Here is a 72,089-nt window from a genome sequence, read left to right on the forward strand (position 1 = left end):
GAGCCGAGAACGGCAAAGGTGCCGAGAACGGCAAAGGTGCCGAGAACGGCAAATGAGCCAAGAATGGCAAAGGTGCTGAGAACGGCAATTGAGCCGAGAACGACAATTGATCCGAGAACGGCAATTGAGCCGCGAACGGCAGTGGGGCCGGGAGTAACACCTAGCACATGGAGTGTTTGTTTATTCTAATGGACTACTTGGATTATCTGATAGATTGATTATATAATATGCATATGATATGTGTTATTTGAGTTTTCTTGCTGGGCTTCAGCTCACGGGTGCTCTGTGTTGCAGGTAAGGGCAAAGATAAGTCAACCAGCCATGAGTACGGAGAGCATGAAGCAGCGTGTACATGTTTGGCCTGCCCGACTGCTTTGGTTGGGGGCATTTTCTAAATGGCTGTATTAACCTGTAATTTGATAGTCAATCATTTGTAAACTTATTTTAAGTTGTAAAACATTTTACAAACCTTATTTTGCGATCCCAAATAATCGATACTTGAAGTTTTCAATGAAGTAAAGCATTTTCAAAAGATTACAGTCTTAACTTTTGCTTGGTCACACTTTTGTTTTAAAAACCTCAGTTAGCGAGTTAATTGCACAAAGTTTTTTTTTAAACTCACTTGGTAACGGCTCTAAGGAATTAGGGCGTTACACTGCCGAGCAGATGAAGGGGCACCCTGGGCAGGTGTCCTCTATTCTCGTGTTAGAGGGAGGGCCAGTTGGTGAAAGAGGTGCCATAGAATGATCGATGCATTTTTCTATGCTTGTATATGCATGCTTAGCCTTATTTTATTTGTTAAAGCTTGGAAAATTGTAGATGTAATGTGGAAACTTATTAATACAACTTACAAAAATTCTTTTGTGTTAGTTGCCTGGTTGTTAATAAGTGTGTTTTTCTTGATACTATAATAATTAAAATATTGTAGCTGGAGAGAGTCAGTTGACGTATTCTGATAGGAGGCTTCATAGACCCTTTAGGCCGTTGCGTGTGAGATACAGTAAGAGCCTGTACAGATGGTGGGAGAGAATGCCCAGTTAAGTGTTGTGTGAGAGATTTGGCTTAATGTTGAGGTGATTGGTTGGTGCTGATGACATTTCTATTTCAGGTGAACATCGTGATTGGGTAAATGTGCCGTTTTTTAGGCAGATCTTTGATAAGCCACAGTGGTTGTACTCGACGTGGGCGTTGAATGAGTTAATGAGAAGTGGAATCCCTTATTACATATCTTGTGAGTGTTATGCATTAGGTCATTCGAAGCTAGAGAGTGCAATGGCAGAGTATACTTGTCGTATTGAATGGGATTAGATACTCCCAAGATGTGCATGTTGTAAATTAATTTATTTGCGTCTCAAAGGGGATATAGTAAATAAAGTCATAGTTTGTAAACAATTGGTAATTGTTACTAATATAACATATTTTGTAAATAACAGCTACTAATTACTTGGGTTGATTGACAATCTGTGTACATCTGACTTTCTAATTTACAAGACTGACACTGATTTCGTGCGTTTATTGCTAAGAGAGTTGAGTGCATAGGGAGTTTCTCTCTTATCATCTGCTGAAGATTACAATCATGGTAGTTTTGTGCTCTATGAAGTCTTTTCTTTTTGTGTTGCTTTGAACCTTTTTGTTTTGAGAGATAATGGTGTCACGTATTTATTAGAACTAAGTCATCCCCTTGAGTGCATGAAAAAGCAATGTAGATGCTTTACCATTTGCGAGAGGGAGTGACGTGGTTCTGCTCGGATGAAAAACGCAACATGCGAAGTTGGGCGTTGAGGCAGAGCTGAAAGAGGCAGAACCCAGGATCAGACATCTTTCCAGAACACCCATACCGAGGCATATGTGGCAAGGCTTGCTTGGGTAGGCTCCGAACTTGACAGAGGCAGCCGTTGTACGAGACTTGGGTGCAACAAAAAAGTTCCTCCTAACCTTGGATTACCAAACCAGTTATTGTGCGCCGGGGGCAGACCCGAAGCAGGGTGTCTGACGGTCCTGCTGCAGTAGTCAGGGCAGATTAAACTGCATGGTGGGGTTCCTTTATTTGCTGGACCCAACGGAGCTCCTCTGCAAGCGCAGCAAAGTAAGAGGATAGGGTAGATGGTGAAATGTACCCTGGATGGTCAGCCAAATTCGTGTAGTCAGGCCAGATTAGACTGCGAAATAGCTGGCCTTAGCTCCCCATTAGCTTAGTCAAGTCAAATTAGAATGCCTTTAGGTGAAACCCAAAATGTTGTTGGCAAGAGATCGAGTGTAGTGGCAGAGGCAACATGCCTCTGTATATCTTGCGTGTTTGAAGTGGTCAATTAGTTTTGAGATGGAATCACATGCTTCTTACCATGCACCATTTTCCACATGATAACAAACATTCACTTTGTACTAAGGGACTCTTAAGTTTAGGAAATGACTTTATGGGAATTATAAATTCTTGCTGCGTTTCAACTAAATGTTAAATGGATGAAAAACTTATAATCACAAGTGTCCTGATGGTTGCTATTTATAGGGGAAGTGGTAGGTAGAGCTAAGTGCACGTGAATAATGTTGTTTTTCATATGGGTAGGTAATGGTATATTAAAATATGCATTTACTGGTAGCTCTTAGCGTGGAGCAAGTAAATTGATAGTTGTCACATGCGTGTTTTATTTGTGGCACGTCAGGAAAGATTCCTCATGCAGAATTGTGTCAGCAAAAGTTTACTATGCAAAATATATTAGAGTAATGAAAAAAATGAAAGTTGTTTTATTACTTTCGAATTATAGAGTACAACTATCAACAATAATATTGTTTCAAAGACATTGAATTCCAAGTTGTTTTATTACTTTCGAATTATAGAGTACATTTTTGCCACTACGTACATTTTAAAAAGTTTAAGACCCTCGCCCTAGGACTTTTGTGACTTCAAAGGGTCCATCCTAGTTCGGCTCCAGCTTTTTTGGGTTGCCAGTGACTTTACACAGAACCCAGTCTCCCTTCTTAAATGTGTGTCATTGGACCCTCTTATTGTAATAGCGTTCTGCTGCCTTTTGGTATTGTTCATGTTTTATTTGCGCTATTGTGAGTAATTCATCCAGGAGATCGAGGTTCTGTGTTAACTGGATGTTGTTCGCGGTCAGATCAGAAGTTATTTTCGTCCGAAGCGTCGGTAGGCCCACTTCTGTTGGGATGATAACTTATATTCCATACACCATGGCGTAAGGAGACTCGCCTGTAGAGGACCTTTTTGTCGTTCTGTATGCCCATAACACCTTTGTTTTATTTGTGGCACGTCAGGAAAGATTCCTCATGCAGAATTGTCATACTTGTCGCGATGTTGAACATCATCTTGGGGAGGATCATTATAATTTCCAGTGGGAACATCATCTTCAGCGTAAACATCCTCCAGGATATCCGCTATCTCATCTCTATCCTGATCTCGTACCACATCTGGTGGCAGTGGCAGCGCCTTTCCATGGTAATTCCACACTTTGTAGGAATGTATGATGCCTTTGTTGAATATATGCATCGAAATTGCATTTATAGGCTGGAACTTAACATTCCCACATTTCTTGCACAGACAACGAACCAAACCCTGATCATTCACCTTATTTTTAGCGATCTCGAAGAACTCCTTAAAACCATTTCTATACTCCAGAGACCAACGATTCCTCGCACTCATCCAGCTTCTGTTGCTCGCCATCTTTAAGCGAAATAATTCAGAAATATTAATAATTGTCTTAAAATGAGGGAAATGATAGCCAAATATTTCATGACTGTTTGTCTCCCTAATTATCACTAAGTGATAATAATATCCTATCTCTGGCAAAAATAATTATTTATATTTACCAAAGAAAATGTAGCTAATTATTAATTATTACAATTTTTTAAATCATTTACTTATTTATTACTTTTATTTTAAAATTAATTTAATTATACATTAATTTCTCGATATTTACTTAATTATATTTTATTAAATCATTTATATTTTAAACTTTTTTCAATTACAAAAGATCTAATATTAAAAGGTTAAAATAAATTGTTAATTATTATGATTAGTAATTTTATTTTAATTAAATTATAGTTAAAAATTAATTTTTAGATGTAGTTTTTAATTATACTTAAGCTTTTATTTAATTAATTATTAAACTTTTATTAATTTTACTAAGTCTAACATAATTTGGACAGCATAACGACTATATTTCAAACTATCCTAAAAATTTAAAAACCTACAAATTGAACACATATATAACCAGAATATTCCCATATCATACAAAACATATATATACATTAACAAATACATCAATTTACATACATACAAATATTTAACCACAAAAAAACATATACCAAAACTTATTTTTTTATTAATACAAAAAAAATTATTAAATACATATTTACAAACATATCACATTTAATATAAAACAATTTAAAAATATAAACATACATTATTAATCTGATTTTTTTTTAAGTTCATACTTTAACTAAAATACATATATCACAAAATACAATATAATAAATATTAACAAGCAAAAATAAACAAATACATATAAAGCATTAAAATAAAAAAAATACATATTTAAATTTGTTTTTTTTAATTTTACAAAAAAAAAAATTAATAAATACTAAAAATATATATTATAAAAATAACTTAAGAATTGTAAATAAAAAATAAAAATATTACAGTGGGTGAAGTGGCTCCGCTCCAGTAGTGGCTCGGGGACTCCATAGAAACAAAAAAAAATTAAATTCAATACATAAATTACATAAAATAAAAATAAATAAAATACAAAACTATATTATAAAACTTACCTAAGGGGGTGGCTTGGAGGAGGAGGAGGGGGGGGGGGGGGGGGGGGGGGGGGGGGGCAGTGGTGGGCTTGCGGTGGCGTCGGGGTGGGGTAGGGGCGCGGGGTGGGCTCAAGGTGTCATCAGGGTGGGGTGGCCGTCGGGGTGAGGGCTCGGGCTGTCGTCGGAGTGGGGTAGGCTCGGGGTGCGGCTGGTGGGGGTGGTGGAGGGTTGGGGTGGTCGTGGAGGGTTGAAGAAGGGAAAACTAGAGAGAAGAGAAGAAGAAAGAGAGAAAAAAGAAAAGGAAGAAGAAAAAAATGGGGAAATAAGGCTCGGCGGCTGGTGTAAATCGTTATGACTTTTGCCGGCGCGTTTCGTTGGGTCGACAAAAGTCTATCAGAAAACCTTAATCCAAAACGGTAGTGTTTAAATAATTATATCTTTTACCGACGCATTTTTAGACTTTTGTTGGCGCAACTAAACGCGCTTGCAAAAGTCTGGCCACCTACCTTCTTGAAAACGTGGATTGAGTTTAATATACACGTTGAATTTTGCCGGCACGTTAGGTGAAATGCGCTGGAGAAAGTGTCTGATATTTACAAACATTTGCCGGCGCAAATGAACGCCGGCAAAAGTCATTGTTTTTGCCGATGCGTTTCACGAATTATGCCGGCAATTACAAAACACGCCGGTAAAGGCCTTATTTCTTGTAGTGTGATAACCACCACAAGGGGAGGCTCAAAACACTTCCTGTATACATATGCTAGGTCTTTACACCTACAGGTGAGTGGACACCTGATCTACCTATGATGGCACAGAGACTAGGTCGTGAAACAACAACATGCACAAATTATGATCACTATGGCTCTCATCAGTATAACCAAATGCAGGTACACATGAAAAGAAAGAAACATTTATTCCCTTTATATTATTTTAGAAAATTGGGCAGCATAACAGCTGCATTTGAATAAAACCCAAAAATAATCATAACCTGCATAAATAAGTGAACAAAAATATATTTGGCACTCAGCGTCCTCAGAACAGAACAAAAAATATGCAGATTAAGTTTTCAGTTTTTCAAACATTTTATAAATATCAAAATTGGAATATGTTTAATGCAATTCAATACGAGTAAAATAATTCCAACAGGCAAGTTGAGTCCCTACCTCCTTATAATTTTCAATCTGAGCTCAAAGCGACACTCCTAAGCTTAACGATAATCATAGAGTGATTTAGTCTGATTTTTAATATCACGTTTTTCCTACGTGCATCAAATGAGGAAATGATTATCATTGTTGCATTCCTTATTCAAAATCATGTCCAACAATATATAATATGACCATATTTAAAATTTCAAGTTCTAGAATCTCACCCAAGCGGTGCACAATAGCGGTTGGTGACATCAGTGAGTGGTGTACCGGAAACAATGACAAATATATGCATGGCATATATCAAAATGATCCCCTCAATGACTACATCACAATTATGCAACTCATTAGCCCAAAAAAACTTCCAGTGTCGCTGGAAAACGCTTCCAAAAAGCAGAGATACCCAAAATCTCGCCGGAGAAAAATGGCAAGTTGACCAGAATGGATTAGTGTGTTTTGTTCCTCTCTCCACGCTGGTTCCAAAGGTACCAACCTGTAATGCCCCGAATTCTCCGATGTAGTTTAATGGCGGGATTAGTAGGCCGGGAGGGCCATACTTGTTTAATTATGCCATTAGTTGATAATATGCATGTAAATGTGAATTATATTATAATATGATGTTATATGCATGCATGTGGGTCCATATTCTAATTATAGGGGTGTGATGGTAATTTGGTCCGTTGAGGGTATAATTGTATATTTCTATGCAAGTCGATGATAAATTGTTGAGACCACATTATAATGTGGGTTTGTTCGAGCCGTTCAGCATGAGACGATCTTGGATTATTGATTAGCGATCTAGTCATAACAGGTTTAAGTTCGGGGCTCGGGATGAGTCTCGGGGTGATTTTAATGATTAGAACATTGCCGGGAATTAAAGGGTAACGGGAAATGAATTATTGGTGTTTGAGATTATTGAGAATAGCGGGAATTGGAGAGCGTTAATGATGATTAACGAGATAGGTAGGGAATACCAATTTTTCCCTTGGGAGCCTTTGGAAAACCTTATTTGACCTAGGGGTATTTTGGTCTTTTCACCCCTAGGATAGATATAAACCATTTTTGAGCTGTGAAAGAGGTAGAAAAACATAGCTTCTTCAAGAGCCTTCCCGTACCATCATTTCCTTTGAGATTTTTGAACCATTCTTGAGGATTCAAGCTTGGGAAGTAAGCCTTGGGAGTTTGGGAGAGTGTGCCTCCATTGAAGAGCATCATAAGCTGAGCTTTGGGTAACCGCTAAGAAATCCAAGGTCGATCGTTCTCAGAAGTTGTTCTTATTATATTTCTCGCTCGAACCAGAGGTAAGAAAACTGCACCCCATATGTGACATGCATGGTTGTTCATGAGGCATGTTGATTATGTAAATGTGGACATTGATTGATTATTGAATGCTTAGCAAATCTTGCCTAATTGTGCATGGTACTGACTAATTAGTAAGATTTGGCAAAGGTGTCAGTATCAACTGTGAAGCTGGGACTTATTAGTCAAGTTCGGCAGTGGTACTGAGAACTGGTCACACAGTGCTGACTCATATGTCAGGACGACCTTAGCGTGTTCAACGCAAGCCAATAAAGATTAGATCTAATTGACTTCTGCATTAATTGACTCAGAAGATCGTTAATGCCGGATCGACCTCAAGTTCGATGAAAACTAAAAGCGCTTATGTGACTTACCCATCAGTCACTCATCTGTTAAGTTAAAGACTTACCCATCAGTCTCTCATTTGTTTAAGCTAGTGACTTACCTAGCAATCACTCATCTGTTTAAGCTAGTGACTTACCTAGCAGTCACTCATCTGTTCCAGCTAGTGACTTACCCAGCAGCCACTCATCTGTTTAAATTAGTGACTTGCTTGTCAGTCACTCATTATGGTTTATCAGAACCTCAAGTTATATTCACTCATCTGTTTAAGAGCTATAAGCTCTGTGTGATTATAATGATAATCATTTGATAATGTTTATATGCATTACTGTGTTTTCTTGCTGGGCCTTGGCTCATGGGTGCTATGTGGTGCAGGTAAAGGGAAAGAAAAGCTCACTCAGCCTTGAGTGGAGAGCTTAGGTGGTGATGTGTACATATGCGGTCGCTTGACCACCACGGCCAAGGAGTTCTCAGAGGAACTGGGGGGTTTAGTTGTAAATAACTTGTAAATGTTTTTATGGGCCCATGAATAGTTTTATGTACTTAATAAAATATATCATTTCCTTTTTGTTGGTTTTCCACCTTAGCCTGTTAATAACACTTAGATGCACGTTTTTAACCAAAGGACTCGAGTAGCGAGTCAAATTTCCGGTTCACCGTTCACCGTAACTGTTCTGGGGTAACCAGGGCGTTACAACTTGGTATCAGAACGTGCCAAGGTTAGGGTTCCTGTAAACTGGCTGGGCATGTACACACATCATTGAAGTGAAGCTCGACTCATGGTTTGGTAACTATTTATGTAGTTATATGTATAACTGCTTAAATATAGTATATATGCTTTACCTGTATGCATGAGACACCATGTTAAACCTGTGCCCTGAAATATTATATCTTCAGCAAATGTTTGCTAATTAGTACTGAGATTGCTGGAACATACTCATTAGTATTGTTGATTATGAATTATTATGTGATACATGTTGAGTGTTGAATGCTATAAACATGTATCTGCCTGTATAATTGTGTGACTGTGGAATGTGATAATTGTCTGCTTTTTCTTGGTCCGTAAGGCAGCAAGAGGTTTAGTTATTACCACTTGACTGGCCGTATTGATCATTATTTCAACAAGGTATGACAGATAAGAATGAATCCATGGCAGACAGATACTCCAGCTGGCTAGAGTGATCAAGGCCAGAATAATAATAACAGTCAGGGTCAGGAAAATGACCAGTCACAGATTCCACAGCCAGCTCCTGCAAACTGGCAGCAGATAATCAGTGATCTGCAGGCAACAGTGTTAAGACAGAGGGAAGAGCTTCATCTCCTGAGACAACATCAAGCACCTGCAGTGGCCAGTGTATCAGAGGCACCTCCTGTGTCGGTGCCAGCAGCAGAGCATCTTCCTGAGGTTGGAAATAAATGGGAACCCCTCTATAAAAGGTTCAGGAAGCAGCAACCTCCAGTATTTGAAGGTAGTGCAGATCCTGCCAAGGCAGAGCAATGGATGAGTATGATTATCACTATTCTTGATTTCATGAGGGTATCTGGTAATGAGAGGGTGGCCTGTGCCGCTTCTATGTTTCGGGAGGACGCCCAGATTTGGTGGGAAGTGATTACCCAGACCAAGAATGTTAATGCCTTGAGTTGGGAGGAGTTTCAGGCTTTGTTTAATGAGAAGTATTACAATGATGCCATCAGGGCAGCTAAAGCTAAGGAATTCATTAGGCTACTTCAGGGAAGTTTGTCAGTCACTAAGTATGCCTTGAAATTTGATCGTTTGGCAAAGTTTTCCATGGAGCTGGTGCCCACTGATGGGACTAGGAGAGAGAGATTCCTTCAGGGGCTTCAGCCTAGATTAGCCCGTGATGTACATATCACCACTGTGGCTGGGGTTACTACCTATTGACAGGTGGTTGAGAAGGCACTCACAGCTGAGAGTGCAGAGAATAAGATCTAGCGTGATAGTGCAGCCAGAAAGGATTTCAGGAGGACAGGTCCTCCATTTGTGGGTTCTGGTAGGGGTGTAGGCCTCAGTGAGCAGAATAGGAAGGTTCTTGACACTTTCCTAATTCCAGATCCTGATAGGCAGCCCCGTGGTATTTCAATGGGTCGCTCAGGTGGTAGTGAAGCCTAGAAGACTCGTCCTGAATGCCCTAGATGCAAGAGGCGCCATTTGGGAGACTGTAGGGCAAATGCCTACTATTTTTGTGGAGCAGTAGGTCATTTTAAGAAATATTGCCCTCAGGCAAGAAAGGAAGAACCCAGGAAAGCGAACAGCTCGGCCCCAGCTCGAGTGTTTGCATTGACTCAAGCAAAAGCTGAAGCTTTTCCTTTAGTTGTTACAGATCAGCTTCTTAGTGCTGGAACCCCTTATAATGTATTGATTGATTCTGGTGCTACACATTCTTTTGTTGCTAGTAGTATTATTGATAGACTGTGTAGACCCTGTGATTTTTATGCTGTGGGGTTTGGAACTTTGTTACCCACTGGTGAGTTAGTGGTATCCAGGAGATGGGTTAGATCTTTGCTAGTGACAGTGGAGGGTAGAGAGTTATCAGTGGATTTGATAGAGTTAGTCATGACTGACTTCGACATGATATTGGGTATGGATTGGTTGGCAAAGTATGGGGCAACCATTGATTGCGGAAGGAAGATGGTCACCTTTGAGCCTGAAGGTGAGGATCCTTTTATGTTTGTTGGTGATGTGCATGGACCTTGCATACCTATGATTTCTGCATTGAGAGCTAGGGGTCTATTGCAAGGAGGTTGTGTTGGATTCTTAGCCAGTGTAGTTGATACCACTCAGGTCGTGCCAGTGAGACCAAAAGAGACCAGACTTGTTTGTGAATTCCTAGATGTATTTCCAGAAGATTTGCCAGGGTTGCCACCGCACAGAGAAATTGAGTTCGTTATAGAACTGTCACCAGGGACGGAGCCAGTGTCTAGAGCACCTTACAGAATGGCCCAGGCTGAGTTAAAAGAATTAAAAGTACTGATGCAAGAACTGTTGGATTTGGGTTTTATCAGACCTAGTTTCTCACCTTGGGGTGCGCCAGTTCTGTTTGTGAAGAAGAAGGATGGTTCTCTGAGAATGTGTATTGATTACAGAGAACTGAATAAGCTGACAATTAAGAATAAGTATCCTTTGCCAAGGATAGATGATCTGTTTGATCAGTTGCAAGGTAAAAAGGTATTCTCAAAGATTGACCTTCGTTCTGGTTATCATCAGTTGAGGGTCAAGGAGGGAGATATACCGAAGACTGCTTTTCGTACCAGGTATGGGCATTATAAGTTCTTGGTTATGTCTTTTGGATTGACTAATGCCCCTGCTGCTTTTATGGATCTGATGAACCGAGTGTTCAAGGATTATCTGGACCAGTTTGTGATCGTCTTCATCGATGATATTCTGGTATATTCTCAGACTGATTCAGGGCATGAGCAGCATCTGAGGTTGGTTCTACAGAGACTGAGGGAACACAGATTGTTTGCCAAATTCAAGAAGTGTGAGTTCTGGTTATCTCATGTATCTTTTCTTGGGAATATTTTCAGTAAGGAAGGGATTAAGGTAGATCCAACGAAGATTGAAGCGGTCAGAGATTGGCCAAGGCCAAAGAATGCTTCTGAAGTTAGAAGTTTCCTTGGATTGGCAGGCTATGATAGGCGTTTCATGGATGGGTTCTCAAAAATTGCTTCTGCGTTGACTGAGCTGACATGCAAGAGCCAGAAATTTGTGTGGTCAGATAAATGTGAGAACAACTTCCAGGAACTGAAGCAGAGATTGATTACAACTCCAATCCTGAGTCTTCCAACAGATCAGGACAAGTTTGTGATTTATTGTGATGTTTCTCATCAGGGTTTGGGCTGTGTTTTGATGCAGTCGGAGAAGGTAATTGCTTATGCTTCTCGTTAGTTGCAGAAGTATGAAAGGAGATATCCCACTTATGATTTAGAGTTGGCGGCAGTGGTCTTTGCTCTAAAGATATGGAGGCATTATCTCTATGGAGAGAAGTGTGAGATTTATACAGACCACAAGAGCCTGAAATACTTCTTCACCCAGAAAGACTTGAATATGAGACAAACGCGTTGGCTGGAGTTAGTAAAAGATTATGATTTTAAGATTTTGTATCATTCAGGACAGGAAAAGCCAACGTGGTAGCTGATGCTTTAAGCCGGAAGGGTCCAAGACAGATTTATGGTATGAAGCTGTTAGCCAGAGAGTTAGCAGACGATATGACCAGAGCTGGTATAGATTTGCTGGTGGGCCAGTTGGCTAATATTACGCTACAGTCTACGCTATTAGAGAGAATCAAGGAGGGTCAGCTGAGTGATCCACAGCTGATCAAGATCAGAGAGGATGTTCTAGCTGGAGCATCCAGAGATTATACAGTGTCTGAGTTAGGCTTGTTGAGATACAAAGAACGGATATGTGTTCCGCTGGACACTGCTTTGAGGCGAGAGATTCTGGATGAATCTCATACCACACCTTACTCTTTGCATCCAGGCACCACGAAGATGTATGAGGATATGAGATCGTTGTATTGGTGGCCGGGGATGAAGAGAAATGTAGTAGAGTATGTGGCTAAGTGCTTGATTTGTCAACAGTTCAAGGCTGAGCATCAGAGGCCAGCAGGGTTATTGCAGCCTCTGGATATCCCAAAGTGGAAGTGGGAAGACATCACGATGGATATCGTGGTAAGCTTACCCAGGACTGTTGGTCAGCATGATTCTATTTGGGTGGTAGTGGATCGCTACACCAAGTCAGCTCACTTCTTGATAGTGAGGACTACTTATACAGTTGACCAGTATGCAGATCTCTCTGATAGAGAGATCGTGCACCTCCATGGAGCACCGAGGTCGATCGTGTCGGATCGGGACCCTACTTTTACTTCCAAGTTCTGGGGAAGTTTGCAGAAGTCCATGGGGACACAAATGAAGTTCAGTACTGCTTATCATCCTCAGACAGATGGGCAATCTGAGAGGAGGATCCAAATTTTGGAAGACATGCTGTGGGCATGCGTGCTAGACTTTGGTGGATCTTGGAGTAAGTATCTGCCTTTGATAGAGTTCTCCTATAACAACAGTTATCAGTCTACCATTGGATTTGCACCTTATGAGATACTGTATGGTAGGAAATGCAGATCTCCCATTCATTGGGATGAGACAAGTGAAAGGAGATACTTATGTCCTGAGGTAGTTCAGAGGACCAGTGAGGCCATTGAGAAGATTAGAGCTCGGATGCTTACTTCTCAGAGTAGACAGAAGAGCTATGCAGATCCCAAGCGCAGGAACGTGGAGTTCCAAGTGGGAGACTATGTTTTCCTTAGAGTCTCGCCATGGAAACGGGTGAGAAGGTTTGGGAAGAAAGGCAAGTTGAGTCCTAGGTTTGTAGGTCCATTTGAGATCCTGGAGAGGGTTGGTCAAGTGTCTTACAGATTGGCTTTGCCTCCGGCATTTTCGGCCGTGCATAATGTATTTCATGTTTCAGCTCTTCGGAGGTATGTATCTGATGTGAATCATATTTTGAGCTATGAGAATCTGGAGCTTGAGCCAGATCTCTCCTTTGAGGAGCAGCTAGTCCAGATTCTTGACAAAAATGACAAACTCCTCAGGAATAAGACGATACCTTTGGTTAAGGTATTGTGGAGGAACAGCAAGGTCGAGGAAGCGACCTGGGAGCTGGAGTCAGATATGCAGAGTCAGTATCCCGAGCTGTTCAGGTAAATTTCAATGACGAAATTTCTGTAAGGAGGGGATATTTGTAATGCCCCGAATTCTCCGATGTGGTTTAATGGTGGGATTAGTAGGCCAGGAGGGTCATACTTGTTTAATTATGCCATTAGTTGATAATATGCATGTAAATGTGAATTATATTATAATATGATGTTATATGCATGCATGTGGGTCCATATTCTAATTATAGGGGTGTGATGGTAATTTGGTCCGTTGAGGGTATAATTGTATATTTCTATGCAAGTCGATGATAAATTGTAGACCACATTATAATGTGGGTTTGTTCGATCCGTTCGGCATGAGACGATCTTGGATTATTGATTAGCGGTCTAGTCATAACAGGTTTAAGTTCGGGGCTCGGGATGAGTCTCGGGGTGATTTTAATGATTAGAACATTGTCGGGAATTAAAGGGTAACGGGAAATGAATTATTGGTGTTTGAGATTATTGAGAATAGCGAGAATTGGAGAGCATTAATTATGATTAACGAGATAGGCGGAGAATACCAATTTTTCCCTTGGGAGCCTTTGGAAAACCTTATTTGACCTAGGGGTATTTTGGTCTTTTCACCCCTAGGATAGATATAAACCATTTTTGAGCTGTGAAAGAGGTAGAAAAATAGAGCTTCTTCAAGAGCCTTCCCGTACCATCATTTCATTTGAGATTTTTGAACCATTCTTGAGGATTCAAGCTTGGGAAGTAAGCCTTAGGATTTTGGGAGAGTGTTCCTCCATTGAAGAGCATCATAAGCTGAGCTTTGGGTAACCGCTAAGGAATCAAAGGTCGATCGTTCTTAGGAGTTGTTCTTATTATATTTCTCGCTCGAAACAGAGGTAAGAAAACTACACCCCATATGTGACATGCATGATTGTTCATGAGGCATATTGATTATGTAAATATGGACATGGATTGATTATTGAATGCTTAGCACATCTTGCTCACTTGTGCATGGTACTGACTAATTAGTAAGATTTGGCAAAGGCACCAGTATCAACTGTGAAGCTGGGACTTATTAGTCAAGTTCGGCAATGGTATTGGGCACTGGTCACATAGTGCTGACTCATAAGTCAGGATGGCCTTAGCGTGTTCAACGCAAGCCAATAAAGATTAGATCTAATCGACTTCTGCATTAATTGACTCAGAAGAGCGTTAATGCTGGACCGACCTCAAGTTCGATGAAAACTAAAAACGCTTGTGTGACTTACCCATCAGTCACTCATCTGTTAAGTTAGAGACTTACCCATCAGTCTCTCATCTGTTTAAGCTAGTGACTTACCTAGCAGTCACTCATCTGTTTAAGCTAGTGACTTACCTAGCAGTCTCTCATCTGTTCAAGCTAGTGACTTACCCAGCAGCCATTCATCTGTTTAAATTAATGACTTGCTTGTCAGTCACTCATTATGGTCTATTAGAACCTCAAGTGATATTCACTCATCTGTTTAAGAGCTATAAGCTCTGTGTGATTATAATGATAATCATTTGATAATGTTTATATGCATTACTGTGTTTTCTTGTTGGGCCTTGGCTCATGAGTGCTATGTGGTGCAGGTAAAGGGAAAGAAAAGCTCACCCATCCTTGAGTGGAGAGCTTAGGTGGTGATGTGTACGTATGCGGCCACTTGACAACCACTGCCAAGGAGTTCTCAGAGGAACTAGGGGGTTTACCCTATTTTTGCCGCTTAGGTCGGCGGGTTTGTAAACTTGAAATAGTAATAACCGTTTTTAGTTGTAAATAACTTGTAAATGTTTTTATGGGCCCATGAATAGTTTTATGTACTTAATACAATATATCATTTCCTTTTTGTTGGTTTTCCACCTTAGCCTGTTAATAACACTTAGATGCACGTTTGTAACCAAAGGACTCGGGTAGCGAGTCAAATTTCCCGTTCACCGTAACTGTTCTGGGGTAACCAGGGCGTTACACAACTTTGACTGACAATTCCGAACAATTGACGGCAAGTTGGGCGACACCGCTTGGTGGTTGAGGTCGCCAGAGCAAGCCGAATCTAATGAGTCGTCGCCAGAGCAAGCCGAATCTAATGAGTCGTCTCGTGTCAAAAATGGTGGTTGCCAGAGAGTGGGTCTTAGTGGTGGTGGTGTGTTGCTGTGGAGAGAAGAAAGAATGAAGAGAATAGAAAGAGAAAGGGAAGAGAGAGACAACACTTGGGGAAAGAGAAAGAAAAAGAAAAAAAAAAAAAAAAAAAGAGTCATTTGACTCTTTTCACTTAAGTGGGTCCCACTCATTAAAAATTATTATTTAAATTTTTTTTTCTGAGTCTTTACATTCTTCCCTCCTTAAATAACTTTTGTCCCGAAATTTTCAAAGTACAACCTCAAGTTGAAAATTAAACAAATGAGGATACTTCTCATACACCTCCGACTCTAACTCCCAAGTAGCCTCGTCTTCTCTATGGTTCATGAACTTGATAATTAAATTCATCATGTTTAAAAACACATATTATTTGCAAAAACAACCCCAAATGTTTAAAATAATAACCATTTAGTCCTCCTTGAAAAATTAACATTACAACTAAGTCCCTGATTGAAAATGTTGTCTCCATCCACTACAAAAAATCTTAGTATTAGTCACAATAAATTTTGTGACTAAAAACAAAAAAATTGTGACTAAAGAAAAATCAACTTACCTATGTCATCACTAAAAAGTCTGTGGCTAAAAGTATTAGCCACAAAAATCAAAATTTGTTGTCACTAAATGTATTTTTAATTACAACAAATTTTATTACTAAAAATAATAGGTTGTGACTAAAACTACATTAGTGATAACTTGTGATTAAGTATAACTTTTTAGTCACAAGTAATTTTTTGTTGCTACTAAATGTTGCTTTTAATCACACAAAATATATGTTGTGACTAAAAAATTGTCTCTAAATATTACCTTTATTTGTAGTGATCCATCCCTAAATTAAACATGAGCAAGCTAAAACAGAAAGAAAGAAAAAAATAAAAAGATAACCCCTTTGAAAAGATCCTCCAAATCAACCATCCAATCACCATGCAAATATATTAGAAATTTATTATAATTACCATTAATTACATAATAACTTATATTAATATTGCCTTTCATATTAACCATGCATGGTTCGTACTTCGTAAAAATTTACTCACTATTATCACTATAAGGGCTAATAAATTATATTTAATGCTTTCATAACATTAAATATTATAATTTTTATTTATTTATAGTCTCGTACTGATTATTAATTGTCTCTTTCTCTTTTTTTGGCTGCCAACTTATTATAGCTATTAAATATATTGACAATATAAAATAAGTTTATATATAAGCATAAAAGAACAACTATTTAAAAGCATTAATAATATTATTGCTAGCATATATTAGTAGTATTACAACAGCTATAAACCAACTAGCTAGTACCTACAAAGAAAATTGATCATACATGAAAGACCAACTATATATTTCAAATAAACTCCTCAATAATTTAAAATAATTATTAGCTGGACCAATCACGAAGTGACATGTGTTGGTCGAGTCATCATGTAACAGAGCTCAACTAACGGGGACTAACGAAATTACAGTTTTACTGACTTTGGGTACTTTACCCACTAAACAAAAGATTAGATCTATACTGGGTATTTTCCCCAAATATTTGGTATTTATGTCGCTATTATCCCTTACTTAAATACAGTTGTATTTAAATAAATGGTGACTCCGTCATCCGTACGTCCTAATTCTGTTAGCATACAACAACCTGTCTTGAACGAACATGTATAAACTAACCATGGTACACGACCAAGTGTTTATGTTAGCGAATTATAACCTTCTTGAGCGAACATGAGTAGAAGAATGTGACTAAACGAGCAAACTCCTTCTGTAGCGCTTGGTAATTTGCTTCGTGAAAATAAGAATGCAATTAGTTTTGTTCATCCTCCCTTCAAATGATTTAGCTAGCAAGTCCAAAATAGGTATAGCAATTATATGATTTTTCTTTGTTTATTTATTTAAGGTTAGTTTGTGCTTGTATGCTAAGCCATTGGATTAACATTTGGCCAAAACCACTCTTTCCATATCTCTCTATGATCACATGTGACACTTAAGTCCATTGTTTTTGGTTCACAATATGATCATTATTTGTATTGAAGAAGACAATCCCCCAGATAAAATAAAACAACTATTGTTTATAAATCAAATACTATATGCCCATGATCATGAAAATAAATAATTACTTAAAACCGAAATGTGCCAATAATATATAAACCTTTTATTAGGCAGCCATAACCGTGCGCCAGTTCTCTTGGTTTATTATATATTTAACACATTTACTTATTATTGAATTAAGCAAAAGCAAAAGCACAACCACAACAAGGGACACACATATAAATTTCCATATATTCAACGACCTTTTTTGATTATGTTGTCAATAGCTTGAAGCGACTGAATGGCAGACTGAATGTAGTAGCTAAGAGCCCCAACGATAGGACCAAGTGGATCAGCAGCGAGTTCTTGCTTGACATCGTCATCCGCAGTTGGCAATGGCTTGGTGGGATCCTCATCAAATGCCTTGGCTTGCTCAAGGTATGTGTCCATACGTGGTGTAGCAAACAAACGCAGCTTCTCAACATCTCCTCTTGAGGCAAAACGTTGGCGATCATGAGATGTCTCGGAAGAGAGTGCGAAAGGGCGTCCTTGCTTTTCATACATCTGTTGTGATTTCATCAGTCTCAGCAGCTGTTGTAGCTCATTTCTCAACATCTCAATCAATGAACTATTAGGGCTTGTCTCATCAACTTCAACATCATCAAGCATGTTTTGGGCATCAACCAGCTTGTCTTGAGCCTCCTCCAGCTTCTTGTCATCAGCCATGGTTCTTGCTTCTTTTATCATATTCGCAGTTAGGAGACGCTTCTCTTCCACCACCACCTCTTCCTTCTCTGCCTCCGCCGTTGTTCCCGTGCGGGTTATGGTAGCCACTAGAGGATTCGCGAAAAATAGTTTCCCTGCAGTGCTGCTGCACAAATATACATATCCAAAAATTACATATAGCATTGTAATTTTTTTTTTTTTTAAATTGAAAAATACTAACAACAGTTTGTATCAATTTGCTTTTTACAATTTTCTATTTAATGTGTAAATGATATATTGGACAATTTTTGTATAGGGCTTCACTTAAAGCCTTATCGGTGGAGCTCACAGTGTTATCGACCTTTGACCAATTTTTGATGAGATTTTTTTTTATGACCGTGTATATTGTAGTTATTTAGAACATCGGTGCGATTTTATTAGAAAATTCTGAATAGTTTACAGTACCGAAAACTAGGTTTAAATATATTGTTGTACGTGTGACTAATTTTTTTATGCACATGGAAAACATGTTTGAGCTTAGTTTTCAGTACTATAAACTATGTGGAATTTTCTAAATTTACAAAATGCTCTAATAACTGCAATATACATGGTCATAAAAAAAATCACACACCGAAAACTGTTAACGGATCAAGAACGCTGAAATGTCTCACCAATAGGGCAAAGCCCTTTATAAGAAATTCCCTAAATATATATATATATGAAATATCTATGAGGATGTTAACATTTACGAACCTGTAAGTGTAATCGATTTGTAGAACATCTGCCCCTGCTCGTTTATCAACAGCAGGAAGAACAAGGTCCACTATGACCTTACGTACCTCCTTGTCATAAAGATCACCAAATGAAATAGTTACAGAGCCAGCATCAACGTCCTTGGATTGGGGGTAGTTTCCAGCAGACACTTTCTCAATAGTTGATTCAGATTCAACTTGTGTGACAGTTAGCTTTAAGTCTTGCACAACCACAGTCAAAAGCCCAGCCAAACACTGGGAAAACGCAATGCTCAAGTTGTCTTGGTTTTGAACATCTGAGAATGTTCCTCCTGTGCTGTTGTCTGCAACAGCCTTGAGCACCTATTTACATATAGAGATATAGACAGAAACCAAAAACAAGTCAACAGTTTACAACTTTTGCAATATCTACCAAATACTATATCTACGTACGTACAGTTGGATCATGGTCTGCGCCAAAACCAAATGTGTAAACAGGCACATTTCCGATCTTAACTTGGGCAGCATCACCACCAGCATTTTGTTGGCCATCGGACATGAGTATGATACCAGCCACACGACCACTAGAGAGAGTGCGGTCATTGATGATTTTCAAGCCAGTTTGAAGGCCAGCAGTGATGTTGGTGCCGCCGTTGGCCTTTAAACCAGTGACTATATTCTCAATATCAGATTGAGCACTCTCACTAATCTGGCGCAGTGGACACAACCTCTTCGAATTAGCCTCGAATGTCACAACTGACAGACGATCAATTGGGCTGAGTTTCTTGATGACGAATTGCATGGCAATCTTCATCTTTTCTAGCTTTTCACCAGTCATGCTCCCACTCACATCTAAAACAGTCACAAGATCAACTCCTGATCTATCATTTCCGAGACCTGACCCTGTCAGCTCCAACAACACCTTGAATTTGGTTTCTTCTAGTGGTGCCTCTGTCTTGTTGATGATGGACAACTTTGTCTTGCCTGCTACAAATGGTGTTGGTTTTTCTCCTGCCAAATTCAAATATATTTATTCAATTTGGTAGTTGTGAAATATATTATGTCAACTTAATTGATATGTGAAATTAATCATAATGTTTTTTTATTCCAAATTTGTCATTGAAAAAATTGAATGAAATAAATTAACACAAACCTGATACATCTGGGTTTGCAACAATCGGCTCATCATCATTGAAGCTCATTTTGCCAGGAAGACTAATATACACCAATCCAATTCATGCACAAAAAAATTACTAAAGCAAATTAAACTCCACTACATGAGTAATGAAACAAAATCTTAAGAATTTAAGTAATTCTGAAGATTTTTCCTTTATAGTTTATTAGAAAGTTAACTAATCCAATATTAAATTTTAGACATTGTAATTGAACCATTCAGTATTGATTCTAACAATGACTACATCTATTTTTTATCCGGAGATTTGTTCATTCCAGTGACCAATAATGAACATAATAATTTAATTTAAACTTTGTAGCGTAAATTAATATTATAATGCAAAATTCATTATCCTATAATTAATAAGGAAATATACAAATTTCCTCCCTTGTGCTTTAACTTGATTCCACTTTGTACCTTCTGTTTACAAAAATTATTATAAGACCCCATTAATTAAAATTGTAGAAAAAAAGGTCCCCAATCTACGAATTTTGCAAGGCCGGCTCAATTATAGGGAAGGCCTTGAGCCATTTTTTTTTCAAAAGCTAATAAAAGAATTATAAAAATAAAAAAATTACAGTAATTTAATTAGAATATTAATTGCTGAATAAAAATGTATTTTTTTTCAACACAATCACATGTTTATGAAATAGATATAATTAATATGTCATTAATATTTGACTAATCTTAGGAATATATATAAAAACCTTGATTGATTAATGGTTTAAGAATTTGCTTTTTCTATTCTATTAGTGTTTGTTTCTTTTAATATGTATATTAGTTTTGTTTAATTAATTTTTATTTTAGAGTTACATTGATTTTTTAAGTTTTTTTATGGGTTGTTATATATTATTTTCCAATTAGTGTATATGTTTTTTGTAGTATGATATATTATTTTTCTATGATATTTCGTTTCTATCTTATTATACATAATTGTAATATATAATTTTGTATCATGATATATATATACATTTTAATGGTAATTTTGTTAGCACAGTACATACATTTTTTAGTAATAATTTTGTAAGTTTTGTTGGTATATTATTTTTCAACTCAATATATATATATATATTTTGTGGTGTGTTATATCATTCAACAACCCATAAAAAATAAAAAAAATCAAGATAACTTTAAAATAAGAACTAATTAAACAAAATTAATATACATATACCATAATGTTAAAATATTTAGAATAAAATAGTAATTTACTAAATGACATATTTGGTAATATGTAATAAAAAAAAGTGGTTAGGCTATTTTACTACAAATTTAATAATATAGACATTTACTTACTTTCATACCCCATTAAAGTCATTTTGCACTATGCTTCTTTTTTAAAGACCAAAAATCCCTCAGGATTATACAACTTTAATCTCCTGTATTTGAGCTAAATTCCACTTTGGACTCTCTGTTCTTAAAAATTGTTATAAAGTCCCCTGTTTATTAAAATGGTAAAAAAAAGTCCCATGTTTTTGTAAAGACAAAAATGTCCTCATTTTAACCATTTTCTCACTTTAATTATTTGTTTCACTTTCTTTATTTTTAAAACAAATTAAAATAATTAAAACATAAATATAACATAACAATTATTTCTTAAATTTTTTTTTAAAAATTACTGTTCCAACCTTTTCCCATTTGTTAAAATCCTTTCGAGAATATATATATATATATATATATAAAGTACTTTTTGAATTAAAAAATGATTAAAAATATATTTAGGATATATTTTAATTAATATAACATAACAATTAAAACTTAAATTTGTACTTAACAATAATACCACCCTATAAATATATAAATAAACATAAATATATGCTCAACTAAAACAAAGAGATTTTTTCAAATTAAAATAAATCTTATATTACAAAAATATAGTCTTCTAAAAATATACCTCCCATATATACTCACCATTCAATTACACATATACTTATACGGTGAAAAGGTAATAAAAACGTTAAAAAAAAATTAACAGTAACTATAAAATAGTTAAAAAAAAATTTAACTTACTGTACTAGATGTAAAGTTTTCCAAAAATAATGTGTTCATGAAATGATGAAACCAAATAGTCAGCCACTATAGAAAAGAAGTATATGAGTTCATCATATATATCTATATATATATATATATGTATAACCAAACTGAACTTGTGTATATATATATATATAATGTAACAACCAAAGCCATAATAAAAATTTAAGATTCAAAGAAGTGTTGGGTATGAAAATAAGTCCTTACATTGGATGAAGCCTTCCCTATTCTCCTCCTCCTCCTGCTGCTTCTGACTAAAGAACTCCAAGCACTCCTCCTGCTGCTTCTGACTAAAGAACTCCAAGCAATTGTGTTGTGTTTGGTTTAACTGAGGAATAAGAGGTGACCCAGCCAAACAACAGACTCACCTATACTAGTACACAATAGCTAACTCATCACCAGTACTCTTAGTTAACATAAACCAAGGTTAATTAACCCCGACTCTAGTTAAATAGCTAACTCGAGTTAGATGACCACCTAAACTCCAGCCCACAAAAACTTGTAAAAAAATAATAAGTTCTTATTTTCCTTGATATGACTATGTGCATGAGTTTACTCGTGCTCACATTATGTGCATGAGTTAGTTAGATAGCTAAGTTGATTTATTTATATCGGTATATACTTATTTGGTATTTTATATTTTATTGAAATTTAGATTTGATATTTTATGTTTTCAATAATTTTGATATAGTATTTTGTAATTTGAAATCGTACATACTTGATATCCTTGACTCAAATTTGATTAGTAATATTTTTATCAATATGATTAAATTGCTCTTAATTATATGTAATTAAGTATTAAATTTGAATTTAAAATCTATATAATTAAAAATAATTTTATCATATTTATAAAATCTTATTTATGAAATTTGGTAAGTATATATAATTTTAAATTACACAATACCAAAAAAATAGTAACAGAGCAGAGCCAGATTTTGACTAGAAAGGAGACTTTCAATATATTTGTAATTTTAATAAGAATTTTTATATTATTTTCTATAATTATATTAAAATTTTTAATTAAAATTTTTAAGTAAAATAAATTGAGGTGGAGCTGGGGCACTCGTACTATCCTTAAAATAAATTTTAATAAGAATATTATTGAAAATATATAATATCATGATTGTATTTTATCGTCTTTATAAGGAAATATTGATCTTTGACCTTTTTTTCTTTTTTTGGCATTAAATAATAAAACAAAATGTGGGGCAAATATCAAGGCTTTCGTCACATGGCTACTTTTAAAAAAAAATAAAAAATAAACAACTAATAATTTTAGGATATCTTTATTTGGCACTTTATTTCTATCAACTTATTTTGTCCTTTAATATAATTGTAACTTTCCATTTCAGGCACGTTCTAATAACGAATGAATAATTGAATCTTATCCGGAAAATCCAATCTGACAGTGACGTATATTTTAGGCATTTAATTATTACCCCTATATTTATATTTATAATTATATAAGGAATTATATTAATTTACAACACATAAATATATAAATATGTCTTAAATTAAATTCAACTTAATCTATACTAGAACTATATTCTACATATTTACGATATCAGTTTTGAATTGTATACTTTTTTTATAAAATATTTATAAAAATTAAATTATGTACTTCATTATCATTTATTATAAACTGAAAATTAAACTTTTTAAAATTATAAATTTGAAATTTTCTTAATAAATAAAAATATAAAGATTTATATAAATACATTCTCATATATAAATTTATAAAAATTTAATTGATAAGTACAATAAACATATTTTTACACTGTATGACTTTTTTTTTTATTGTTGTATGGTTATATAATTTTTTAGATATTAGAAAGATCAAATTTAAATGAAAAAATAAAGTTTTAATTTTATTAGAAATGAGGTACATTAACAAAGTTTAAAGCTTTATAAATAGAATTAAAGATTTAAAATGGTATATTTATTAAGTCATATTACTTAAAAATAAATGTATAATAATATTTTCTTAAATAACTAAGAAGTGTATTTATATATTTATAATGTGTAAATATAATTCCCTATAATTATATGCCAGTTTTTTTTAATTGAAATTACCTATTATACCCCTTTGTTTTCTTTCCACTCGAGACATACCTCTCACTTAAGCATTGGTGGCCATAATAATGGTGGTCAAGATGGTTCATGAGGTTGTAAGAGAAGTGGTAGAGTGTGTGGAATATGAAGTGTAATAAGAAGATGAAAATTTGGTAATAAGTTTACTTCTAAAAGTTGGTAAAAATTAATTAAATAATTTTTGCAGTCATTTTTTAATTAATTATCAGTAAAAATGGGCATTTATATCAAGTTTTTCCTTTTTATTTGTTAAAAAGTTTATAGAGGAGCAACATTCTAATTTTAACTTTTTTTTACATTATATTTAGAGTAAAAATATAAATGAAAAAAAAAATGAGGGAAGGCTTGATTAACTCAAAAACCACAATGTGATTTCGTTGTTGCATAAGAACTATGATATAACAACATCTAGCATACCACCAAATCACACTCTGTCTCAGACTTGGTTACAGCAAAGCCTATCTCAGATCAGACTGTTTAAAAGCGTATCAAGGAAGACATAATTAGTTTGGGCAATAAGCTTAGTATTGTGTCAATAAAGCATTGTAATCACTCAAATATTAGTATAGCTTATTCTAGCTCAGCTAGCCCTCTCTATGGAGGCGCCCAAAGTTTGGTTGTCAAGTCTGCCTGTTTGTCTCTAACCTTAATTCTTGATCTTCTTTTGTATGTTTGATTGGCTATGTTTGCCTTAATGAAATCTATTTTTTCACTCAAAAAAAATATAGACTTTCCATTCCATTGTTATTAGGTCATCTCCAACCGAGCATCATAAATAAGTTTAAGAAGGGGACAGAGATCCTAACTAGGGCTATTCTTCGTGGACTAGGCTTTCGTTTTTCCATAATAAGACATCATAACGCCTAGAGATACAGGTACGACAATTCTCTCTCCAGTCGAGCACCGTGTAGTTGGCATATATGCAGTGCTAGATACAGTGCATTGTAGTTGCGACATCCCATTACTTTTTTTTAAGTATTATAATATTATATTTTATAATGTTTAAATATATATTTATATATTATTATTTAAGTTAATAAAGTTTAGAAATTGGTTTATTTTGTGTGGGTTTATTTTGAGTGGGTTAAATTGTGAATAAAAGTGTTATTAAATTTTTCTTAATTACAATTTAATTAAATTTTTGTATAATTTTTTATGCATAATGATAATAGAAGATAAACGTGATGTTAATGCATCAATTATTGAAGAGCGAGTCGAAGTGCCAAGTCCAGAAGTTGAGATGGTGGGCGATTATAATGCTCGATTTCAAGAATTCCTTGCTAGACATAGAAAAATTACGGATAAGCAAGCTCACATTGAACTTCGAAATGCATTAATTGAGCACCTGTGTGACGAATATACTAACTTGGAGAATTAGTATAATCTCATTAATATTTTCAAGTTGAGATGGTGGGCGATGATATTTGTATATATCTCATGCCCCTCGTTGTCACCGTCATTTCGTCTGTTTCAAAGAAGAAGAAAAAAGGCAGAAACAAAACCCATTTATGAAATTCTCCTCAAAATCAAATCTCTCCCCAAATAAATCTCTCATTTTCTAAATCTAACCCGAAATCTAAACCCTAAAATCAAATCCCTCCACTCCACCCCCCCCCCCCCCCAAAAAATCCAAACCTCTTTATCTTTCTTCATTTCTCGCCATCACGTACACCATCGCCACTGTCGGACCACCACCACCACCACTATCGAAGTCGTCGGAGCACCACCACCCACCGAGAGGTAGTTTTTTTTCCCGTTATATGTATTTAGTTTTTTTTTATTTATCTATAGTGATATACAGTGTGTGTATATATACCGTTTATATATATATATATATCTCTTCCATATAATAAGTGTGTAGATAATGGAAATTCTTGGTTTTGACGGTTTTTTATTTTTTTGATGTTAACTTTAACGGAATATTCTTATATTTAACAAAATATTATTTTATTTAACGGTAGTTTGTAAATACTTGAACTTAAATAAAATAAAATAAATAATTAAACAAATTAAAATATGATATTTTTGAGATATTTTACAATGATAATTATTTAAAACTGATAAATAATTAAACAAATTAAAATAGGATATTTTTGAGATATTATAAATAATTAAACAAATTAAAATAAGATATTTTACAATGACAATTATTTAAAAATAATAAAATTATATGTTTTATAACTTAAATAAAATTTAATTAAACTTAAACTCACTTATTAAATAATATCATATTAAACATATAATATAATCTACTATTAATTAGCAACAAATTACTTTTTTAAAACATATAATATAAAATCTCTTGTTATCACTCCCAAATTCAAAAACTAGAACAAATATAAACTTAAACAAAAATAAATAAATTATTTAATTAAAATAAGATATTTATTTGAAATTTATATGACATTAATATAAATTTAATAAAAATAATTTATAAATTCTATAAATAAAACTAAGCAAACGTGCATATAAACTTAAATTTAAGTTATAAAACATATAATTTTATTATTTTTAAATAATTGTCATTGTAAAATATCTTATTTTAATTTGTTTAATTATTTATAATATCTCAAAAACTATAACAAATATAAACTTAAACAAAAATAAATAAATTATTTAATTAAAATAAGATATTTATTTGAAATTTATATGACATTAATATAAATTTAATAAAAATAATTTATAAATTCTATAAATAAAACTAAGCAAACGTGCATATTGCACGTTATTTGTATCTAGTATATATATATATGTGTGTGTTTAGTTCTTTTATGTGCCTATATATATTTATATTTTTTTTCTTTAATAAATATATATATATATATTATTGTGTGTGTCGTGTGTATGTAATTTGTTTATGTTCATTTTTTGTTTATAAATATATGTTTATATAATGTGTGTGCCGAAATATAATGTGTATATATATTATGTATATATAATTTTTTATATAAATATATATTATGTGTGTGCCGAGTGTATATTTACATTTCTTGTTTTTTATTTATTTAATTATTTTTATAACAATGTATATTATGTTTGTGTGCCGAGTGTATATCTACATTTTTTGTTTTTTATTTATTTAATTATTTTTATAACAATGTATATTATGTTTGTGGAGAAATTGAAGGAGTATCTCTTGGAATTTTAGTGACTGTATTTCTAATTTTGTGGCATTAATATATTTATTTTTTTTATTATGTTGTTTTAATTAATTTAATTAATATGTGAATTTGTGTAGAAAGTAAAATGTGTTTAGTGATATTTATATATGTGTGTAGAATATAACATATTGTAAATATGTGTATAAAATTGTATGATGTGTTAGTGTTTGAATTTGATTAATAATATGTATACTGTGAATGCCCTGAGAATTTTTCTGAATGTGATTTGCAGGGTTTTAAATTTTTTGGATCTGTCAGAATATAGTCATTATATTTCCGAAATTTTATTATAAATTTTGAGTTTATCATTATTAATTAATTAAATTAAGAAATATATTAAGAATTAAATTAAGTTTTAAAAATTATAAAATAATGAATAAATGTAATATTTTATTAAAATTATATTAAATTTGGTGATATCAACAAAAATTAATTTTATACTCATATATTTAATAATTAAATTTAGAAATGAGATAAACCTTATAAAATTTGTCAATTTTTTTGTAATATCATAAGACTTTATTAGACATCATAGTTAGGATAAATTGTTATAAAATTAATTAATGATAAATAATTATTTAACTTTGAGTTTATCATTATTAATAATTAAATTAAGAAATATATTAAGAGTTATATTAAGCTTTAGATAATTTTATAAGATTTTATAAGATATCATAAAATAACTAGTGTTAAAAAAATATTTCATTTTTGTTGCTTTCCTTTGGTGATAAAATTTGATCACCAAAGATAGGATAATTTTTTATATATATTATCACCTAGTCATAATTTTTTCTTAATTATTTATAATAGCGAAAAGTCTTAGACCTGTTCGGAGAGGCTTAGTCGGTAAGGACTCTTAAATATGCTTCTCTGAATTATCCAGGACGATATGTGTCCGCATGGATAATTTGGATTTGTTGTGTACCTATAATTTGATTTATTACTCATTTTATTGTTTCGTTAGTAGAGATTTCATTATGTGTCTCCTTATTTGTTCTCGTAAGTGGGCATACTTAATTTTAGTATGCGCACTTATGAGAACCATAGGGAGGTGCTGCCAAAATTTTTACATGAATGAAATAATTTTAAGAGCGTATATTAAATTATATGTATACTACAAATTTGAATGGGATATGTTCTTTACCCTTTTAGAAGTGGATTGAAAATGTGGATTAGAGCACACACATAGTCAATAATATTTCATTATTGTTTATTCTTGTATCGTAGATGTCGATCGGTAAGAGTTGGACAACATTAAGACATCGTAACTGTGATGCTTATTGGAACAGTCTCCAAGCCTTCTTGAAAATGGCAAAAGAACACGTAGACTGAGATAGGAGAATTAAATGTCTGTGAGGTGCCTGAATGTTAAAGTTCAAACTATAAATATGGTGGAGGCTCATGTCTTTGACAAGGGTTTTCAGCAGTTGTATCAATAGTGGGTTTACCACAATGAGGTGGAAGCTAGTGTTCCCAATGAGGTAGTTGAGGAGAATGAAGATGTAGAAGAGATGGCTGACGTCGTTGACGATTTCATCTTACCGACAAATGCAGACGAAGCAGATGGCGTGTGTTGCAGTCGAATGGGATAATATTATGACGAGTTCTTCGAAGGGATTGAGGCTGAGTTGTATTCGAGTTATGATTGGATATCATCCTTAAACATTTTTACGAAGTTGATGCATTTGAAAGTAACATTTTGCTCACAAATGTATAAGTTGTTGGGGGTGAGCACGTTGCTTTTGTCTGCCTCGTGGGCACCCAAATTAAAACGAAGGTTCCCAGATATTTTGATTCATGGGAATCAGTGCCTCAACATTACAAGGACCAAGTCATTGGCATGATCAAGGTAATAAAATTTTTAAATTTGTCTTTAATAGTATATATATTATTAATATGTTTATTTTTCTTAGTGGTATTATCAAATAGATGGCTGTGAGGATTTCTCAAAGTGTATAGATATAGATCGAGAGATGAAAGATCGATATCATCATAGGAAACACAATAAGACACGAACACTTTGAGAAATACTACAAAGGACCAGAGGATTGAGACAATGTTCTAGACAACCCAACCAAGAATGTTAACAATGAGGAGTGAAAGCAGATCTGTCAGTTATTTACAAGTTCGAAATTTATTTCCCTAAAGAACAAGGAAAATCAGAAGAACTATAAGTATTCTACAACGCAGGGTACAAAATCGTTGGCGATCATCTGTCATGAAAGAATAAGTGAAAGTTAAAATGTTATCGAAATTATTTTCTTTTAAATTATATGTTCTCTAACATTTGGGTTATACTTTTTAGGCGAACCCGAACCTTATTAAGTCATGGAAGGAATACCACTGGAAGAAAACAACTAATGATTTTGTAAACGACGATGTTCGCCAAGATTATGTAAGTTTAAATTATGTTTTATAATATTCATAGAGTTATCCTTATTGTTAGTGTCTTTAATGTTTTCTGAAAACATGAAAAATTGAAGGGTGATTTTGAGTTACAAACTCAATAAGCACCCGATGTCGCTTCCAATGATGATAACTCGACAAAAGTTGATCAGGTGGAGGTGCTACAAAAAGTACTGGGCCAAAGGCGTAGACACGAGCGAGGAGTGAGCTGCAAATTGAATAGGTCAAGGTCATCATATACGTAATTAGTTTTTAACAATAGTTTTCTAAACAGATAAGAGCATCTCTAATGGAGTGCCATAAAAGTGATGTATAGCAATTTTTTAGCTCATCTTTATAAAATTGAACTCCAATAGTGGTTTAAAATATGTGCCAAATTTGACACAAAATAAAACATGAGCCAAATTTGGCCCGCATAGCCCACAATAAATATCACATTTTTTAATTACTTCTTTGTCACTCATTAATACAAATTATTAATTTTTTAATTCTTAATATATCTTTTAATAAAAAAAAATTAATTATTTTCGTATATTTTCAATAAACATTAATAGTTATATTGACTTTTTTTTTAGCTAGTTTGCACCTTATGCATTGGAGTACAAATGCAAAAAGTGAGCCAAATATATTATTGACACATATTTTGGGTCAAATTTGTTACAAATTATACACCATCCATTGGAGATGGTCTAATTGACCAAAATACACGTGGTTCAAATAATCAATCTATTCATATTTTTAACATTTTGACAAAACACGAGATCCACAAGTTAATTTTAAAAAATAGATGGTCCAAATGAGTAATTGGTTAAATACAAGATTCAAAATGGTGTGAACTAACGAGTGTCGTATGCCGTATCAAATTTAAATATTTATTTTATCAATCACTCATACCAACTAATTCAGTATAGCAGTAAATAAAGGTCGAACCCACGAAGACTGTGATCAAATTATTATTCAAAATAAGAACTAAACAGAAATTAGATAGGGGCTTTAGTTTTAAAAACAGAAAACATAAAATGAAATGATGATAAAAAATTAAATAGCTAAATATAAAACGATATTAAAGAAATAGTCAATAATTACTCTTTACTTTCGACAATCAATTTATAAATATTTATAAATATGAAGATTGCTAATGAAACTCTCTATTGCACTCTCTTTTACACTCTCATTCATCCATACATGACACGTGGATATTATTCAATTTTTTTATTTTTAAAATATTTTTTCAAATAATTAGTGGAATTCACATGTTATTCATTGATTTAAGAGAATACAAAAGAGAGTGTAGCATAAAACGTATTTAGCATTTCTCTAAATTTATCTAATTCATAATGTGAGCACTTTTTATTAACCGTTGTAATAGGGAATTCCCTTAATTAATTTCTATCGATGTCTAGTGGAGAGATGTGAAGTCAATGTTTTGAATAAAACGACTTTATAGTCACTGTTGTTCAAATTTAGGTATAATGCTATTTTAAATTTGGAAAGGGCTTTACACTCTTTTTTTTATAATTTAATTTCCAACCAAAACTTAATTGGCATTTATAATCTCAAATAAATTATTTACATTCATTTTTGGTTGGAACTTTATTAAGTCTTCTATCCAACCATCTACCGTTCCAACCTAAAATTTATTGGCATTTATAATCTTTGACAAATGTGTCATATAATCACTTTCACGACTAGCTATATTATACTATTAGTCCATAATTGCTCCTACCAAACTTTATTTATGATATAACTACATTTATCTTATTTAATAATTATTTAAATTAAATAAATAACTGCATTGTAAGTTTGTAATTGATATACTGGAGTTATATGATGATTGAGATGATACAGCCAGGGTCGCCCTCAATAAAGTTGGACTCTAAGAAATATTAAAGATTAGAGACTCTTTGTTTTAAGAAATTTTTAAATGTTTATAGTATTTTTTAAAAGAATTTTTTAAAAAAATGGACCTTAGGCGTGGGTCTAGCCCGCCTTAGCTCAGTCCTGGATACACCTTGCACACAAATGATGTGTGTAAAAAATACATGGACAAATCTAGTTGGCTGATAGCATACTCCATAACAATAAATTTAGATAGTATAGTAATAGATTTATATTTTTTTAACAAAAATTTAAATAATTATATATTTGTAAAAATTATTAAAAACAAAATACTATAAATATATAAACAATAAGTAAAATATAAGATTACATATAAAAGTTAATTAAAAAAATTCACCAAAAGCATAATGATGAAGATGTGGACGTATTTAAAAAAAATTGAAAAAACAAATTTACTAAAAATAATAGGGGCAGCTAACCGGCAGTGAGTAGAAATGTGCATGTTATGTATTTTGTTCTTAGTGAAATCCATTTAAACCCATAATTATGGAAAATGTATAATGATGATTGTAATTATTTTTTTCTTAAATCTAAAATTTAGAAAATACTTAAGGCTTGATTGGTTCACCCACATTAAAGTGTTGTTATATTTTAACTTATTTTTTTATATATTAAATATTTTAAATATATAAAAAAAAGAATGGTGTCTTTTGCAATGAGTTGATAATTGAATACAAATTAATCATATAATAAATCTTGTATACATAGTTATTTTGATTAAAAAAATAGCTATATAATAAATTTTGTAAAAGACCATATTATATTCTTTATCAACTAATGATTTGTAGATAATGTTAAATTTAGAAGCTAAAAGAATACTTATTTAATTTGCCATTTAAGTGACAAAAGAATATTATGTTATAAGTCAAGATGTAAGAAAATATTATTACTTTGCTATTTAGGGGACTATAGAATATTATAGGCTTTGGTTAGCTAGACTTTCAAAGTCATTTTTTTTTTACTTTTTAACAAAGAATCTATTTTAAAGGTTGGTCGGATTTCTTCTATAAAATAACTTTTTTACTTTGGAAAACTGTTTTCTAAGAGCACTCCCAGGCTCTACTTTATATCTTAAAATACATTATTAAAATTTTATTTTATTTTTATTTTACATCACACATTTATATTACATCATACATCAATTACTTTATATATTTTTTACATCGTTTGAATATTATATTTATAAATATTATTTATTAGTTAAAATCAAATAAAAAATTGAAAAAGAAAAAAATTAATAAAAAATAGCTAATGAAAGAGAGAAAGAAAAAAATATGAAAAAAATATTTACATTTACCTTGAATGCTTAGCTATATATAGTTTTACAATTATGGGTGTTTGTACAAATGTATTTTAATTAAGCATTTAGAGCATCCAATGAAGCATTATTTTAACTCATTTAGTTTTTTTTTTATTTTTTATATTGACATATATAAATCATTCATTGGACTGCTGTAAGAATCATTAAATAGAAGTTTCTTAAAAAAAATACTTTTAAAAAACAAGAAATTAGAAGCTAGGCCAACAAAGGCTAGAAGAGCAAAACCTTACAAATAACAAAAGCCGGGAATCAAATCCACTAATTCTTCGATCAATTTTTATGATTTTAAAAATAATAAAATTGTGGGACTCAAAAACATTTGTTCGGTTCACTGATTTTTCAAAACTCATTTCAAATTCAATCCAAATAAAAAAAAAATTTCCTTCAACAATCTATTTTTAAAAAATATATAAACAATCCTATTTTTAAATAATTTTTTGAATACATTTTTCCAAAATAAATTGTTTCCAGTTAGCACTACAAAAGAAGTAACTTTTAGTGACAATTTTTTAGTCACAACATATATTTTGTGTGACTAAATGTCACTTTTAATAACAACAAAAAATTACTTGTAATTAAAAAGTCATACTTAATCACAAGTTGTCACTAATATAATTTTAGTAACAACCTATTATTTTTAGTGATAAAGTTTGTTGTGATTAAAAATACATTTAGTAATAACAAATTGTAATTTTTATGACTATTATTTTTAACCACGTACTTTTTAATAATGACATAAATAAAATAATTTTTTTAGTCACAAATTTTTTATTTTTAATCACAAAATTTATTGAGACAAAAATTATAATTTTTTGTAGCGTAGATACTTCATAATCTGGCTAGTGTGATGTATGTAGGCTCTTAGAACAAAATATTATTATATTTTTATTGGGAGACGAATAAATGTCGTTAGAAATAAATAAAAAGTTATATTTTAGTATTAAGGTTATAATATACCTTTTAATTATTTTTTATTGTATTTAAACATTCGTGTACATTTTATATTTTATTAATATGCTAAGATATCCATACAATTTTTTTTAAAAACTCTTATAATAATAAATGTTTGAATATGGAAAACAATAATATAGTAAGATTAATTATAGATTTACAAGAAATATTTATTATTTTTATCAAATAATTATAATAAATTATTGGTAGACCGATGCACAAGCTGTATGTTGGTTGGATAAGAGACAGATGATGAGTTGCTTTCATACCAACTTAATTATTTCGTCCACTTCTTCATAATGATTTTCACGTTTTTCGAAGGGTCCTTAGAATTATTATCTTATTTATTATGAGCATGGTATGTTCAATGTGAAAGAAAAAAAAAAAATCAAGTTCTGGAGAGTTAACCCGAGTTAGCTATTTAACTGAAGTTAGGGTTTAGTTAACTAGGGTTAGTGTTAACTAAGGGTAGTGGTTAAGGATGAGGAGGGTTTGGATTGGTTGAAAACTAGTACAAGAGAGTAGTCTTCCTTCGTTTTATGTAAGCATATTCTTTCTCTTTCTCTCATCTTATACAGAAAGACATATATTATATATTGTAGCTATAACAAGTGTGAATGATAGAATTGTTTTTATAAAAGAAGACTCAAGACCTGAGAAGAAGTAAGGCACATCAAGGTAAGAGTGATATTAATTAATATTAATTTTTTTAATTTTTTTTTCTTCTAGTTTATGCTTAAATATTGAAATTTGTGGATAAATATTAGAGATATATGCATGCTTAAGAAGAACATTAGGATCCATTTCAAAAAATAAAAATAAAAAATAATTTTATATTATTATTCTGTTGATAATAATGACACTAGTTATTTATTATGGTTAATTGAGTTATACATTTGTTTATGTTTCTAACACGAGAAGACGTTAAAAATAAAATTATGAGTTTTATTTAGAATATCTATGGAACTTATTTTTTATATTGATATATAAGTTAAAAAAATTTATTATAATTATTATTATTATGTTAAAGTTAAACTTAATTGATTTTGAGTTGTAAGAGCACCGGGAATGGATGAGTTAAACTAATTATTTTTTCTAAAATATAGAGAATATTGGTAAAAATGTGCTTGTTGGATGAATTAAATTTGAGTTATTTTATAATTTTTTTTACCTTAATAAAAATATTTTATTTTATTTTTTTCTCTTTTTATATTAATTATATTTTATTTTATTTCTTTCTTTTTCTTATTTTAGTATTTTAATGAATAAAAAAACAATATTTAAATAATGTAGAGAAAATATAAAGAAGAAATAAAGAAATTGATGTATGATGTAATGTAAATATTTGATATAAAATAAAATAAATAAGATTTTAGTGATATATTTGAAAAAATAAAGTGGAGCAGAGCTCTAACATAACTTTAGGTTAATAATATATTTCTGATAACTTATTATTGCATATGCGCATATTGTCCAAACTAGAACAATATAGTTAAAATAAATGACTAACTTTTACTTAAAATTCTTTTGAAACTATTCCTAAGGACAAAAGTTGTTTGTTTTTTATTATTTTAGAAGTTTTAAAATCTATTTTAAAAATAAAGAGTTTATATATACTGCATTTACAATTATGCTATACATATATAGTACTATAAAACAATTTGACTTTCGGTGAGATCGATACGCAAATATAATTGCTTCGCTAATTTAAAGAAATATAATGGCAACTATAGAAAGAGTTAGATCAATGTATATCAATCAATTTTGAGTTGAGGTTATGTTTCTAGACATTAATTAATTATAACAAAACATATTTTAGATACATTTATGAAAATATTGGAAAATTTTCAAAAAGTTCTCACAATGAGATGAAACTGAGCCGATCAGGGATTAAGACAAATCTTTTGTTGATCAATAGATCTAAAACTTGAAAAGAAAAATCAATTATTTGAATTGTCTTGAAAAATTTGCACATACAATCCATTGAGTATTTATATATAGTGTTGGCTAACATAGTTTATTTCTAAATTTGAGAGGCTTAAATGGTTTTTTTTATTTGATTTTTTTTCATAAAAAGAACAAATAATTATAAAATTTAAAAGAGAATAAAAGTTTAGGGGACATCGCTTCCTAGACCTAAAGTGAAGTCTCTTTCAAAAAGAGATTAGTTATCTTTATCATACATAAATAAATATATATATCTTCTATATAATAAGTGTGTAGATAACGAAATTTTTTTGTTTTAATATTTTTTTATTTTTTAATGTTAACTTTAACATAATATTCTTATATTTAACAGAATATAATTATATTTAACAGTATTTTGTAAACACTTAAACTTAAATAAAATAAAATAAATAATTAAAAAAATTAAAATATGATATTTTTTAGATATTTTACAATGATAATTATTTAAAAATAATAAATAATTAAAAAAATTAAAATAAAATATTTTTGAGATAGTTTACAGTGATAATTATTTAAAAATAATAAATAATTAAACAAATTAAAATACTATATTTTTGAGATATTTTACAACGATAATTATCTAAAAATAATAAAATCATACTTTTATAACTTAAATAATTAATTAAACTTAAACTCACTCGCTAGAATAATATCATATTAAACATATAATATAATCTACTATGAATTAGCAACAAATTGTGTATTTTAAAAAACTAGCAAGAAACTTAAATTTAAAATCCATGTATAATATTTAATATTACATTAAATATATAATATATAATCTCTTATTGTCACTCCTAAAATAAAAAATTAGAACAAACATAAACTTAAATAAAAATAAATAAATTATTTAATTAAAATAGGACATTTATTTGAAATTTATATGATATTATTATAAATTTAATAAAAATAATTAATAAATTTTACAAATAAAACTAAACAAACATACATTGCATATTGTTTGTATCTAGTATATATAAATACATACAAAAAATTTAAGTGTAAAGAATAAATGAAATTTAGTAGTTGAAAACATAACTTTTAATGAAAAATTGAGAGTAATTCACAATCACTCTATATGAGGGCTGATATATAAAATAAGACTAATAATTTGAGCATTTTAATACACGAAATATTACAAAAATCATTCATTATGTCACTGTATTTAAGGTTACTCATATAATAATAATGCACAAGCAATTTTACCACTAATATATAAATGCGTGTGATATATATGGCAAGGAATATGTGTGCATTACTCTTTTCAATCTGATTTCTCTCAACTCAACTTTTGTTTTCCATAGATGGGAGATGAGAAGAGAGGTAGCATAGCCTTTTTCGCAACATATCGGCCACCACTACCACTGGACATATACTCGTCCCCGCTTCCGATAACATCAAGGAAAGACGAGCTTCACATGACTGACGGGCTTTCTTACAATTACAATGCCCAAGTCATTCCATCTGCTGCTCTCAAGAAAATTCTCACTCGCCCCAAATTGGCTTCCGAAGGCAACGAGGCAGATGTAGACTCAGGTCGGCTCTCGGGCTTGGTTTTCGTCTCTGAACGTGGCAACCTCGAAACACTTCACATAGCTCTTCGCTTCAATGAAAACCCACCTAAAGTTAAAGTCTTTAGTTTTGCTGATGTTTATGGAACATTTAGTGGTATTCGAATGGAGGACAGTGGTTGTATTGCAGGTGATTATCTCATTTACATCACCACCAAGGATGACCCTGGTGATCGTCGTCAGCCATGGACTGCTGTCTACAAAACTAATCTTAAAACTGCCAAAACTGAACGCCTTACCCCAGCAGGTTAGACTTTGAATGTAGTAATACACTGTCACTTCAACACCAATGTCACTGCAATATGTAGTAATATATATATAACTTCATATACATCTTGACGAACATCAAGAAATGAAGAAGCTGATCTTCTCTCTTATCAACAATTAGCCGGAACTAATATATAGATTGAACATATACAAATAGAGGATCGAATATTGTATTGCAATTTATAACATTGATCTAGAAAGGAATTAAAACGAGTACTTGGGCTTCCAAGCTCTCACTAAATCTTTTTAGATGGAGTTACTGATAGTCAGAATGAGCAGTGAGCTTGGTAACCGATACTCTATATTTATAGAGTGGAGCTATCATCAGAGTCTTTGTCACAGATTGAGATATTTTCTAAATCAGTTAGGATATGCAAAATCGGGTAACAAATAATATTGACCATTAATTAGAATATTTTGTTATAAATAAAATATTGTAACAAATTGATATATTCTAACATGTGCATCCATGTAGGGGACGCTGATCTAAGTCCATCGGTATCACCATCTGGAAAAATGATAGCAGTGGCATCGTTCCAGAGAAAAGGTGGCTGGGATGGTGAGATTGAAGATCTAAAGACAGATATTTTTGTGATGAATGTGGAGAAACCCTTCCGTCGCAAGTTGGTTATAAAGAACGGTGGGTGGCCGAGTTGGGGAAGTGACAATGTCATATTTTTCCATCGCAAGGTTGGAGAGTTTTGGGGTGTGTTCAGAGCTGACATTAGCAAAGGTTCGACATCAGAATTCCCTCGTGTCACTCCCGACAAAATGGATGCGATAACTCCAGCAGCCATTAGTGCTACTAGTGTGGCTGTTGCCACTATTCGCCAGAAATCTAAATTCAGTGACGTTCGGGTAGAAGCACAATATCGACACATTGAAGTTTTTGATTCAACTGGAGAACAGAAGCCCATACAAATCACTCTAAACACAAGACCAAAGGCTGACCACTTCAATCCATTTGTGATAGATGGTGGGAAACGCATTGGTTACCATCGTTGCAAGAGTGACATGTTAAAGGTACCCCACCTAATTATACTTTTAATACTTTTAAATTCGACAATATATATATATATATATGTATGTTTAAACTTAAGACCCACTTATTCAAGTGGTAATTGTTTGAGAAAATATTTCACATGGAAAGTGTGTATATTCAACAATTTATAAAAGTATAGATTACTCCACTCATTACCAATTGGTTTTGAGCTGGAACACCATGCTTCTTATCATGCACTCTATTATAATTTTAGACCACTTTTAACATTCTAACCTGATATCAAGAGCCAAAGAAAACTCTAAGAGTATGTATCCGATTCAAATCCAAAAGAGTCATTTGTGATTCGGGTATAGTGAGCCAAAAGAGCCAACAAGTAACTTACGATCGAGCCGTCTAAGATTGGTGAGCAAAAATAGCCACCATCTTGAGGGGGATTTATAAGAATATGAGTTACTCAACTCATTACCGATTGATTTGAGATAGAACCTCATACTTCTTAACATGCACTCTATTTTACTTCTAGACCACTTTCTCCATTTTAACACTAATTACATGTAACAGAGTGGAGATGATATCGAAAGACAGTTCCACAAGCTTGACTCCCCACATCCAGATGTAGGATTGTTTAGGGTTTCGGGAGTGTTTCCAACATTTTCCCAAGATGGTTCAAGGCTTGCATTCGTTGATAATGAGTTCAAGGCTGTGTGGGTAGCTGACAACCAAGGATTGCGCATTGTTTATGAGGTAGAACAAGAATAATATTGTATTGAAGAATAATAAGAGCTTAAGTAGTGTATTTATTTTTACTGATATCTGTATATAATAACAAGTTTTATTTTTGTAGACAAAAGGCCCTGACAACATCTTTGCACCAGTTTGGAACCAAGATCCAAAAAAAGATGTGTTGTATGTATGCATGGGACCATCTTTTAATATTAGCAAAAAACTTGACATTTGTGCCATCCCCGAGGTGTCAAGTGGTAAACGACATCGTAAACAACTCACACGAATTAGCAATAATGCCTTCCCTTCTACCAATGCAGATGGTAATCATTTCTTGACTATATATTTTATAAGTTTATTCATTATTAATTTATCCGTATGAATAAGAGAAGATCTATCATCATAAAACATATATTAAATTGAAGGTTAAAAATTATAACAGGAACAAAATTAGTATTTCGATCAGCAAGAGATGGAGGAGAAAAAAGACACAAGAATCTCTACATAATGGAGGATGCACAATCTGGTGAGTTTGGAGAAGGCACAATAACAAGGCTAACAAATGGGCCTTGGACTGACACACATTGCCAATGGTCTCCAAGGGGTGATTGGATCGTTTTCTCTTCAACACGAGACAAGCCAGCAAGTGCACCAGCGACTGATAATGATCTTGACCCAGGATTCTTTGCTGTGTTTATAGTGAAGGCAAATGATCCTTCGGTTGTGATAAGAGTGTTAGGAAGTGGAAATGATCTTGGAGGGCATGTAAACCATCCATTCTTCAGTCCTGATGAAAAAAGTATTGTTGTGACTGCAGATCTTGCTGCAGTGTCTGTTGATCCTATCTCTTTGCCTCTCTTTTTGCATTCTGTCAGGCCTTATGGGGATATATTCACTGTCGATATTGACCCGGATGACATTAACAAAAACAAGAATGTTAAGAAATTCAATCGTGTTACACATAGTAGGTATGAGAATTCCACTGCTAGTTGGACAATGTTTTCAACCAATGATCCAAATGCTTCTTGGAATCTACTTTTGAAGGAAGACTACACACCCACTTGCCCTTATGCATATCCTGATGGAGGTGAAAGTTGGCACATGACTGGCCACCTTTGCATTCCTAGAAGATGTTGTTGATTATTGTCTTTGTATTCCTCTGGCTACATGTGTCTTTGTTTGTCATTTTATTATTTCCTCCTAATAATAAAGCATCATGCCTATGTTTATCAATATTATTGAAAGTTCAATGTATGCACTGCTTCTTGTTTTCAAACTTAGTACCATGCACGAAAAATAAATCTTGAGTTTTGCTCTATGAATGAAGTTTTATTCTTCTATTTTTACATGTGCATTTGTGTATTCTACCTTTTGGGCTTACTTAAAATTCATTAGAATGGATCACTCTAAATTCATATCTACTTGAATATGCATGCCTTCACCAAAGTTATAAAATATGGCGCATCTCATTTGTATTTCTCAGCTCAATGAATTCTGAGCTGATGTCTTGTATTTATAAATATATTGTACAAAATACAGAATATTCTAGATATATACATCCTTTTTACATAATCATTACAAAAATAAAAGAAGGGCATAGAATAAAAAATATCCTAACAGAATTGTGCTAGGAAATGTAATTGGTGACAGGGACCACTAAGGCGTAGTGACACCTGTACGAATAACAGCAACCCCCTCAAACTGAGTGGGGTCTCAACCACACCAAGTTTGTCTACCATAAACTAAAAGCGTGAGTGTCTAAGGCCTTTGGTGAAGCAGTCATCGACTTGATCATGTGTGGGAATGTATCGAATGTCAAACCATTTCTTGAGCACTTTGTCACGAATAAAATGAACATCGAGTTCAATATGTTTTGTTCTGGCGTGATAGACGGGATTGGAAGCAAGAGCACTAGCACCTAAGTTATCACACCATGTGATTGGGGTACTGAACAAAGGAAACTCAAGTTCTTTGAGAAGCGATTGAATCTAAGAAATTTTGGCAACAACATGAGCAAATGAGCGATATTCAGGCTTAGTACTAGAATGAGAGACAACAACTTGTTTCTTTGACGACCCAGAAACTAATGTATGTCCAAGATAAACACAGTACCCAGCTACACTCTTTCGATCATCTGGGCAACAAGCCCAATCAGCATCCGAGAAACCAGTAAGAGTGAGGCCAGTTGAATGTTTGATATGAATGCAATGGTGTAGAGTACCCTTAAGATACCTTAGAACATGCTTAGTTGCACGCCAATGAGCAGTTGTAAGTGCTGAAAGAAATTGGCTGAGCTTGTTAACGACAAAACACAAATCAAGTATTGCGTGAGTAAGATATTTGTAAAAATCCTTATTGGCTAACTTTGTTTTAGATAAAATATTTTAAATTGAGAAAAATCAGCAGTATATCTTTAAATAATTATCACATAATTCAGCTGGTTTTTAGTGTGAATAAATTTTTTACCTTATTTATCACAATCAATATTTATTGGTAAAATATTGTATTTAAATTATCTTGTGCGAATATTTTCAGGGATTATGTTCATTCAGGGATAAGAAGGTTTTCGAAAATGAACATGGTCAAAAGAAATGACCATGTTCGTTCTGCCAAATAAGTCTGATGTCGTTGCTGACTCAACACTTACCTTTTCTGTCGACACGGAATTAATCTGGCTGGAAGATTTTCTAAATCAAAGAAATTTGCAAATATTCTTGTGTTGATTACAAGATCTTAGAAAAACCTGGCCTTGGACGATTTCTTTACGTATAAATACCTTGTTAAGGCCTTTGGAAATTTCACCTCTTCCATTTGGAAATTTGTAAACGTTATGTTATTTTGAAGAGTGTTTTATTTGTAGGGATTAAGTTTGTTCACCTTAATCTTTGTGAGAGTGTTGAGTGTACTTGTGGAAATCTATCTAGTCCCTTGTAAACAGGTAGTGTTTATTGTGAACGTGTTCATAAGGATCCTTGGGAGAGAATTCTGTCTAACTCTCACTTCGGGAGGAAGTGAGCACTCACTATTCTTTGAAGGGATTTCAAGAGAATCAGTGTTTCATCAAAACTAGATTCGTAGAGAAGAGTACAACAAGATTGCGGTAATAGTTTAAGAGGGAGTCTTACGTTGTTTAAGTCAATGCTTTTGTACACATTATTTCTTTACTAATTGGTTTATTCTCTGGGCGTGGCCCCGTGGATGTAGATTATCTGAAATGATTTCTGAACCACATAAAAATTCTCGTGTGTTAAATTTTTTACCTGTTTTTTTGTTTCTGCTTAAACAATTGCATAAGTTGTAATGCCCAAAATCCCTAACAAGGTTTATGACTTTGATTAGGAGGCCGAGAGGGCCATAATTAATTTATTATATTATTAAATAATTATGTGTATTAAATAATTATGTGCATGTTTATGTGAATTATATTATTATATGATAATAAATGCATGCATATGAGTTCATTTTTAATTATAATGACATTTTGGTAATTTGGCCCGTTGAGGGCGTAATTGTGTATTTTCATGCATGAGAGCGAATTATAAATAATACCACATTATATGTGGATTGGTTCGAGCCATTCGGCATGAGACGATCATGGAATGCAAGTTTTCGGTCTGGTCATAACGGGATTAATTTCGAAGCTCGGGGTGAGTCTCGGGGTGATTTGGTGATTAGAACATTGTCGGGAATTAAAGGGTAGTGGGGTATGATTTATTGGCATTTGAGAATATTGGAAGTATCGAGAATTGGAGGGCGTTAATTTTAATTAACGAAATAGGCGGGAAAGGACGGTTTTTCCCTTGGCGGCTGTTAAGGCTTTTATTTAGACTTGAAGGCATTTAGGTCTTTTGACCATAAATGATTTATATCAACCATAAAGCTATAGAAAGCTTAAGAAAACAGATTCTCCTTCATCTTCTCTCCCGTGCACCATTTCCTCTCCATTTCTCTTTGAATTTTGGAGCTCTTTTTGAGGAACCAAGACAAGGAACCTAGCTGTGAGGGTTTTGGGTTATTCTCTACCATTGAAGAGGATGCTGCTGAGATTGAGGTGAGTTTTTAGCCATAGAATCTCTTGTTCTTGCTCTGTTTTCATTGGAGTTTCAGTTTGGTTTTTGAGTTGGAAAGTTGAGAATTCGATGGATGTTTTGGCTAGGGTTACTTGGGTTGTGATGCCTAGGATATGTGTAGATGATATTTGGGTTCATTTGGGGGGTTTAAATGGTGTTTGGGAGCTTGATTTTCAGGTTGAAAATGGTTGAGTCGAAGGGAAAAGGTTCAAGGGCATTTTCTGTCTGGGGGTAGTGCTACAGCGCCCACTAGGGGGAGCTACAACGCTACTCAAGTGGAGTTTTGCTGACTTGAGCGCTGGGGGGCTACCCTGTTCCATCAAATTCCCATTTTGGGCATTTTTAAGGGTTTTTGGCTCGGGGTTTCAATCCTTAAGGCTCGGGATCGAATCTACTCACCGTTTGGGTACAATTCGGGGTTCCAGGAGTGAGGTTTAGGTCAAGACCCAATTATTGTTAATTTCATTAATTGGAGGTTGTATTTGGTTATGAATAGGTGACAGCTAAGGGATTAAAGAATCGGTCGTTCTCAAGGGTCGTTCAATTGTCATTTCTCGCTCAAACCAGAGGTAAGAAAACTGCACCCGGTATGTGATGCATATGATGCACGAGAAACATGCGGTTAGGGCATGCCATGAATGTTGAATATGAGATTGTTCAGAGCTTGAGTCTCTGTGTTTGTGCATGAACCTAATTATTCTAGCAATTGTTAAGTAAGCATGCTGAATGCCCTACTTTTGGATGTTTCACATATGATATATGCCTGGTAGCATTGCTTACTTGTGCCTGGCACTGACTCACTAGTCAGAATCGGCAATAGTGTCAAATCTGTCTGTGAAGCTGTGACTTACTAGTCAAGTCCATCAATGGTACTGAGCACTGGCCATGTGTTACTGACCCAAGAGTCAGGAGCGGCATAAGAATCAGGAATGCAGAGCTGATGAAAGATTAGATCTAATTGGCATCTACATTGAATGACTCACTATGAGCATTAATGCCGGACCGACTCTAAGTTCGATGAAAACTAAAAGTGCTTATCTAGTCTATGAGTAGTTACTCAGAGCCAAGGCCAGAAGGCCCAAGTGACCGTGTAGTCACATGGTTGAGGGTGCAGATCCCATGATAGTGACTTGTTTATCAGTCACTTATTATGTTATGTTTAAGCTAGTGATGTGATCACTTATTTGTAAAGGGAACGGAACCCACCTTAGTGACTTTTACAACTGTTACTCTTCTATTTAGGGCTATAAGCCCAGCATGGTTATCGGAACCACCAGTGTTAAATCACTTATCTGATTAGGTTTGACTTGATAGTCATCCACTCAAGAGGGCAGGATTTCTTATCCTGGATACCCCATCATCATCTGAACTTATTTGCATGCGTGATTAAGGCTGTTATTTCTAGGCATGCACTTTATGATTTGATGACATGATATTACTAATCATGAGCATATTGAGTTTTCTTGTTGGGCTTCGGCTCACGGGTGTTATGTGGTGCAGGTAAAGACAAAAGAAAGCTGGACCATCTTTGAGTTGGAGAGCTTAAGTGACGATGTGTATATATGTGGCTACTCGACCGCCACGACCGAAGGTTGAAAGAGGAACTAGGGTTAAACCCTATTTTTGCTGCTTATGTCGGCTAGTTGTAAATATTTTGTTGTAATAAACCTTTAAAATTATATTTTTGGGATCCCAATGTATACAGTAAACGTTCTAGTGAAACGTTGCACCTTAACCAAAATTTTCAACCCTAAGTCGCTAATCAAACTTAGTTACACGATTATGGCCAAATGACTCGATTAGCGAGTTTAGCACTGTTTAAAATGCACACCGTAACGGTCCCTAGAGTTTAGGGCGTTACATAAGTAGTGTTAACAAAATTGAAATCTGCCTAAACAACTTAATCAGTATTCCGCATTTAATTAAGTTGTTTATTTTAAATCACTTGGTAATATTAAAATATGAATTTTCAATTGGTATAAGAGCGGGTCACTAAACTCTTAGTGCAATCTTGTATTTTTTTTCATTTGTTTTGTACCTTGTGAAATGTCTTTCTTTGCAGAAGGCAGTTCAATAAAGCGTCCTCCCCTGTTGAATGACTATAACTATCCTTATTAGAAAGTTAGAATGCAAGCTTTCATCAAATGATTAGATGAAAAGGCATGGAGATCAATCTTAACAGGTTGGACACCACCCACTGAATTTGATGATCTCACAAAGGTAAAATCTGAAATCAGCTGGACTGATGCTGAAGATAAATTTTCTAGTTATAATAACAAAGTCTTGCATGCTATCTTTAATGGTGTTGGTGAAGGATATATAAAATTAATTTATTCATTTGAGTCTGCCAAAGAGGCTTGGCAAATTCTTCAAATTCAATTTGAAGGAATTGCTGATATGGATATTGTCACGGATGTCCTTGGACCCCGCTCGCATTATAAGAAAGGGTTTGGGGGGTTGCCTAGGTTGAAGGCAATTGGCGCAAAGAGGGAAGCATCTTCGTCAACTTCTCAAATGTCCCGGAAATTACCACCTGAAGTGGACACCATTTTGCAGCAAACTCAGGACATTATGCTAGAAAATCATAACCTAAAGAAGTATACGACTAAACTTGAGAGTCGTCAACGGCGTCAAGATGTCCTGCTCAGTGCTTTGTTGAAGCAGGTTGGTGAATTGGCTCCTGATTTTACTGTCGACTTACCAGAACAGGATCCGGACGAGGACGATGATGCTGACGGGGGCGGGGATGATGAGGTGGGCAGTACTCATTTCTAGAACTTTTATTTATTTATTTATAGTTTAATTTATTAGACATTTAATTTACTAAACTACTTTTATATTTTCATGTTTGGTGGAGACAATAAATATTAATAGTTGTAATTTTTTTATTTATTTATAAAATTTTATTTTAATTTTATTTCTAATTAAATAATATTACTAAAAAATTAAATAATTATTAATATATTAAAATCGAAATTTATTAATTAATATTAATATATTGAAAATAAAATTAGTAATATAATCAAAAAAATTATTTAAAAATTATTTTTACCGGCGCAAAATTACGTCGGCAAAAGTCTCAATCCTCACTGCATATATACACCTTTCCTGGCGCAAAAACACGCCACTAAAAGAGTCATCTTTTGCCGGCACATTTTTGCGCCGCTAAAAGTGTTTTCCACAACAACGTGACAAAAAAATTTCCCAACGCATCCTTATTTTTCCCCGCGTATTTTTTCGTCGCCAAAAGATACCATTGCCGGCGCATTACGTTTTGCGTCGGCAAATAGGTTTTGCCGGCGCAAAAGTAAGGTTTTTTATAGTGATGGGTCAAATGAGTTTATTTATTTTTCTCATTCTTCATCACGTTCAATGGTGTCTTATGTTGTTTAATTATTGAGTTTGGTTGGGTCATTGCTTTGTAATGGAGGCAAAACAAGCACTTCTTTTGTTAAGAAAGTTGAGAAAATAGTAGATATGCTTCTTGTGGATGTTTTCGTAGCTCCTACTAGCTAAAATGTTCCTCAATAGGTGTATAAAGCCTCACCGGTAGATGTATAAACATGAGTATTTTTTTTTTAATGTAAATCATTAAAATATTTTGTTGTTTTTTTTCCGTAAATTTTTTGTTTAAAATCACCTTAAATTTTCTGGTTTGAAATCTTGTAATGAGTGGTATGTCATCTCTCTTCTGCTAAAGCCAGATGCTTTTCTCTTTTGCTTGGGTAACGATTATAGGTAAGATCGTTATTATGATGGTGCAGAAGATGTTTTATGAGATTATTAGAATAATGGGTAGAAATTTTTTTTTGGTGTTTCATTGTAAGAAAAATTTACTTAAAAGTGTACAGATGTCGAATTTCTTTGACTCTTACTTTGAAATCGTATGAAGAAGTTGTCAATTTTGGATATTATTGATATAGATGTCATAACCGGGTAAACAATTCACATAATAAGAATAGCAACACACAATCCGTAAAATTATATTTTTCAACTTCAAATGCACTAAATTGCAAAATAACACCAAAGAACTACACAAAAAATTATATTAGCAATTCAAAGACTTGCTCTATAGATAAAAACAACCCACTTTCATAATCATTGAAGGATCACAATGTACGATCATCCGTGGAGATTGTGGATTCATAAAAAGATGAGAATTACATGAAGAGGTGCCTGACAAAAATTAAAAACCAAATGAAGTAGTCACTAAGCACACAGATCTTCCCACTTATATTAGATCAATTTTTCCTTCAAACCTAGCAGTTTTTCTCCAAACCAGGTTCTCAAAATCTCCCAGCCGACCAACTCGACATATTCCAGATTTTACATATGATAAAAATATTTACGAGAAACTAAAACTAAACATGTGATTTTATCTAGACTATAATCAGAAGTAAGTTACTTTGTGACTTGTCATATATATTTTTGTATAGTTTTGGTAGGTTCTGATTTTTTTTTTTATAAAATAAGAGTGGTTATGTTGCTCAAATTTTAAAAAATATAAAAGGTGTTAAAATGAGTCACTACAAGAAACAAGCTTTTTGCCGGCGCAACTGGCGAATTGCGTCGGTTTGCGCCGGCACAAGTGACTTTTGCCGGCGCAATTCGAGGTTGCGCCGGCAAAAGTGATCGCTTTAAAAAATGCAGTACCTTTGCCGGCGCAACCCCGAATTGCGCCGGCAAAAGTACCATAAGATTTTTAAATAAAACCCACAAACTTTTACCGGCGCATTTCACCTAACGCGCCGGTAAAAGTCAAACGTGTTTTTTTTAATTTTGCACGTTTTCAAGAAAGTAGGTGGGTATACTTTTGCTAGCGCGTTTCGTTGCGCCGGCAAAAGTAAAAAAATGCGCCGGTAAAAGAGGGGCATTAGTAAAACGACGTCGTTTTGTGGTAGGGTTTACTAAATACTTTTGCCGGCGCATTTTTTTACTTTTGCCGGCATAACGAAACGCGCTGGCAAAAGTCATAACGATATTACACAGCCGCAAGCCTTCTTCTTCCCCATTTCAGTTCCATTTTTCAGAAAAAACAAAAGTCTCTCTCTCTCCTCTGTGTTAATTTCTTCGACCCTCTTTCTCTCATTTTTTTTTCAGACACTATCTTCTTCAACGGCTCCATCTCTCTCAAGAGTAAGTTGTTTTATTTTTTTGTTTGTTTTGCCCCTAAATTTTCTACTCATTTCATTTTTTTTCTCTGTTTTAGGACGCCGACCGGACCACACCACGCCACCACCGCGCCGACGGACTACTCCGCCACACCTTGCCAACCGGACCACCGCGCCACCACCGGACCACCACGCCGACCGGACCACAGGTATACCGATATATATATTTATATATGTTATATATTATATATATAAACGGATATATATTATATATAATTTGATATATATATTATATAATCTGATATATATTATATATTTAAACTAATATATATTATATATAAACTAATATATATTTAAACCGAAAAATGTATATGGTTATATTTATATTTATGTTTTTTTTCTGTTTTGTATTTTTATTTATTTATTTCTGTTTATATATGATTTAATTTTGTTTTTTGTTTTTTTTTTATTTTTATTTTCTGTTTTAAATTTTAGAAAAAGAGGTACAAGAAAAAAATCAAATTTTATGTTGTGCATGATAGTATAGTAAAAATCATTACATTAGATGATCTAATATAATCTCATAATTAGAAATTAATTTAATTAGTATTCGATTAATCTTAAGATTATGATATTAGATTTGGTATTATAATAAGATTAAATTTTAGCAATTAAAAATCAAATTTTAAAATATTTTAGAAATTTTAAGTAAATATACGTTTATGTTGTGCATGCTCTGGGAATATTCTGTATATTGATCTAGTAATATTATGTATATTTTTGTGTGTAGTTTGCAGGTTTTATAAAATTTTGGGATAGTTTAAAATATAGCTGTTATGCTGCCCAAATTTTGTTAGTCTTAGGAAAATTAACACTAATTACAAAAAATATAACCATTAACATTAATTTTTATTTTAATGCTTTATATGTATTTGTTTATCTTAATAACAACTATATTTAAGTTACTTTTATAATATATGTTTTTTGTATTTATTAATTTTTTTTGTAAAATTTAAAAAACAGATTTGAATATGTATTTTTTTTTATTTTAATGTGTTACATGTATTTGTTTAATTTTGCTTGTTAATATTTATTATATTGTATTTTGCGATATATGTATTTTAGTTAAAGTATGAACTTAAAAAAACCAGATTAATAATGTATGTTTATATTTTTAAATTGTTTTATATTAAATGTGATATTTTTGTAAATATGTATTTAATAATTTTTTTTGTATTAATAAAAAAATTCGTTTTGGTATATGTTTTTTTGTAGTTAAATATTTGTATATATGTAAATTGATTTATTTGTTAATGTATATATATGTTTTGTATGATCTGGGAATATTTTGGGTTTTACAATTGACTTACCAGACCAGGATCTGGACGAGGACGATGATGCTGACGGGGGCGGGGATGATGAGGCGGGCAGTACTCGTTTGTAGAAGTTTTTATTTATTTATTTAAAGTTTAATTTATGAGACATTTATTTTACTAAACTACTTTTATATTTTCATGTTTGGTGGAGACAATAATTATTAATAGTTGTAATTTTTTTTTATTTATAAAATTTTAATTTTAATTTTATTTCTAATTAAATAATATTAGTAAAAAATTAAATAATTATTAATATATTAAAATCAAAAATTATTAATTAATATTAATATATTGAAAATAAAATTAGTAATTTAATCAAAAATATTATTTAAAAAATACTTTTACCAGCGTAAAATTACGTCGACAAAAGTTTCAATCCTCACTATATAAACACCTTTACCGGCGCAAAAATGCGCCACTAAAAGAGTCAACTTTTACCGGCGCATCCTTATTTTTCCCGGCGTATTTTTTTGTCGCCAAAAGATACTATTACCAGCGCATTACATTTACGTCGGCAAAAGTGAAATTAGCGACGGGGGTACGTCGCTGTCCTTTGCCGACGCAAAACCTTACTTTTGCCGGCGCAAATTTGCGCCGGCAAAAGTCTCGTTTCTTGTAGTGAGTGGAATTTCCATATCAGATCATATTGATGATTATGATGCTGAATCACATGACAGCTAAGGACAGAATTCATTGGCTCACCTTATTTGCAGGAATTTGCGAATTAAGATCCCTGTTAAATTAGTATGGTTTATATCGTTTCAAACCAATTTAATTGTTACACCTCATATTTACACTACAAAAAACGGGACTTTTGCCGGCGCAAATTTGCGCCGGCAAAACCCAGGAAGTTTTTGCCGACGCAATTTTGCGCCGGCAAAGAACGAAGACGTACCCCCGTCGCTAATTTCACATAAATGTAATGCGCCGGTAATGGTATCTTTTGGCGACGCAAAAATACGCCGGGAAAAATAAGAATGCGTCGGCAAAAATTTTTGTCACGTTGTTGTGGAAAACACATTTAGCAGCGCAAAAATGCGCCGTTAAAAGTTGACTCTTTTAGTGGCGCATTTTTGCGCCGTTAAAGGTGTATATATATAGTGAGGATTGAAACTTTTGCCGACGTAATTTTGCGCCGGTAAAAGTATATTTTAAATAATATTTTTGATTAAATTACTAATTTTATTTTCAATATATTAATATTAATTAATAATTTTTTATTTTAATATATTAATAATTATTTAATTTTTTAGTAATATTATTTAATTAGAAATAAAATTAAAATTAAAATTTTATAAATAAATAAAAATTACAACTATTAATATTTATTGTCTCCACCAAATATGAAAATATAAAAGTAGTTTAGTAAAATAAATGTCTCATAAATTAAACTTTAAATAAATAAATAAAAACTTCTATAAACGAGTACTGCCCGCCTCATCATCCCCGCCCCCGTCAGCATCATCGTCATCGTCCAGATCCTGGTCTGGTAAGTCAACTGTAAAATCAGGAGCCAATTCACCAACTTGCTTCAACAAAGCACTGAGCAGAAGATCTTGACGCCGTTGCTGACTCTCAAGTTTGGTATTATGTATTTTTAGGTTCTGATTTTCTAGCATAATGTCCTCAGTTCGCTGCAAAAGGCTGTCCATTTCAGGTGGCAATTGCCCGGACATTTGAGAAGTTAACAAAAAACATATATTATAAAAGTAACTTAAATATAGTTGTTATTAAGATAAAAAAATACATATAAAACATTAAAATAAAAATTAATGTTAACGGCTATATTTTTTGTAATTAATGTTAATTTTCCTAAGACTAACAAAATTTGGGCAGCATAACAGCTATATTTTAAACTATCCCAAAATTTTATAAAACATGCAAACTACACACAAAAATATACATAATATTACTAGATCAATATACAGAATATTCCCATAGCATGCACAACATAAACGTATATTTACTTAAAATTTCTAAAATATTTTAAAATTTGATTTTTAATTGCTAAAATTTAATCTTATTATAATACCAAATCTAATCTCATAATCTTAAGATTAATCGAATACTAATTAAATTGATTTCTAATTATGAGATTATATTAGATCATCTAATGTAATGATTTTTACTATACTATCATGCACAACATAAAATTTAATTTTTTCTTGTACCTCTTTTTCTAAAATTTAAGACAGAAAATAAAAAAAAACAAAAAAAAAAATAAATCATATATAAACAGAAATAAAAAATACAAAAATACAAAACAGGAAAAAAAAAACATAAATATAAATATAACCATATACATTTTTCGATTTAAATATATATATTAGTTTATATATAATATATATTAGTTTAAATATATAATATATATCAGTTTATATATAATATAATATATATATCAGTTTATATATAATATATATATGCGTTTATATATATAATATATAACATATATAAATATATATATATAGGTATACCTGTGGTCCGGTCGGCGTGGTGGTCCGGTGGTGGCGCGGTGGTCCGGTCGGCGTCCTAAAACAAAGAAATAAAATGAAATGAGTAGAAAATTTAGGGGCAAAACAAACAAAAAAATAAAACAACTTACCCTTGAGAGAGATAGAGCCGTTGAAGAAGATAGTGTCTGAAAAAAAAAATGAGAGAAAGAGGGTCGGAGAGACTTTCGTTTTTTGTGAAAAATGGAACTGAAATGGGGAAGAAGAACAACTTACCCTTGAGAGAGATAGAGCCGTTGAAGAAGATAGTGTCTGAAAAAAAAATGAGAGAAAGAGGGTAGGAGAGACTTTCGTTTTTTGTGAAAAATGGAACTGAAATGGGGAAGAAGAAGGCTTGCGGCTGTGTAATATCGTTATGACTTTTGCCGACGCGTTTCGTTGCGCCGGCAAAAGTATTTAGTAAACCCTACCACAAAACGGCATCGTTTTACTAATGCCCTCTTTTGCCGGCGCAACGAAACGCGCCGGCAAAAGTATACCCACCTACTTTCTTGAAAACGTGCAAAATTCAAAAAACATGTTTGACTTTTGCTGGCGCGTTCAGTGAAATGCGCCGGCAAAAGTTTGTGGGTTTTATTTAAAAATATGATGATATTTTGCCGGCGCAATTCGGGGTTGCGTCGGCAAAGGTACTGCCTTTTTTTAAAGCGATCACTTTTTGTCGGCGCAACCCCGAATTGCGCCGGCAAAAATCACCTGTGCCGGCGCAATTTTGCGCCGGTAAAAGTATTTGTTTTTGCCGGCGCAATTCGCCAGTTGCGCCGATAAAAGTTGCTTTTGCTGGCGCAATTCCGAATTGCGCCGGCAAAAAGCTTGTTTCTTGTAGTGTTAATATTTCATTTATAATAAAACGGATACTGTTCTTTCACAATAAGTTAGGTTTTAATACGAGGTGTCACAATTAAATTGGTTTGACACAGAATGAGACACACTAATTTGACATAAAATCTTGATTCAGAATTTGGTTACAATTGTCTTAGCTCTAAATAGTAAGTTCTTGTTGTATATATATACAGGTGCTTTGCACCTTTCCCTGAACCGTTGAGCATTACAGAAAAATAGAGAAGTTTTATTTACGTTATATTTTATATTTTATCTTGGTATCAGGGCCTTGACTCACGTCTATGGCTACTCCACCTAGCACCTCTGCAGCAGAGCCAATCTCAGATGAGCAATCTGTCACCACCTCCATGCCTATGTCAGTCCCTACTTCAACCAATATATTTCTTGTGATTGGTTTTGCTTGTTTGGCCACCAAATTTGTGGTAGCTAAAAGAATTTCTAATAAATAAAAATCATTCTAAAGGAAAAAGTACACATAAATTCAAATGACAAAAAAAGATAAACTTCATTCTTAGAACAATAATCAAAGTTTACTTTCCATGCATGGTACACATTTTTAAAACAAGAAGCAATAATGCTTACATTGAAATTTCAATATTGAATAAACGTATATAGGCATGATAATATTATTGGAAAATATAATGGTGAAATGACAAGAGAGAGACATGTAAAGATAGTAATGCAAAAACAATCAACAACATCTTCTAGGAATGCAAAGGTGGCCAGTCATGTGCCAACTTTCACCTCCATCGGGATGTGCATAAGGGCATGTGGGCGCGTAGTCTTCCTTCAAAAGTAGATTCCATGATGCATTTGGGTCCTTAGTTGAGAACATTGTCCAACTAGCAGTAGAATTCTCATACCTACTATGTGTAACACGATTGAATTTCTTAACATTCTTGTTTTTGTTAATGTCATCTGGGTCAATATCCACAGTGAATATATCTCCATAAGGCCTGACAGAGTGCAAGAAGAGAGGCAAAGAGATGGGATCAACAGACACTGCAGCAAGGTCAGCAGTCACAACAATGCTTTTTCCATCAGGACTGAAGAATGGATGGTTCACATGCCCTCCGAGATCATTTCCACTTCCTAACACTCTTATCACAACCGAAGGATCATTTGCCTTCACTATATACACAGCAAAGAATCCTGGGTCAAGATCATTATCAGTCGCTGGTGCACTTTCTGGCTTGTCTCGTGTTGAAGAGAAAACAATCCAATCACCCCTTGGAGACCATTGGCAATGTGTGTCAGTCCATGGCCCATTTGTTAGCCTTGTTATTGTGCCCTCTCCAAACTCACCAGATTGTGCATCTTCCATTATGTATAGATTCTTGTGTTTTTTTTCTCCCCCATCTCTTGCAGATCGAAATACTAATTTTGTTCCTGTTATAATTTTCAACCCATTAACAATATTAGCCAGAAATTATAATCTGTTATAATGTGTCTTTTCTCTTCAAAAAAGGATATATATGTTAATAATATATAAATATATTCCTCTGCAAATTATTACATATGTTAAATTTAAAAATTAATCTTAATTAAATAAATTGAGGATATTTTTACTGATCGAAAAGGTCCAATTTTTAATTGATATATTATTTACACAATAAGGTACTAAGTTGGTTTTAAGACAAACAACTTGTTATACAATAGTATATTACTATACACATATACTTGACAATTTTTTTCAAAATAAATTAAATGGACAATAAAGGTTATTACCTTCTGGATTAGAGGATGGAAAAGCATTATTGCTAATACTAGTAAGTTGTTTACGATGTCGTTTACCACTTGAAACTTCAGGGATGGCACAAATGTCTAGTTTTTTGCTGACGTTGAAAGATGGTCCCATGCAGACATACAATACGTCTTTTTCAGGATCTTGGTTCCAAACTGGTCCAAAAATGCTATCTGGGCCTTTTGTCTACATAAACACATAACTTGTTATATGTATATATATCATTCATGATAATATACTTATATGTTTTTATTGACACTACTATACTCTCACTCTTATTTTACCTCAAAAACAATTCGCAATCCTTGGCTGTCTGCTACCCACACAGCCTTGAATTCATTGTCCACGAATGCAAGCTTCGAGCCATCTTTTGAGAAGGTTGGAAACACTCCTGAGACTCTAAACAATCCTACATCTGGATGTGGAGAGTCAAGCTTGTGGAATTGTCTTTCAATATCATCACCACTCTGTCACATGTAAGTAAATAACGATGGTATAAGTAGGCTTTTAATAAATGATTAAAAAAAACACAAATTTCTTAAGTGATTAATAACGATTGTATAGGTAGGCTTTTAATAACGATTGCTGATTTTTGCCACCAAAAGATTACTGAGTGACTTAAGTTCAACTTTTTAAACTACCTACTGAATTTTACGGAAAAAAAAGCTTAGTGATTTAAGTACAACTTTTTGGACTACTTACTGATTAATTATAAGGTGAAACCTTTGCCTAAAATGAAATATATCATGCATGCCATATATATTTATACATATCTAAATTTGCCATCAATACATGTTGTATTTATATGGCTTGGAAATGGTGAATATTTCAAAATTATTGTAAGCTACTAGCTAGAGTACCTTTAGAATGTCACTCTTGCAACGATGGTAACCAATGCGCTTCCCACCATCTATCACAAAAGGGTTAAAGTGATCGGCCTTGGGTCTTGTGTTTCGAGTGATTTCCATAGGTTGCATTTCTCCAGTTGAATCAAAAACTTCGATGTGTCTATATTGTGCTTCAACCCGGACATCACTAAATTTTGATTTCTGGCGAATAGTTGCGACAGCCACGGTGGTAGCGTTGATGGCTGCTGGAGTTATCGCGTCGATGCCAACAGGGGTGACACGTGAGGCTTCTGATTTCGAACCCTTGCTAATGTCAGCTCTAAACACACCCCAAAGCTCTCCAACCTTGCGATGGAAAAATATGACATTGTCACTTCCCCAACTCGGCCAACCTCCATTGTTTATAACCAACTTTCGACCAAAAGGCTTATCTACATTCATTACAAAAATATCTGTCATTAGATCTTCAATCTCACCATCCCAACCACCTTTTTTCTGGAATGACGCCACTGCTATCATCTTTCCATTGGGCGATACTGATGGACTTAGGTCAGCTTCCCCTGTGGATGCACAAGAAGAAAGAGAAAATCAGCTTAATTACTCTATGTTCATCACAAGAAATAAATTATTATTGATATAATATATATATATTAATTATTATGATTGACACAAAATCTCATCATGACATGCCATCAAGAGTGTAAGTTAATTTACTCTTGTATAAATACATACATATCTGTATAGAGTTTTTATAATTTGGTCCTTATTAAGAATTGTTTTTAATAATCATGTATTAGAGTTTAAAAAAATACCCATTAAGTCAATTAAAAATATTCATTATGTAAGTTAATTTACTCTTGTACAAATATATATATGCATGAGAATTTTCTTATAAGAGTTTCATTTTAAGCTTTATTGGTGGTAGGGCTGTCAGTGTTCTCGACTCGTTAATAGCTTTTGACGCGTTTTTTTATAATCATGTATATTGTAGTTATTTAGAGTATCCTGCACATTTTCAGAAAATTTTGAATAGTTAGTACCGAAAACTAAGTTTAAACATATTGCTTCTACACACATAAAAAAAAATTAATCACGCGTGCAACAACATGTTTGAACCTAGTTTTACGTACTGTAAACTATTCGGAATTTTCTGAAATTTTGCAAGATACTCTAAACAGCGACAATATAGACGGTCATAAAAAAAATAGCTCTGAAAACTGTTCACGGGCCGAGAACACTGAGCCCCACTGTATATATATATATATATTTACCATTTATAGAACTTAAAAATTTTGATTGTTAATAAACAGCGAAAACAACTTATTCATAAATGTTTATGCTAAAACCTTTATATTTTTCTGTACACATAATAAAAATCGAGGGAAGGAAGGCAACCTTTTGGTGTGAGTCGTTCAGTTTTGGCAGTCTTAAGATTAGTTTTGTAAACAGCAGCCCATGATCGACGGCGTTCGGCAGGGTCATCCTTAGTGGTGACATAGACAAGATAATCTCCAGCAACGCAACCAGAGTCCTCCATTCGAATACCATCAAATGTACCAAAAACATCAGCAAAACTAAAGACTTTGACATTAGGTGTGTCTCCATTGAAGCGGAGAGCTATGTGAAGTGTTTCAAGGTTGTTGCGTTCGGAGACGAAAACCATGGCCGAGAGACGACCTGAATCTACGTCGGATGCATTGCCTTCGGAAGCCAATTTAGGGCGAGTGAGAATTTTCTTAAGAGCGGCTGATGGAATGACTTGGGCATTGTAATTGTAGGAAACCCCATCAGTCATGTGAAGCTCATTATGGTTCGGCGTCACTACTGGAGCTGAAGACGAGTATATGTCCAACGCCACTGGTGGTCGGTATGTTGCGAAGAACGCAATGCTACCTCTCTTCTCATCTCCCATCTCTATATATGGAAAAATAAAAGTTAAAAAAAATGATAAAAGAATATATATATATATATATAGGAACGAGGACAACACATTTTTTTTTCCACAGCAGGGCATCTTTTTCTGCTTTCGGCATCTGTACAGATATAATCTCAAATTTGTTTATATGACGGTGTATATTGTAGGTATTTAGAATATCCTGCAAAATTTCAAGAAATTTTGAATAGTTTACGAAGCCGAAAACAGAGTTCAAACTGTCAAATTTTACACTCGTACACAAAAATAAGGCACGCGTGCAAGAGACAGTTTAGACTCCGTTTCGGTACCATAATTTATTCAAAATTTCTTGAAAATTTATAAGATGTTCTAGATAACTATAATATACACCATAATATAAAAAAAATTAGGATTATAACTATTCAGGTGCCGAAATAGAAAAAAAATGTGCCAGTTTTACAAGAAAATGATGTCTTATATAATCGCTCCCTTTATATATACTTCTCTAAGGATTGATTTTTCGTAATGGGGCTATTGAACAAAATCTCAATCTCGATCTCGACCACAATCTCAATCTCAATCCTTAGTTCAAAACTCGGCTTCAACTAATTTCATATACGTTTAATATATTATTAGCTTCTTCCAATTTTCACAAACATAATATTATTCTAAAAAAAACATTTTCAATTTAATCAATACGCCAGCTTAATTTAAAAACCAAGCACTGATACGAGTAACGATCTTTCTGACTAAGTATTAAATAAGCTACTTATTACATACATGTATTTATGTACAATTGAAAAAAAAAATGTATATCTCTTTATATAAAAGGTTTAACCTAAAATACTTTAAAACTAATTAAAAATAAATATTTATTAATAATATTAATATAAATTCAAATATTATAAGATATTATTATAATAATATATAATTCAAGATTAGATATTTAATAATTATATTAATATATATTCAAATACTATAAAATATTATTATGATAATAATACACAATCATAATTTTTTACTAATTATATTAATTTGAATTCAAATATTATAAAATATTATTATTATAATATTTAATACAAAATATTTAATATTTATATTAATATAAATTTAAATATTAGAAAATATTATTATAACAGTAATATATAATACATAATCTAAATTTTAATTAAAAAAATTATCATTTATATTTAAAAAGTTTATCATATTATATATATATTTTTTTTAAAATCATAAACAAAGTTTAATTTTTCTTTTAATATGTTTATGTCATTATTTTATATATAATATTATTTATTTATTTAAAATTTATATGATAATAATACAAAATTTTTATAAATTATATAAATAAAACTAAATAAACTTACATTGCATTGCATTTTGTTTGTATTTAGTAAATATAATTATACTAGAAAATTAACCTAGAGCTCAATTCTTAATTGTCTAATTTGATCTAACGCTTTCTGGTTTCCAATACTTTAATTATTATTATTATTATTTTTAATTCTTTTGCTTTAAATTAGTGAAGCAAATATAATTGATTGTCTCACTGATTCTTCTTAATAAAAAAAAAATAGAAGATTATCTTTCAGATCACGTGATCCATTACTCGCCGAAATAACTAATCTTTATGTCTTTCTTTAAGAAGAAGAAAAAAAAACCTTCATTAATATTAGTGGTATAGCGGTATTGTAATGCAATATATTATTATATTATTATATATATACAAAAAATTTATTTTAAAGAGAATTTAAAACTTCACAAATTAATAATAATAATAATAATTAAAAAAAAAAGTCTTGTGATATTATGAATAATCTCTAAAGTAGAATCCGCAAGTAAAAAGCAAGTATTTTTGTTTTATTATTGTAATGTATGTCTAATAAGGATATTGTACTGGGAAATATGCAATAATAACTTACCAACCATATGATAAATCTAACTATATTCAAACTAAAAGCTAGTCATTCTATATTTTCTTCTTGCTATCATTTGAATTTCTCAATATAAGCCACATATTGTGTTAGATAAAGTTAATAAAAATATTATATAACATGAATATGAAACAATAATAAATAGACAAATATGAATATAACCAGTTATACTATAATATCAAACAGATTAATTATGAGTTCATCGATCGATGATGTTCTTAATAATAACATGCATATATATATATATATATATTTATACAAGCCAAAAAATATATATTAATGACAGTCTTACCTTAATTCAATGTGTGGGATCTGAAAATGTAGCCTTGGATTTTTTGGATCAAAATCTTATAAGACTACTCACCCTTGTTCTTATAATTGATGAACAAAGTTGAAAAAAGTTGTGTTTGTTTAAGTAATTAATGAGATGAGAGAAGACTTATTATAGCAAAACAGAGATGGGGTTGTCTACCACATAAAACAAGGTATTATGGGAAAGCTGATCTTATTAGCTAATTTTCAACCAATTAATCAAAACCATTCTTGATCTTAACCACTACTCTTAGTTAACATAAACCATAGGTTAGTCAACCCTAACCAGTTAGATATCAAGCTAACTAAGGTTAATTAATCAATACTAATATATTTTATATTAACTAATAATGTTACGTTTCATCATGTAGTGATATGTAAACATATATTAATGAAAACAAGGCAATAAAAAATATATATAATAGTCACGCATATATATAGAAGTATTTTCTTGCTGAAATGGATAATATATAGTAATGCATTAGATTTAGAAGTGATCCCCCACCAACCAATAGCCATGTGTAATGCACGTGACGAAACAGAGGGACAGATCGAAAAGGATTGAAAATCGTTTTTGTTTTATTCTAAAATAATTTCCTTTTTTCTAGGTTAAATCTGTTCGGTATTAGATATTTGATCCAAACAAAAAGTCTTTATTAGATATAATCTAATGTGAATACGTGTGAAAACGTGAAAGCCGATGTCGATCCATTTACCCACACACACAAAAAAATTATTATATTTGTTTTTTCTGTACAGGTTATATTTATATTATATATTTAAACTACCATAAAAAAAATGGTCGGTGCTGGATGAGGTGCCTTAATTTGTTTTAAAAATTGACATAATTAAGGTGCCATATAAAAATATTTAAGACTACTCAAAGATGACATGAGTATTCATTCATAATATGTCACCTTAAGTGATGTTAAGCGGTATGTAATGCATTGAAGCAATACTCTTATTGTAATGTCACGTTCCCCGTTAGCGGAGATGTTTCGCTTGTTGGCTCCCTGGTCGTTGTTCCTGTGGTGGTGACGAGGTGCTGGGGGACACCACCTCCAGGCCTCGCACGATCCGTATTGGCACGCCTAGGCATAATGCTCTGTGCTCCGCGGGTGTTGATGACCTGGTGGTGTCCTCAGGTCCCTATAGTTAGTCTCGGGGCCTGGTTATCTTCGGGGGTCTGATGAGCCTTCTTTGGCTTGGGAGCAAGGGTTGTTGTCGACCTTACCTTTGTCATGATCTTGTGGCACAAGTGGGGCTCTAACTCCAACTGGGTGCACAGGGGGCATGCCAGCTGGCGGATCTCATGCCACATCAGCCAAGTGCTCGGGAGGCACATCGACTGGGTCAACATGTGGCACTCTAGCTGGGCGCACAGGTGACACACCAGCTGGCTGCCTAGGTGGAACTTTGCCATGGAGTTCCACTCACAGCCATAGGCCGCCAAAGTATCCCTCATGGCGTTAACCCATCTCTTGTAGGGTAGCAATCTTACTGTCTTGGGTGTCGATTTTCTGCTGCTGAGTGGCCACCTGGTCATGGAGCGCCACCACTTCTGGCGTCTCATCCGCATCCATGGGCTAAGGATACTCCTCCTCATAATACTCGTTGTCGCCTACGTCATCTACACAGTCGTATTTGGTCTTTTCGCTGTAGTCTTCCACCATCTTGAGGGGGTCCTGCGGTAGTGGATGACTGGTTTCTCCTCCCTCAACTCCTATGGGAGAAGCTACATCGTCTGGTGTGTTTCTCCGAGTGCTCACCATGACTATGTTTTTCAAGCTTTCTTCAAGCTCTCAATGAAAACACCAAAATGTTGACTGCTTTTTTCACTATCAACTAAATCCAAGAGTTTAAAGAAAATAATGGAAAATAACACAAGGTTTTTAAGTGGTTCAGGCTATAAAAGAGCCCTAGTCCACTAGTCTCTGGTATTTACTGAGCTTAAAGATTGTTTGAGCAAGCTCCAATGGTGGTTCTCAGGCAGCATATATATTGCATTGAATTACAGAGTTTCATTCTCTAAAATCTGGACCCCCTACAAGGAGACACTACAAAAAACTCCACTTTCAGTGACCAAGTTTTCAACGACTAAATTGAGTTAGTCACTAAAAGTTAGTTTTTGCGACTAATATTTAGTCGTGGAAAGATTTAGTTGTAAGACAAGGGTTTAATTGTACCAAAACAACTAGCGACTAAATTTTTAGTCATTGTTTAATTTGTTTAGTGACTAAATTTTTTGTTAGTCAGTGAAACTTTGGCGCCAAATTGTTGTTTTGGCGGGAATCCTTTGTTTCGGTGACTAAAATTACTTAGTCGCTAAAGGATGTGTATTTACGACTAACAACTAGTCGCCAAAAGTTAAATTCTCTCATTGTTGAGGTAGAGGTTGAGGTTATTAATGTCAATCATGTATTATTAATACAAATTCTCTCATTGTTGGGCTATTAACGTTGGATTAATACAAAAAAGGTTTCACTAAATAGAGATTACGGCTGAGGCAAATTGCATGGGGCCCGTTGCAGAAAGTTGTTTACCAGCTTTATGGGGAACATGCCTCTAACAGTGTTAGGGTGTTGCTGCACGTTTCTCTATGCCAGGCGACGTAGTGGGAAATGTTGATTGTCAAGTGTACGACTCGACACCACTACTCGAGGCTCTCCAAAAGGTTGTCAAAGGATATTCTGGTGACAACATTTCCACAGTGACTGACACCTGGCAACTCTTCTAGATCACAAGGACAAAATCCTAGACTTGGAGGACAACTAACTGAAGAAGGCGCGAAGGCCTTTGAAATGGTCCTCGGGACGTGGGCTCACCTGGAGACATCCACACCTCAAGGATCGATCTCGAGGGGTGGCCTCCCTTGGAGACATCTGCATCTGGCTGGTTCGGGGTACCTGGAGGAGTTCACACTCCAAGAACATCGTATCTTTTCGTTAATTACTCCTAATTGCCACGTGTCTGGTGATAAAAATACGAACAACAATCACTATTTGGTGCTTAAGACATAATGTTGGAAATGACTTTCATACAGATAGTGGCGCCAGATTTTTAACGCAAAGACCACCGCTGCCAACTCCATATCGTGAGTTGGATAGCGTTGCTCATACTCCTTCAATTGTCTTGAGGCGTAGGCTATCACCTTGTCATTCTGCATCAGCACACAACCCAACCCTTCCTTCGACGCATCGCAATAGACTACAAACTTGTCATTGGGTGTCAGTACACAAAGTACTGGTGCTGAGCATAGCTTATCTTTAAGCAACTGGAAACTTTCTTCACACTTATCATTCTAGTTGAACCTTTGCTGCTTCCGAGTCAGGTTGGTGAGCGAAGTGGCTATCTTGGAAAAGCCTTCTACAAACCTCCGATAATAGCCTGCTAATCCCAGAAAGTTTCTTACTTCTGACGAATTCTTTGGTCTTGGCCAATCCTTCACAGCCTCTACTTTAGATGGATCTACAGCAATCCCGTCCTTGGATACTATGTGGCCAAGAAATGCTACTTGTGAAAGCCAAAATTCGCACTTCTTGAACTTGGCGTAAATCTGATGCTCCTTTAGTCGTAACAAGATTAACCTTAAATGTTTCTCGTGCTCAACTTCGTTCTTTGAGTACACCAAGATATCGTCAATGAATACCACAACGAATTTATCCAAGTAGTCCTTAAAGACCCTATTCATTAAATCCATGAATGCAGCTGGAGCGCTGGTAAGACTGAAAGACATGACTAAAAACTCGTAATGCCCATAACGAGTTCTAAAGGCTGTCTTAGAAATGTCTTCTTCCCGTACCTTGAGCTGATGATACCCGAACCGTAGATCATTCTTTGAAAACACGGTCGCTCCTCAGAGTTAATCAAACAATTTGTTAAGTCGGGGTAGCGAGTACTTATTGTTAATTGTCACCTTAGTCAGCTCGCAATAATCTATACACATATCTGCATGCTTCCATCCTTCTTCTTCACAAATAGTACTGGTGCTCCCCATAGTGAATGGCTCGTTCTAATGAAACCCAAGTCTAAGAGTTCTTCTAACTACATCTTTAACTCCTTGAGTTCGGTAGGAGCCATCCGGTAGGGTACCTTGGAGGTAGGCTCGGTGCCCGGTACTAATTCGATTGTGAAGTCAATTTCCCGCGTCGGCGGCAATCCTGGTAAGTCGTCAGGAAATACCTCTGGAAATTCCCTTACAATATGTACATCTCCGACCTTTAGTGATGTTCCCTTTACCACATGCATAACACTAGATAAGAATGCTGTAGGATCTTAAAATTTAAATCTAGATGCATGCTTCCTATTATTTTTCCAAACACATAATAGAAACATAGAATAACATGACATACATATGAACATTATATTCGTAAATTAACATAAACACAATGATGTAGAAACTTACGAATACGCAGCGGAACTGGAACAACTCCTTCCTTCAATCTCTCTAACTCTTGATTCCTTTCTGTAGCAGAGTATTATCAAGAGATTGAACTAGATTAGCAACACAGTCTTCCTCACCAAGCCTTTGATCAATCTAGAACTAGTGTGGGCTGGTTCTCAACACATGAGAGAGAGATCTATAAAAGAAGAAGAGAAAGTGGCTAAGAAAGGATTAGAGTGTCTAGGTTTTCACTTACCCAATGAATCAACTGATACTGACCTATGAAAACCCTAGATATCATATTCCTTATATAGACAACTTAATGGGCTTTATTTAAATTTAAATTTAAATTTAAATTTTGAATTAATTAAACTAATAAACAAAAAGATAAAAGCCTTGGGCTCCCACAAATGGACTTGGGCCCAATACTTTTATTTTGAATTTAAATCTCAATTGGGCCTAAATTCAAAACCTTTTATTTATTTATTTATTTTAATTAATTAACTAAATCCTTATTCAAATTAACTAATTATAATTTGAAACTTGATTTAATTTTTATTTATTTATATTGACACCAATTTATCAATATTAATAAATTTACCCAAATATTTTCTTTTATTCTCTAAATCTTATATCTCTATAAATTTTCCAAAATTGACCTAGTCAACTTTAAAAAAAAATCCTAATTGATAATTAAATCAATTAATTGAGACATTCTAGATGATTTACTCAAAGGTGATGCGGGGACCATGGATCCATGAAATCAAGCTCCAATAAGTTACCGTGAATTTATTTACGAATAATTTCACTACCTTATTAATTCCGCGTGACTCCACTATAGACTTGGAATTGAACTCTTGAATTCATAGAACGTATTTTCCAAACCATAAATACGTTATCCATTGTTATAACCATTACAGTTAGTCAATCCTCTATCAATGACTTACTAACAAGCTGGGTGAAAATTACCGTTTTACCCCTCATCAGTATTTTATCCTTAACTCCCACTAAGTTCCTTATAAATGATATTTCCGTGAACTTAATCACAGAAATGAGATCTCAATCATTTAACCTTTTGAACAAAGCAATTAAGGAAATCATCTTTTCACTTCTCATACAGAAGTTATAGATTTCATATCTATGAATAATACTCCCACTCAATTTCATTACTAAATCTCCAAGATGTAAGTATGGGCTAGACCGTAGGGTAAGCTGGTAACGAACAAGTCAAAAGATTTAAATAATATAATTAGCAGAATATTATCACTCAGAATTAAGATCGACTTAACCTATGGTCAACATTGTGATATTGATTAGATTCGATACCAACGATACTTATTTATCAATTAATAATCAATATCGGTCCTAGTCCGATGTAACCAAATACATCCGATCATATCTACTTGGTCAATGCCTTGGACAAGACATCACACTCCTAATGTGTAAGTAGATCATATCGTAGATTTCCTAATCAGTGAAAATCCAATGCACTGATCTAATCTAGGACTTGTTCTTTTGAACATATAATTACAACTATAATCCACCGTGACCTAATCACCATAATTGTAACTATCCATATGTTCAGGATTTTATGAATGTTTGTATTAATTGAATAAACATGTAATAAAACAAGCGAACAATGCAATTGAATAAACAAAATGATTTCTACTTCTTTTATTGATAATAATAACGTGTTACATAAGAAAAATGGTTTTATTAAGGGCATAAAACCCAACAAATGCGTGACATCCTTTTTCTATCATCCCTTGAGCTTTGAGAGATGAAATAAGCGGCGTATGTAGTCCTAAAAATTTTCCCATATAGCATCGTTTCTGACCGTTAGGAGTCTCGAACATCACTTGTTTACGTCTGCTATCGATGGTTGCACCATGCCTTGCTAGCCAGTCCATTCCTAATATAATGTCGAAATCTTTAATCTCCAGTTCTATTAGGTCTCCTTCTAGTTCTACGTCCTCAATTTTGATCGGTACGCCTCGTACTATCCGTGATGATAGGACTACTTCACTGGAAGGCAACTATGTCACAAACCTAGTTCTACAAAGTTTGTCTAATTTCTCTATCATTCCTAATGAGATATACGAGTATATTGCTCCCAAATCAAGCGATACTAGAACATATACTATTGAGGATAGGAATCTGACCTGTAACTACTTGTTACTAGCATGGGCTCCTCCCTGGGTCAAGGCAAAGACTTTGGTCTGGAACCATCGTTTAATCCCTCTTCTCCTTACTAACATTCGTTTGAATCCTTTCTACTTCTATTGCCGTTTCTAGAACATTGGCATAGGTAGTATTTCCCGGGTTTGTTAACTTAACCCCTAATTCAATCTTTGGTCTAAGTCCTCTAACAAACTTGGTCACCCTCATAAAGTCAGTTGGAACCAACTCTGGTGCAAATTTGGCTAATCTGTTGAACTGTCGAGCATATTCTACTACCGTTAAGTTGACCTGCTTCAAACTAGCGAACTCCTTGACCCTTGTAGCGATGACTGTCGAGTTGTAATACTTCTTGTGGAACAGCTCCACAAATCTTGTCCATATCATGGTGGCGACATTGTTAGTCTGCTGAACTAAGTCCCACCATATTCTAGCATCCTTCTTAAGCATAGACGAAACGTAGGATATGCGGTCCGCGTTGTCAAGATTCATATGCGCTAGGATTGGCTCTACATTTCTGAGTCATTCTTCTGCCTCGAAAGGGTCTGCTGTCCCTTCAAAGTTTGGAGCGTGTTGCTTACGAAACCGCTCATAGATTGGCTCCATGTTCTGAGCTGGGTATGGCGCATAGTTCGCCATTGGCCATCCCCCATAAAGACTTACTTGATGGGGTACTTGAGCCATTTGCTGAGGCTGTGGTTGCGGCTGAGGTGGAGGCTGAGTCTGTTGTCGCTGTTGCTGTAGTAATTCCTCCACTTGTTGTCGTAGTCTTGCAATTTCTGCGGTGTTGTCAACCGGCAGCGGCTGCGGTGCGCTTCAGTTGGCAGTAGAACGCACTACCCTTCTGCGAACTGGAGGGGCTTCATTGCTCTCAGGAGCGGCGTTGGAGGCATTAGCGTTTGTTGCGAGCAGATCTTCTGAGCAACATCTTCACCAAAAGTTCTAACAGTCGAGATCATGTTAGAACTTACCCTAATAGGCTCTAAGGCAAAACTTAATCTAAGCAAACATAACTCAGACTTATTAATTTATGACTTCTTATAAAAAAAAATATGTGAGCCTTCTTTATAATTAAGGTGTGTTTCTAACCTTTGAAAAAAATAAGTCATCTTTATTATTTTCAAAGTGTGTTTCTAATTATCCTATATGACTTAATTCTCAGGCTCGAAACTCATCGTTGTTCCAAAGTTAACCATATTGAGGGAGGCTGGGATCAGTAAAATCGTTCCCACTACTATGGCCCCCTAAACTCTCAATATAGAACCCGGTCCATTGATTTGTATCCACCCTCACCGAACTTGGTCATTATTTATTATGATTGTAGAAAAAAAAATCAAACTCATACATGTCATTAAAAAAATAACACTGATATTTATTTGGAAAAAAATTTCACTATGTACAATCATAAATGCAAAGATAATAAATAAAATAAATAACGAAAAAATAAACTAATTTACAAATATTCTTAACTGAAAACATAAGGGCTAAAACTAAACACATAATCAAAACAACTAAAATATAATCACTTACATTGACGGTTAGATTCGGAGCTTTGAGTGTGTGTATCGAGGAGAACTTCATGCGAATGAATCGTTGCTCTGATACCAACTGTAATGACCCAACTATTTCTAAGACCTTGAACCATTAGATCTACTATACATAGCTACTATTTTGGAAAAGATACATAAGAAATAATATAACTTTATTAAATCTCAAAATATTGTATCAACTACATAATAATAGAAAATATGGCATGGGTACCCATTGTTTAAAACATAAAACATAATTTTAAACTAAAGAAAATTGTTTACAAAACTAAATGCGAAAAAAAACATGATTTAAAAGACTAAAAATAAATAACTTCATCCTCGATCGACACGCAGTCCACACATTCCATCCATCCTCAACACACAAGCCAAGCTACCAAGAATCCTTCCGCCTTCCATATTCATTTTCCTGCATCACACTAAAAATAAAGGAATGAGTCTAATGCCCAGCAAGGAAAACCTACTAAAAACATACATCATATATCATAAGCATAAAACTACATCATAAACATAAACTATAAAAACATATACCATATATCATAAGCATACACTATAAAACATATGGCTATAAAAACATATACCATATAGGACTACAAAACATATCATACATATACTTATTATAGCATAAACATATCATAACATAAACATAGCATAACATATCATACAAACATACAAGATCTATCTTATATTCCTTACCAAAATACCGAGATGATGAGAACAAGGTCGGGATTTTGGAACACTCCTAAAAACCATTAATATAGAGGTGAGTATTCTAAAAGAAAGGGATGAATGAACTAAAAACCACCGAGAATATACTTACCGACAAGAAACCTCAAGTTCGAAGAACTTAGATGCCTAACCAAGAATAGAGAAGACTGAGTTAGGACTATAAAACTAATGAAACAATACTGAAAGGAACTAAGAATAGGAAAACCTTTGAATGCTTTTATGACCAAACTATACCTCGAAACTGAAATACACTATAACTTACTTCCCAAGTGTTTATTAAGCTTATAACCCCAACCCAAGTGTTTATCTCTCTATAGTCTCACTAGCACCCGGAAGGCTCTGATTAATGCTTGAAGAATGAATGAAAAAGCTTGATACTAGGTCCTATTTATAGAGTTCTAGGAAAAAAATCTTCTTTTTGACTTTGAATAAAAATAATGAATTTAATTGATAATATTTGAATATCGTTTAACCAAAGGCTTAGGACTTTGTCAAATTTTTCAGAGAGATTTAAGAAGTCAAAGCTTGATTTTTAAAACAAAAATAATAAAAACAAATATAATCCTAACTTCTAACTCCCTAAATCTCTAAACTTATCTGCAGTAAAATCTACATATCTAGAGTTTTAGAACTCCGATTTAAACTCTCTTTATAGCGTTAGAAAGCTAATTCAATTATCTACAACTTTCTAGAAATACTATTTTTCAAAATTCATAACATAACTAGGTCAAAAATAGGTCGGAAGTTACAGTACCCTAAAATGACGAAAAATCTATTTAATTATCTAAATAACAACCTAATCCACAAATAAATAAAATTGTGATAAATGTCATGCTCCTAACAGATTTTGGCGAAGACTAAGTCTTATATTTCCCTTATTTTATCATTAAAATAATAATTCCTTAATAATCATGCATATGACAAGTGTCATATTCCTATAGGCTCTATCTAAACCTTAGGAATAATCATGCTCATGACAAATGTCATATTCTTATTAGCTCTATCTAAACCTTAGGTTATAATAATTATCATATTAATAACCAGCAATATTAATCAAACCTTATGTTATAATTAATATTCTTAAACTATAGGTTATACTTATAAAATCCATAACTATTGCTAGGAGTTTCCAACTAAGTCCCGGCTTGAACCAAAATTCACAGTAATGAACATACTGTTGACCGCGTTTTTGGCCAACGACGTGAGAACGTCAAAAACGATGAAACCTTCAAGAGAAATAAAACGACACAGACGATTTTGAAAATAAAGTAAATAACACACGCAATTTTTATAGTGGTTCAGCCCCAATATGTTGGTAATAGCCTAATCCACTTAGAGTTGTGATTATAGATCTGTACTCAAGATCAAATAAACCTGAGTCAACTGAGTTTCTTCAGTACAGATTAAAAGAATACAATAACTCTCTCAACTACAAGCACTTTCTCTCTCTAGAAAATAAGAGTTCGAATCAAAAGCCCCCAAATTCCCAAAGTCTCAAAAAAGAAGAATCCCCTTTATGATCTCATAAGCCTTGTATTTATAGGTTTAGGATCGCACAGTTGATATCCCCCATAATCGGGATATCTTATTATTCTTATTATATTTAAATTACAACAATATTCAAAATGTAACAATATACTATAATCGTGGGATAAATGAGAGATTCACGTGTATGCCAAGACCGATTCTTGTTGAAGTCGTTTCTGGGAATCTTGACATAGTCCTCCTCTATCTGGTCGAACACACCTTCACTGGGCAGTCACGCACTTGGCTGGGCAGACATGCACTTGGCTGAGAAGACAGGTCATGACTGGTCGGACATGGTCATGACTGGGCAGACAAGTTCATGACTGGGCAGACAAGGTCATGCCTGGGCAGACAAGGTCACTCCTGGGCAAACAAGGTCACTCCTGGGCAAACAAGGTCACTCCTAGGCAGACAAACACGTGACTGGTCGGACAAGGTCATGCCTGGTCGGTCATGACACTTCTCAAGCTAGTCAAAATTCTTCATCACAACTCTGAGGAGCCAATATATTTAATGACTATTAATGTGTCGTTTCCGGACCATGTACTGCCACTTGTCACCTCTATTGCCACGTCATCGATCTCCAATTTTTGGGGATAACACATACTATAACTAATATTAGCTATTACTACTACTATCTAACTAGCTAAGTAAATTCTGGGACTCTATACTTTCATACATTTATAATTATATTTAAAAACCCTTTATCCTCTTTCACACTTGCATATAAATTATTACAAGAGAATTATACTTGAATTAACTCTGTTTGGATAGTGATAATCACTATATAGTCATGGGAAAAAATTATTATTATTTGTAAGTCATTCCATCCTAATCAAATAATCTACATATATTATAGAATCCTTTGGGAAAATGACGTATTTTTAAAATTTATTTTGCACTCTATCCTAATTTTAATAATTTTTTGTAAAATAGTCTCTCGTAATTTAGACAGTTAGTCGAGAATTTAAATAGGTGATTGAAAAATTTAAACAATTGATCAAACATTTTAGACAATTGGTTGAAAAATTTAGACAACTGGTCGAATTTTAAACAAATACTATTTTTAAAAAATTATCAATAGTAAGTCAGAGTGCAAAATTACTTAAAAAATTATGTTAGTTTCACAAATTTCTCAATATTATATTACATGTTAGGTTGAACACAATTTAATCCCATAAATGAATAGTTTTCATCATATGGTTAATTATATGCAGGGGTGATTTGTTTTATGGGTCGTGATGATTAATGTCTAAATTAAATAAATAAAGAATTGTTCGATTAAAAAATAAAGTAATATGTACCAATTCATATTTAGTTTAAGAGCAAGTATTAATTGTAAGACTTTCATATTCTATTTTTCATTGTATGACTCATTATTAATTTTTTATTTTTTTTAAAAAAATATTTTGAAGAACATCATATATATAATCTGTAATCTATACCACATCTATTTTTTTATCTGCTCACTCATTCTCTAATCACATCCCCCATAAAATTAAAAAAAATTAACAAATTTAAAAAATTGTTTTTGCACCCTTCTTTAATTTTTGATAAGTGTAAAAATTACCCATCATAAGGTTAATATGAATTTTTCTCTATTCCTCTGAGATTTTTTTAAATAATTATATATACTTAATATGAATTTACATAAGGTTATATTTATAAATAAATAATAATAATTAAATAGAGG

The 72,089-nt window shown here is 33.2% G+C and overlaps 4 protein-coding genes across 4 annotated transcripts; 1 reads left to right on the forward strand and 3 right to left on the reverse strand.

Moving 5' to 3' along the window:
* Positions 1–17,493: 17,493 nt before the first annotated feature.
* On the reverse strand, positions 17,494–22,382 carry LOC133824562 (uncharacterized). Its single transcript, XM_062257482.1, has 5 exons — positions 22,236–22,382; positions 19,980–20,041; positions 19,284–19,837; positions 18,849–19,189; positions 17,494–18,261 (listed from the first exon to the last, which is right to left on the reverse strand). Exons 2-5 carry the CDS (start codon positions 20,026–20,028, stop codon positions 17,646–17,648), a joined length of 1,560 nt encoding a protein of 519 aa, XP_062113466.1. The 5' UTR covers positions 20,029–20,041; positions 22,236–22,382; the 3' UTR covers positions 17,494–17,645.
* An 11,999-nt stretch (positions 22,383–34,381) lies between these two features.
* On the forward strand, positions 34,382–40,622 carry LOC133824566 (uncharacterized). Its single transcript, XM_062257486.1, has 6 exons — positions 34,382–34,535; positions 37,130–37,643; positions 38,139–38,686; positions 39,228–39,410; positions 39,511–39,712; positions 39,832–40,622. Exons 2-6 carry the CDS (start codon positions 37,130–37,132, stop codon positions 40,527–40,529), a joined length of 2,145 nt encoding a protein of 714 aa, XP_062113470.1. The 5' UTR covers positions 34,382–34,535; the 3' UTR covers positions 40,530–40,622.
* A 755-nt stretch (positions 40,623–41,377) lies between these two features.
* LOC133825768 (uncharacterized mitochondrial protein AtMg00240-like) lies at positions 41,378–42,200 on the reverse strand. The gene is made up of 3 exons (XM_062258670.1): positions 42,166–42,200; positions 42,037–42,076; positions 41,378–41,752 (listed from the first exon to the last, which is right to left on the reverse strand). Exons 1-3 carry the CDS (start codon positions 42,198–42,200, stop codon positions 41,378–41,380), a joined length of 450 nt encoding a protein of 149 aa, XP_062114654.1.
* A 9,161-nt stretch (positions 42,201–51,361) lies between these two features.
* On the reverse strand, positions 51,362–57,803 carry LOC133825769 (uncharacterized). The gene is made up of 9 exons (XM_062258671.1): positions 57,287–57,803; positions 55,904–56,451; positions 55,328–55,510; positions 55,028–55,229; positions 54,044–54,688; positions 53,577–53,725; positions 52,673–52,708; positions 52,421–52,475; positions 51,362–51,444 (listed from the first exon to the last, which is right to left on the reverse strand). Exons 1-9 carry the CDS (start codon positions 57,801–57,803, stop codon positions 51,362–51,364), a joined length of 2,418 nt encoding a protein of 805 aa, XP_062114655.1.
* Positions 57,804–72,089: the final 14,286 nt, after the last annotated feature.

This window comes from Humulus lupulus, chromosome 3 (assembly GCF_963169125.1).
Source record: "Humulus lupulus chromosome 3, drHumLupu1.1, whole genome shotgun sequence".
Taxonomy (NCBI): Eukaryota; Viridiplantae; Streptophyta; class Magnoliopsida; order Rosales; family Cannabaceae; genus Humulus; species Humulus lupulus.

Bases quoted from the DNA above. Each gene is read 5' to 3' on its own strand.
- LOC133824562 (XM_062257482.1), bottom strand. From the start codon at position 20,028: ATGAGCTTCAATGATGATGAGCCGATTGTTGCAAACCCAGATGTATCA. The intron at 19,838-19,979 runs GTTTGTGTTAAT...TGAATTTGGCAG, and splicing joins TGCAAACCCAGATGTATCAG to GAGAAAAACCAACACCATTT. The intron at 18,262-18,848 runs GTTCGTAAATGT...ATATTTGTGCAG, and splicing joins CAAATCGATTACACTTACAG to CAGCACTGCAGGGAAACTAT.
- LOC133824566 (XM_062257486.1), top strand. From the start codon at position 37,130: ATGGGAGATGAGAAGAGAGGTAGCATAGCCTTTTTCGCAACATATCGG. The intron at 37,644-38,138 runs GTTAGACTTTGA...GCATCCATGTAG, and splicing joins TGAACGCCTTACCCCAGCAG to GGGACGCTGATCTAAGTCCA. The intron at 39,713-39,831 runs GTAATCATTTCT...AAATTATAACAG, and splicing joins CCCTTCTACCAATGCAGATG to GAACAAAATTAGTATTTCGA.
- LOC133825768 (XM_062258670.1), bottom strand. From the start codon at position 42,200: ATGGAAGAGGTGAAATTTCCAAAGGCCTTAACAAG. The intron at 42,077-42,165 runs GTATTTATACGT...TCTTTGATTTAG, and splicing joins TTTCCAAAGGCCTTAACAAG to AAAATCTTCCAGCCAGATTA. The intron at 41,753-42,036 runs GTAAGTGTTGAG...TCTAAAACAAAG, and splicing joins ATTCCGTGTCGACAGAAAAG to TTAGCCAATAAGGATTTTTA.
- LOC133825769 (XM_062258671.1), bottom strand. From the start codon at position 57,803: ATGGGAGATGAGAAGAGAGGTAGCATTGCGTTCTTCGCAACATACCGA. The intron at 55,511-55,903 runs GTACTCTAGCTA...TACATGTGACAG, and splicing joins GCAAGAGTGACATTCTAAAG to AGTGGTGATGATATTGAAAG. The intron at 54,689-55,027 runs GTAATAACCTTT...AAATTATAACAG, and splicing joins TCCATCCTCTAATCCAGAAG to GAACAAAATTAGTATTTCGA.